This window comes from Marmota monax, unplaced genomic scaffold (assembly GCF_021218885.2).
Source record: "Marmota monax isolate L192 unplaced genomic scaffold, Marmota_monax_Labrador192_F-V1.1 WCK01_AAM20220418_F8-fsc00205, whole genome shotgun sequence".
Taxonomy (NCBI): Eukaryota; Metazoa; Chordata; class Mammalia; order Rodentia; family Sciuridae; genus Marmota; species Marmota monax.
This window is the reverse complement of record NW_026692417.1, coordinates 3,046,149-3,111,405: the sequence shown is the minus strand read 5'-3', so window position 1 is coordinate 3,111,405 and position 65,257 is coordinate 3,046,149. Positions and strand designations below refer to the sequence as shown.

Genomic DNA, 65,257 nt, shown 5'->3' with positions numbered 1-65,257 from the left:
AAAGGGCCAACAGGTACTTAAAACTCTGACAGGTCCCAGAAAAACTGAGGCTACAGGAGAAGTCTTGACTCCTGGTATAGATGAATAACCAAGAAGCTCGGTAAGCACAATCGTTTCAGTTGAAATTTCAAACAGTAATTGTTTTAATGTGACATCTTTATACAAAAAAGCAGAGAAAGATGTGTATTCCTGCCATGCTGAGCATTCTCCATAGTTCAATAGGATGATTATTGTCTTTTCCCCCATGTTTTCAAGTACAACAGTGACTCCATGTCATAGCAGTATATTGTGTTCTTGAAAAATTACTCAGAGAGTAGGTTTTAAGTGTTCTCACCACAAAAAGGCACATCAGTAAAATAAACAATATGTTAATTACCTTAATTGAATCATCCCACAACATACACATATTTTAAAACAACCTTTCCTACATTATATACACATAAATTTTAGTCATCTGTTGAAAAAAGATACAAACAGAATCCCACAACTGTCTTAAATTTGTCCAGAGAGCTAAAGGAAATGTATATTAAGAACTAAAGGAATTCAGGAAAAAACATATAAGTAAAATGACCATGTCAACAAATATTTGAAATTATGAAAAGAAACCCAAAGAAGAAATAGAGCTAAAAAATGCAATAATTGAGTTGAAATGTTTATAAGAAGGGTTCAGGAGCCAATTTGAGTAGAAATTGGAAAGGGGAAAAGATCTGTGAAATTAAAGGCAAGAATTTTTAAAATATAATAACTTTTAAAACATTTGTCCTTTAGATATACATGACAGTAGAGTATATTTTGACATATTATACAGACATGAGTATAACTTTCTCTAATTAGGATCCTGTTCTTGTGGTTGTACATGAGGTGGAGTTCACTGGTGGCATATGCATATATGAACATAGGAAAATTAGTCTAATTCCTTTTATTGCTTTCCTATTCCCATCTCCACTACCTTCTTGGGGCAGGGGAGAGCAACCAATAGAAGCAAAAAAGCTGGTATAGTGCACATACATGCCTGTAATCTCAGCTACTGGGAAGGATGAAGCAGGAGAAATGCAAATTTGAGGCCAGTCTTGGCAATTTACAGGGTTTCCAAATAAAATAAGAAGGGCTGGGGATGTAGCTGAGGGATAGAGCACCCCTGACTTCAATCCCTAGTGCTGAGTGGGCAGAGAGAATTTTTTGAGATTGTGAATTTATACTAGGTCAAACTAGCATGACCTTGGGCCTTTCTCCAGCAATGTGGAAGGAGAGAAACAAGTCAAAAGGAGCCAGTTGGGGCTGGTAAAGCAGGGACAGTAGAAAACCAATGGAAAGGGCTGGGGCTGGGGCTGAGTTAGAAAACTGTGCTTAGCCTGTGCAAAGCCCCTGAATTCAAGCCTCAAAACCAAAAGGAAAGGGTGGGTGGGGGTGGGGTGGGATGGGGCAGAGTTCTTTGGCATTTGTGATCACATTCCAAGATGGCTGAACATGAGATCTAGGTCAGGAGGAAATATGAGTGAAGTTAAAATAGTGCTGAAGGATTGGAGAAATGATGGTAGTTGAAGACTTAGAGATGTCAGGAAAATTAAAAAGATGTTCAATGGTAGAGAAAAAGATGAAGTTGGGTCAGAGAGAATTTCATAGATTAAGATCTGGGAGTAGAATAAGTTCAAATAATGATCAAATTTAATGTGTAGGTTTGATTGTATTATCCTTTAAAGCCCTTTTAACTATAAAAAAAGTCTATGAGAAATGTGAATTGTTGGATTCTGAATTTACATCCTAATTTCTGAGAAGCTAAGAATGTGACCCTAATTGATCTTTTTTACATGTGAAGTTCCAAGTGGTTTGTGTCCATAGGGAGGGACTATCTGGGAGGCCTTCTGCATGTGCTCAGTGGTGAAGATGATCAATCAGTATTGGGCCTCAATGTCTTTCAAAAATTTTTATATAAATTCAACTGACACTAAAATTTAAGAGTAGGCTGTGGAAGTTGGGAAACATGAGAATCTTTTTGGGTCATATAAAAGTAAATATTTGAGAATGAAAAAAATCTGCCTCGCATATGCTCATGCAATAAAGGCTAACCTCACTTTTCCCTTTCTCTGCCTTTGGGCAAATTGCATTTTAAAAAAAAAGTAAAATGGCGATATCCTAGAACAGATTACTTAAACCACACATTGGTGTTTATGGGAGGACTCAGATTCACACTCCATTGTGAGGCTAACAGGATGCTTTTCGGGGTCTTGTGATCATTACTTGTGATCCACATAGTGGAACCTAAGCCCCTGAACTCTCTTTCTGCTGTGTTCTGAGAGCAAGAGTTTGGCTTCCTAATTGCCCCATATGGTGGTTTTATTTGGTGGCTCAGCTGGGTGGAGTGAACTCTCGGAAGAGATGCATTCATTTTTAGTTACCTCATCAGATTGCTAATTTTCAATCTGGCGGCATAAATCACCATAATTACTGTAATTCCCAAACAGAGAGGCAGATATTCTGGCACTAGGGTAGTAGCTATTGCTATTGCTACACCAAAGCTGTTCTACCTGGTGCTCAGAGGTTGGAGAGTGTCTGGCCTGCCCTGAAAAGACACTCTGGGATTTGGGATGGAGGGCTTGCTGGGCAGCTATTTTCCTTTACCTGGGGGAAAACTCAGTCCTGAGAGGAACAGCTTCTTCTGAACTAGCAGCAAGGGTCTGCAGTTTAAGACAGACCTTTGGGTCTGGAGTGTTCCTCAGTGGTAGAGTACGTGCTTAGCATGTGTGAGAACTTAGGTTCAAATTCCAGAACCCAAAAGAGAGAGAAGGGGGAAAAAAAAGGCCCTTGGCCTTGGACAGCTGTTTACATGGTGGTGTGCAAACAGAACTCAGCAAAACTGCAGTCCTCATTTTTTTCCCTTTTTCTCATGAACTCATTTCTTGGTGTGGCGTTATTTTTGCATCTCTCCTGAGGAAAGCTTTGAAAGTCCCAAAGAATTATATCAGAGAGGAAAAAAGAAATTCCAATGTAACTTACCTCTTTAACATTTATACTTGTAATATAGATTTTAAAAAATAAAATTAAAAAAACCTAAACTAAGTTTTAGATATACAAACTAGATCCTGAATCAGAGCCACTTGGTGGAAAATGTAGATGAGTGGTAGAGTACTTGCCTAGCAGGTGGGAGGTCCCGAGTTTGATCCCAAGTACTAAAGGGAAAAAAAAAGAAAGAAATCTTGTAAATATGTGAAAATTCCTTACCATTCCCACAGAAGGTGAGGAGGTCCATACCACACTTTCTTGCTAAGTTTATATCATAATGTTGTTTGAGTGCCTGTTTATTTTGTTTTGGTTTTGCTGGGCATTTTTAAATGTTTGGAGTATTGGGGATTGAACCCAGAGGAGCTTTACCACTGAGCTACATCCCCTTTTTATTTATTTAACTCTCTCTCTCTCTCTCTCTCTCTCTCTCTCTCTCTTTTTTTGGTACTGGGAATTGAACTTGGGCACTCAATCAGTGAGCCACATCCCCAGCCCAATTTTGTTTATCTTTTTAACTCTTGAGACAGGATCTCACTAAGTTGCTTAGATCCTCACTAAGTTGCTGAGATTGGCTTTGAACTTGCCATCCTCCTGCCTCAGCCTCCCAAACCACCGGAATTATAGGTAGTGTGTGTCCGGCTTTGCCAGGCATTTTAAAGACAGCTTTAGGTGAGAGAGAAAGAGGAAACCAGACTGTAACAAAAACAAAAACATAAACAAAGCCTGATGAGGAGGGATGTTTTTTATGTAATACTATGAAGACTTGGTGGATTTTGAGCCCAAAGCATCCTTATTACTGATAGCAGGTTGATGCCCTGAGAGTAAATTTTAGGTCAGGAATGTTCTGCGCAAAATTGAGGCTGTGCTTGGCCACTTCAAGATAAGACAGACAAATAATGGATTGCAACAGGATAAATTGCCCAGTAAGATGGCCCTGGCCCTGTCTGCCCCTGTCTCCCCCTGGCCTGGCTGTCCTCAGATGACAGGAAACAGACTTACTTTGTTTTTTGTCTTCTAGTCACCTTCCCTTGTGTTTCATTAGCAGAGGGACTTGAATTATAAACACAGTTCTGCCATGAGCTTCCTTGACTGAGTGTGGCATTTAGAGCATTCTCATCCTTTTTTGATGTTTCCCACTATCTTTCAGATCTCTTATGATTCTTTCCAGGACATAATACAGTGCCTAGGCACAAAGTAGATGTGAGAATTATTTTTTTTTTTTTGGTACTGGAGATTGAACCCAGGGGTGCTCTATTTTGAGACAGGGTCTGCTAAATTGCCAAGGTTGGCCTCAAACCTGATCATCCTGTTTCCTCCAAGTCACCTGGGATTACAGGCATGCTCCATCAATAAATTTGATACATGGTTCAAAAGTGGAGAGGAATTTTGCAGGGGGTGGGTCAAAGAGTAAAAAATGAGGGGCTGTTCAGTTTCTTTGAAGTCTTGTTTCCAACAAGCAGGGGCCTCAGATGCAAGGCTCAGGTTATTCTCAGAAGTGTCTTGAAGATTGTTCCTAGGCTCTCCATTTGGGTTTGGGCTATCTTTTCTGAAGTTTCTCTGCATTAATGACAATAACTTTTGGATGGCAGTCACATGCTTAGAAACAAATCATTTTGATCTTGCCTTCTAGAGCAGAGATTTTCCCCTTGAGATCTGATCTCTTTTACTCCAGTAAAAAAGGCCAAGGCTATAACACTATTTTGTTTTGGTGACAGGATGCCCTTTCTCACCAACTTCTTAAGGATACCATTTTCAACTACATAACTTAGATTATTTCTACCCTCTCCCACTCAATCTAAGGTTGCTAAGAGGTCTGGTACTTTTTTTTTTTTTTTTTTTTGGTACCCGGGATTGAACCCAGGAGTGCTCTATCACTGAACCACATTCCCCAGTCCTTTTTATTTTTAATTTTGAGACAGGGTCTTGCTAAGCTGTGTAGGGCCATGCTAAGTTGCTGAGGCTGGCTCTGAACTTGTGATCCTCTTGCTTCACCCTCCCAAGCTGCTGGAATTATAGGCATGCACCATTGTGCCTGGCTGGTACATTTTTCTCTGCTTCCTACCACCTCCTAACTCCCAAGTTCTTACCCATATGCCAGTAACTGGGACTAGTTTATTTTATAGAGAAGAAATCATATGATAATTGGGGGGTAGGATTGAATATACATGTCTTGGGGCTGGAGGTGAACTCAGTGGGAGAGCATAAAATCCCAAGGCTCTGCATTCAATTTCTAGAACAATAAGAACAAAACAAGCAATATCCCTTTTTACTTCAAGGATGGTAATGGGAAGTAATACTTATCCATCATGGGTAATAGTGAGTAGTGACTGAGTATAGTCTATTTGTTTTAGTATTTTTTTAATATTTATTTTTTAGGTGTAGATGGACACAACACAATGCCCTTATTTTTATGTGGTGCTGAGGATCGAACCCGGGTCCTGCCCATGCTAGGCGAGCACTCTACTGCTGAGCCACAATCCCAGCCCTATTTTAGTATTTTTTGCAGAGGTAAATTATTTATTAAGAACTATCAATGGTGTGTTAAAGGGTCACATGGAGACTGTCCAAGGAAGGCTTTACAATAATAATATAGTAAACAGACAGGTGTGGTGGTGCACGGTCTATATCCCAGCAGCTGAGGAGGCTGAGGCAGGAGGATCTTGAGTTCAAAGCCAGCCACAGCAAAGCAAGGCACTGAGCAACTCAGTGAGACCCTGTCTGTAAATAAAAATACAAAATAGGGCTAGGGATGTGGTTACCCCCCTAAATAATAATGTAGTGAACATTGTCTGATTATATTAAAAATATATATTGAATCCAAAGACAGTTAAAATGTTCCCCTTACCTTTTCTTTCATGCTGGGAATTGAACCCAGGGCCTTTCCCAGGCTAAGCATAGAGTCTATCACTGAGCTATACCCCCAACCCTGTATTCACTCTTTTTAAAAATATTTTTTTTTAGTTGTCGGGGGACCTTTATTTATTTACTGATTTATGTATTTATATGTGGTGCTGAGAGTCAAACCCAGTGGCTCACACATGCCAAGCAAGCGCTCTACCACTGAGCCACAACCCCAGCCCCACTATATTCACTATTTAACTACGTATGGTTCCATGTCTCTTATAAGGAGAGTGCATAGGAAGATTCCATATGCCTCTGTTTAGGCTGTCAAGTTATTATTTTTATCTGTTTATTTACTTGCTTTCCCTTGATTAAAAAAATTCCATGGTAGTACAGGAAATATGTGATATTGAATAAAACTGTCACTTCTGAAAATATGCAGTTAATGGCATCATATAAATAAAATTTAATAAATATTGTTAATATTTACTCTTGAAACATATGTTCAATAATTCCAAATTAAAAAAAAAATTCTTACAGAACCAGGTACAGTAGCACAAGTGTATAATTCTAGCTACTCAAGAGGCTGAGGCAGGAGGATCACAAGTTTGAGGCCAGTCTGAGCAACTTACTGAAGACCACATCACAAAATAAAAAGGGCTGGGGATGGAACTCAGTACTAGAGCATTTGCCCACCATGCAAAGGGCCCTGCGTTCAATCCTTCCCTCCCTCCCCCCAAAAGCTCTTACAAATATTTACTGCTATTTCTACATCTTTGGTCCCTTTTCTGACATAGATTTTAGAACAAACACCATAATCTGTTCCCTTTTCCTATTACATGTCAGAGTAAAACAGAATAGAAATATCAACTTTTAAAGGCAAACAGGCACTGGAAAGGAAATCAAGTGGAAGAAGCCCCTGAAATCCCAACTCCAAGCGGGCAAGTTGACCACTTTGAATCAAGTGCAGGATTTTCTTTCTTTTTTTTTTTTAATATTTATTTTTTAGTTTTAGGTAGACACAATATCTTTATTTTACATTTATATGGTGCTAAGGATCAAACCCAGTGCTCCTGCATGCTAGGCGAGCACTCTACCACTGAGCCACAACCTCAGCCCCAAGTGCAGGATTTTCTATTCCATTCACGGGGAAAAGGAGGAAGAGAAAATGGAGAAGACTCAAAAGCTCCGAGTGTCAGTATTGATTCCTTAGGAATCTGGAAACAAGAATCTTTTTGAGGCAGTGCACTATTTTGGTTTTCTCCACCTGCCTGCAATTCTTTAATCTGTGGGGAGATGCTGAGACACTGAAGAAAGAGTGCATAGATCATTCGTGTCATGTAGCCAAAGCAAAAAAGCAGAAGGGGCTGATTTTCTTCCTTTTGATTAATGGGAGGGCTATTCACTTTGGAGTGCCTCCATCTCCCTACTTGTCACACAAGAAATACTCACCTGACTTTAGGGCTGCCAGAGGTGAAAAGAAAACTGAAGTTGAGAGAACTAAGTGTATGACAACAGGTTCGCAGCACAGCTTATATTGGGGGAGAACAAGTTCTGAGGGCACTAAGGATATTGGCAACAGGAAAACTGAGGGTTAAATTTCACAAGAAAGGAGGGAGGTGGCTTTGTGGGGTCTCAGACTGGGGGAGGGGGCATGTGTTTGACAGGCTTCAATGGGACCACTGTCTCTGCCTTGGGATACAAGAATCATTGCTATTTGTCCTGCATGCCTATTGTGCGTCAGGCTCCTTAGATAGTCATTTCATTTAGTCTTCACCTAAACCCAGTAAGAGGAACACTATCCCAGTTTGCAGATGAGAAAACTAAGGCTCCAGACAGTTAATTTGGTCAAGGCCACCCAGCTGGAGAAATGCCACTCTCCTCATCTGTAAACTGAGGAGTTATTAACAGAACCAGAATCCATCGTCTGCTGGTTTGAATTGCTTGAAATCGAGCGTGAGAATACACGAAGAGAAGAGGCCCTGGACTATTCCGATCTACCGACAAGTGAGCTGGGCTTTTCCAGACTTTTGTTTGGGTTCAAGGTTTCTAAAGCGCAGGCGCGGGAGGTTAGCCACGGTCTTCCGGCGCCCCTTGAGTAGTCCATGGTCGCCCTCTGCTGACGTATGTTCGTAACTTGCAGAGAGTTAACATTTCCGGGCCTGAGGGTGGGATTTATCTCGCCTATAGAGGGCGCGCTTCGTCGCGCTGAGTAGGCCCACTCTTGGAGTTCCTTCCTTAAGGACTTCCTGTCTGATCTCTATGATCCATCCTGTTGCGACGTGCGAAGTTCCTAAAGTTTTCAATTTACAGTAAACAAAAGAGACCTGCTCCAACCCGGAAGTGAAAACTGGAGCCTGACCTGAGTGGCTTCCAGCGCCGGCCGACCGGAAGAAGGCAGAAAGGAAGCTGCAGCCATGGCTGTGGCTGTGGCCGCGGCGGGAGTTTTTACCGGCTCGGAGCCAGGCCCCGCGGAAGAACTCGCCAAACTTGAGTATCTGTCTTTGGTGTCGAAAGTTTGCACCGAGCTGGATAACCACTTGGGGATCAACGACAAGGACCTAGGTAAGCTTGAGGAGGTCTCAGGGATGAGATTAAGGAAGGAAGAAGCCGGGTGACTGATGGGCCGACTGTGTGTGTTCGTGTCGGTCTGTCACAGATTTGGACCCAGAGAATCTGTGGCGGTGGCTTCTGCTCGAGAGGTCTCCTCTCCCCCGGTCCCGTCATTTTATTAGAAACCATTTACCAAAGCTGTCAGTGAAGCCTGGGGCTGCCATCTCTGCTTGATACCCCCGTCCCAAGTTACTAAACAACAGCAGCCGCCGCCGCCACAATGATGATGATAATTATGGGTGACATTTACCGAGAGTTCACTGTGTCAGATAGTATGGTCAATTCTTTATTTATATTATTCTATTTGGTCTTCACTCACTTTTTTTTTTTTTTGGTACCGGCAGTTGAATCCAAGGGGTCTCAACCACTGAGCCACTCCTGAGCTCCTTTTTTTTTAATTTTTTTTTTTTATTTTTCATTTTGAGACAGGGTCTCGCCAAAATTCTCAGGGCCTTTCTAAATTGCTGAGGCTGGCTTTGAACTGGGTATACTCCTGCTTCAGCCTCCTAAGCCGCTGTTCTGGCCACTCTTTTAGATAGTATCCTTTGAGCTCTGTGCTTTACCATATCTCAGATAGCCGTCATTTAGGCGTTTGGGGGCAGACTACATCCAAACTAAAAAATTAGAAAAGGCCACCGACCTACAGCTAAGGTCATAGGCAGATGGAGGTGAATAGGGATGGGTAGAAATCAAGGGTATAAGTGACGGAATTGCTTTTGATGGTACAAGGATGTTTCAGCTATTGTAACAGGAGAATATGGCCATAGATGTAACTAACTTTAGAGATTGATGGTAGGAAGATGAGTGAGAGAGTGCCATTTGTTTTCAAAATGAAAATGTAGCGAAATTACCAGATGGAGGAATGGTGGGATGGGGCATGTGATAAGAGGGCTGGAGATACAATATTTCAGTGCTAGAGGGTGTGTGAGGCTCTGGGTTTGATCCCCAGCATTACCAAGAAAGCGGGCGGCTGGGTGTCAAGGAGGTTAGATTCCTGACCTTGGATAAGATACTTAGTTTCTCAGAAGCTGTTTTTCTCAACTGTTAAGTGGGATGATAATATTTCTTCACAGGGTTACTATATAGCACCTTGGAAGATGCCCTGAAGCCAGTTCATTTTAGTTCATTTTTTTCTTGGCCTTTCAGTCAAGATGTGCTTATCTTATACAAATAAAGAATCCCTAACCCAAAAACACAAAATCTGACACTTTTTTGAGTGTCAGCATAATGCTGGCAGTCTGAATATATTGCTGCTTGCTTTGGGATCCTTTGAGTATGGAATACTGGGCACCAAGTGACTTAATTGTCCCTCCGCCTTTCTCTAAAGAATGTTGCTGAAATCAGATTGCGTGGGTTCCAATCTTGTCTCCACCAATTATTATTGGGAAAGATGGTGTCTCAAACACTATAAAATAGTGCAATAACAGTACCTACTAATGAGAATTGTTGTGAGGGTCTTGGGGATAACCCATATAAAACCCTTAGTTTATTGCTCTGCAGATAATAATGTTCAAAAAGTGTTAACCATTAGCATTGTTGTTATTAACTTAGTGTGTGTGTGGAGGGGGTACTGGGGATAGAATCCAGGGGCTCACATATGCTAGGCAAGTGCTCTATCACTAAGCTGCATCCCCAGTCCTTTTTTTTTTTTTTTTGAGGCAGGGTCCTCACACTGAGTTGTTCAGGCTGGCCTCAGATTTCTCCCTCAGCCTCCCAAGTAGTTGGGATTATAGGCATGTGCCATCCTATGCTCTTAGTTTGTTATTATGCATAAGCATTATGCTTAGTATCATTACAAAAATAAAGGCAAATTCTACCATGGAAATGGTGTGGTAATACCAGTCATCCAGATCTTCCATTTATTTATTTATTTATTTATTTATTTATTTATTTATCTATCTATCTATCTATCTATTTATTTTAGGATTAGCATTCAAGAAAATAATCATTAGTAATTTCTTGTGGAACTCACAGTGTGAGGTTTATTATCTCAGCCTATGTTATAATGTGCTTCTTTTCTGAAAGTCTCTTTATGAATAAATTGCTGTAATATTAGAAGTATTTTTGTTCTTTTTTTTTTTTTTTTTTTGGTACTGGAGATTGAACCTAAGGGTGCTTTACATCCCTAGCCCTTTTTACTTTTTCTTTTTAGACAAGGATTCGCTAAGTTGCTGAGGCCCTTGCTAAGTTGAAGAGTGAGGCTGGCCTTGGACTTGTTGTCCTCCTGCCTCAGCCTCCGGAGTCACTGGGATTATAGGCATGTGTCACCATGCATGGCTACTATTAGAAGTTTTAAGAACTAAGCATGTTTGAGGAGACAATTTTGGGAACAATTAAGTCTTTCATCAACTTGGAAATTATACCATCCAATATCTGCCTGACTTTTACATATAGATTGGGTCGGACCTTCTGGAAACCATAGAAAGCATTCTATGTGTGTCTGTGTGTATATGCATGAGCTCATGCTTTTGTACATTCTCACCTTTAGAGTCTATGTGGCAATGTGCATAGAAAGCAATTTTCTTTTCTTTTTTTGGTACCAGGGACTGAACTCAGGGGCACTCGACCACAGAACCTCATCCCCAGCCCTATTTTGTATTATATTTAGAGACAGGGTCTCACTAAGTTGTAGAGGCTGTCCTTGAACTTGTGAACCTCCCATCTCAGCCTCCTAAATTGATGGGATTATAGACATGCGCCACTGCACTATGCCATAGCTGATAGTTTTGTGAGTAGAGGATATGACAGTCTGGGCAAATAGGTCTTCCTAGTTTAAATGTGCTCAAGGACTTGATTGAGCTGTTTTTAAATAATGTTTTCATTTATAAAAAATTGACTAGAACATATATGGATAATCTCAGCCATCTAAATTTTCTTTCTTTACCTTCACTAGATGATAGTCTTTGGCTTTTATGACTGTTGGATAACCTGATTAGTTTTTTTTTCACTGTACTTAAAACTAATTTCTTGCTCAAGTTTCTATTCTTAATTCTTTTTCTCATTTGCAGCTGAATTTGTGATCAGTCTTGCTGAGAAAAATACTACCTTTGATACTTTTAAGACTTCGTTGGTCAAAAATGGTGCAGAATTCACAGTATGTATATTTGAAGACTATTTTTTTGTTTTGATGTCATTATTGAGTTTAAATTTTGGGAGGATTTAATGGTAGGATTTGGATGTAGGAAGGAGGCAGTTTGTATATGCCTATTAAATAAGCCATTTAATGTGCAATGTTTTCATGCCATGAAGCAGTGGTGATGAAGCTGGATTTCCTGTGCCTCCTTTCTAGGAAACTGCATTATGATTTCCATCATTAAATATTTTTGGATGTTTATGTTCTTGTTCTGTGAATCAGAAAGTCTGAAACAAGAATCTAGGTTTTATGGGTTGGGGATGTGGCTCAAGCGGTAGCGTGCTTGCCTGGCATGCTTGCAGCCCGGGTTCGATCCTCAGCACCACATACAAAGATGTTGTGTCTGCCGATAACTAAAAAATAAATATTAAAAATTCTCTCTCTCTCTCTCTCTCCCCCCCCCCCCTTTAAAAAAAAACAAACATAAAGAATCTAGGTTTTAGAGGTGATGCTAAAGAATAGGAAATAAAATGGTTGAAGGGAACTAAATAACTTTTCCACTAAGGATTCATAAAATTAGCATTCTCTAAAGCTGCTATTTCTAGCTTCATGCTGTACCAGGTTGAATTTTGTGTTCATTTGTTCCATTAGCTAAATTCAAGTGCGTGATTATCCCTCACATTCTTTTTTTTGGTACTGGGGATTGAACTTAGGGGCACTCAACCACTGAGCCACATCCCCAGACCGGGTCTCACTGAGTTGCTTAGCACCTTGCTTTTGCTGAGGCTGGCTTTGAACTCACAATCCTTCTGTCTCAGCCTCCTGAGCTGCTGGGATTATAAGTGTGCACCACTGCGCCCAGCTCTTACATTCTTTTTCTTTTCTTTTCCTTTCTTTTTTTCCTTCCCTTCCCTTTCTTCCCCTTCCCCTTCCTGTTCTTTCCTTCCCTTCTTCTTCCCTTGTCTTCCTTCTTTCCTCCCTCCCTCTCATTCTTTCCTGAGGATTGCACCACTGAGCTATATCCACAGTCCTGTTTATTTTGAGACAGGATCTCACTAAGTTGTGGAGGCTGGTCTTGAACTTGTGCTCTTTCTTACTCAACCCCTTGAGTAGCTGGGATTACATGTCTGTGCCATACCTGAACACTTACTTTTTTTTTTTTTTTTTAGTTATAGATGGAACACAGTATCTTCATTTTTATTTACTTATTCGTTTTTATGTGGTGCTGGGGATCGAACCCAGAACTTCATGTGTGCAAGGCAAGCGCTCTAACACTGAGCTATAGCCCCAGCCCCCTATATTTATTTTTTAGGTGTATATGGACACAACACAATACCTTTATTTTTATGTAGTTCTGAGAATTGAACCTGGGTCCCGCGCGTGCTAGGTGAGCGCTTTACCACTGAGCTACAATCCCAGCTCTTTTCTTTTTTTTTTTTTTTTTAGTTGTAGTTGGACATAATACTTTTATTTTATTTATGTATTTTTATGTGGTGCTGAGGATTGAACCCAGGGCCTCGCACATGCTAGGCGAGCTCTCTACTGCTGAGCCATAATCCCAGCCCCCTTACTTTTCTTTTCTTTCTTTTTTTTTTTTTTTAAATATTTCTTTTCAGTTGTAGATGGACACAATACCTTTATTTATTTTATTTATTATTTTTATGTGGTGCTGAAGATCGAACCCAGTGCCTCACACGTGTTAGGCAAGTGCTCTACGACTGAGCCACAACTTCAGCCCCTGATCCCTTACTTTTCTAAGCATGTTTAATCACTGATTCAGGGTTTGACAATTTTTTCTCCTGTATTTTTTTCAAAGGATTCTCTTATTAGTAACCTTCTGCGTCTCATACAAACCATGCGACCTCCAGCAAAGCCTTCTGCTAGCAAAGGTGAGCAAAACTTCCAACTGAACTTAGCCTCCAGAATGGTTTAGATTGTGAGCACCTTCTAAATTGTTTTTATTTTTATCTTTCCCAATAATCAAATGAGTACTGATGTACTTCTCCTCTATATGTCCAGAGTTTGTTGAGGTTTTGAAGTTAATGTGTTTAGAAAACTAAATTGTATATATAATAACTCTATGGTTATGTGTAGCAAAGTTCCATGTTCTTTTTCAGGTTAATTCAAATCTAATATTGAATTTACTTTGTAATCTGTAATATTTAATAACATTAAATATATCTTTTTTTTCTCTTTAATTCTTTCTTGCTCTTCAATGAATTAAGATCCAGTTGTTAAGCCAAAAACCGAAAAAGAAAAGCTGAAGGAACTTTTCCCAGTCCTTTGCCAGCCAGACAACCCTTCCGTTCGGGTATGGACCCATTTTGAAAATGTCTGCTATAAATGTCTTCCATTCCTCTTCTTTGTATCATTAGTAATTTTATAATTTTTTTTAGTAATTTTAATAATTGTTTACCTTTGTTGTTCCATGTTTTTCAAAATGAAAATATGCCATCACTCCCTGAGCATGTTCTATGTATTGAATAGTGTTGAAGGGTTCAGAGAATGATATTTAAAAGAAGTGAGCTTGGGAATTTGGGGAAGCAGTGATTGAGATATAAAGTACACATGAAATGATAAGGTTCTGAAATAGGTGACTGATGGGTGAAATTAGACTTTTGCTCCATTACTTGCTAGAGGAGCAATTTTTTTAAGGTAATTTGGTTTTTAAAAATCATTTTAGCTAATTATCTATTGAGTACTTACTGTATGCCAAGCACTGTTCTAAGTACAAGGTAAAAACCAGTGAAGAGAACAGATAAGCATGTCTGCCTTTTTGCAGATTATACCCTAGTGTTGGGTGAAGAGCTAGAAATTAACATATAAGTAATCTAGTTGGGGAAGAGATAGATAATAAACAATAAGCATAATTGTCCCACAAAAAAGATAGATAAATAAGTGTGTAGTATTTGCATAAATTACATCCTTTTGTATACTTTATAGTTTATTTTTTGGTTTTGGTTTTGGTTTTGTTTTGATACCAGGATTTGAATCCAGGGGTGCTTTTTACCACTGAGCTACATCCCCGGCCCTTTTTATGCTTTTAATTTTGAGACAGGGCCTCTCTAAGTTTCGAGGCTGTTCTCAAACCTACCTCAGCCTCCTGAGTCTGGGATTACAGGTGTGTGCCACTAAGCCTGGCCTTCCATATACTTTAAATCATTTCTGTATTACCTAATACAACGTAAATGCTATATAAATTGTTACTACTATTCTGTGTGTGTGCTGGGGATTGAACCCAGGAGTTCTCTACCATATCCCCAACCTCCCCTCCTCGCCCTTTTTTCTTTTGAGACAGAGCTATGGAAAATAATAAATTGGGAGGAAGTTGGGGAGTGCTTTGGGATAGTTGCTTTTTATAAATTTTAATCTGAATTCTAGTTGTAATTATTACTTGCATGCATTCTTGAGAGAGGTGATTAATATATAATTGCCTTCGTTAGGATTGTATTAAGGTCAAATGGGATTTAGTACATGTAGACATGATGCTTAAGAACCTTTGCCCATTCCTTCTGGTTGTCTCCAATCACATTAGAAATCTGTGTCCCCTCTGCTTCCTTCACATAAGTTGTTAGTGATGTGGGGGGTGGTCAGATCAGTAGATATAGCTGAAATACATACTGATTCTTGAGTAGTTTGTTTTCCCTCTCCTCCTAACTTTGCTGCCTCTGTCCCTGCAGACCATGCTGGATGAGGATGACGTGAAGGTTGCTGTGGATGTCTTAAAAGAACTGGAAGCTTTAATGCCCAGTGCAGCAGGCCAGGAGAAGCAAAGAGATACTGAGCACCGGTTTGTCTTTAGTGTCCTTTTCTTTGGAAGTTTTGAATACTGTGATAATTGTATCTTGTGGACCAGTCAAGCAAAATTTAAGGCAAATTTACAGAATCTGAAGTGGTCATGTATCCTAGTCTTGGATCTCTTTTCATTGCTCACTGCCAAGTGTATTTATGCATTAAATGCTAAGATGTTCAGAAGATAGAAATTGGGGTTGAAAAACTAAAGGTTTGTGCCATGATCCATTATTGGCCTACAGTGATGTCATAATCATTGAAATGCTTAATTCATTTCAGCACCTAGTAGGTGTTTACCATGTGCATGGCACTGTACTGGGTGCTTAGGGATGTAAAGATGAAATTGGGCTGATTTCTTTTTCAAACAGGTACTTGTTGATTTATTAGGGACAGGACAAAAAAGAAGAAGCGGAGTCGAAGCCGAGACCGTGACCGTGACCGTGACCGTGATCGTGACAGAGAACGAGAGAGAGAGCGAGACAGAGACCACAAGCGGAGACATCGATCCCGTTCTCGATCACATTCTAGGACCCGGGAGAGGAATAAAGGAAAGTCTAGATATCGGTCCAGGAGTAGAAGTCAGAGTCCCCCCAAAGACAGGAAGGACCATGACAAGTATGGGGAGAGAAATCTGGACAGATGGCGGGATAAACATGTGGACCGCCCTCCCCCCGAAGAACCTGCCATCGGGGACATATACAATGGCAAAGTTACCAGCATCATGCAATTTGGATGCTTTGTGCAGCTGGAGGGACTAAGGTAATGTTGGTGTTCTTTCAGAATGAGGGCAGAATGTCTTTTATTACTGGCAGTTTTCACATTCTAAAAAGTTATGATCAATGACATATTAATCAAATCAGCTATACCTGGTTCTTAGAAATTAACTTTTCTGTTTGTTTTGTGGTGCTGGGGATTGAAACCAGAACCTCGTGTATGTTAGACAAGTACTCTACCACTGAGCTGTATCCCCAGCCCTTGACTTTTTTTCTTTTTTCTTGTACTAGGGATTTAATCCAGGGGTATTTTACCACTGAGCTATATCCCCAGCCCTTTTTACTTTTTTATTTTGAAACAGGGTCTCACTAAATTGCTTAGGGCCTCTGGCTAGAGTTGTGGCTCAGAGGTAGAATGCTTGCCTACCATCCATGAGGTACTGGGTTCGATCCTCAGCACCACATAAAAATAAAATAAAGATATTGCATCCACCTATAACTAAAACTAAAACTAAAAAAATAAATAATTGCTTAGGGCCTTGCTAAGTTGCTGTGGTTGGCCTCGACCTTGTGATTCTCCTGTCTCAGCCTCCTGAGCTTCTGGGATTACAAGTATGAGCCTCTGTGCCCAGTTAACTTTGACTTTTTAAATGAAATGCTTCAGAGACATTTATTTCTTCCTCTGCCTTCAGTAGATCTGCCCTTTGCTTGTTAGGACAAATGAGAATTTGTCCCTCTTCCCCATTATTCAATATCTTCTTTAGAAAGGTGGTAATACCACCTTCTTGGTACTTATCTCATGAGCTTAAGACCATTTTTTTTGTTTATCTCCAATAAGGGTTGGAATTGCTTGGGGAAAAGGTGTTTTTTGGCATGCTCCAGATGTGTCTGATTCTCTCTTAGGAAGCGATGGGAAGGCCTGGTGCACATCTCTGAGCTCCGGCGGGAAGGCCGTGTGGCCAATGTGGCTGATGTGGTGAGCAAAGGCCAGAGGGTCAAGGTCAAAGTGCTGTCCTTCACAGGGACCAAGACCAGCCTGAGCATGAAGGTAGGTGAGATGTCCAGCCTATTTCTACATTTGATGACTAAGGGAGTGTGAGACAGCAAGTGAGATAACACCCTTGTTTCTCTGCCCTAGGATGTAGATCAAGAGACTGGAGAAGATCTAAACCCAAATCGACGTCGAAATTTGGTTGGAGAGACCAATGAAGAGACCTCAATGCGGAATCCAGATAGACCCACTCACCTTTCCCTTGTCAGTGCCCCTGAAGTAGAGGATGACTCACTGGAGCGCAAGCGCCTCACCCGCATCTCTGATCCAGAGAAGTGGGAAATCAAACAGGTTGGGGCTATTAACTTTCATGGCTACAGTCATCTATTATGTAGAGTGGTGGTTAGGAGTGGGGACCCTGGAGTATGATGGCCTGGTTAGGAGTGGGGACCCTGGAGTATCACTTACTAGTTTGTGATCCTGAGTCAAGTTCTTGTTCCTTTTTGTGACTCAGTGCCCTCATTTGTAAACAGGTCTAATGATGGTGTTGTGGGAATTAAACAGATGAATAGAGTTGAAACTCTTAGGTTCGTGCCTGGCATATGGTAATTGCTATTTAAGTATTTGTATTGTTTTCATCATTCTTCAGTAAACATTAGAACTATGATGTGTCAGGCTCTGTTTAGTGCTGGGGCTACAAAGACAAAAATTTCATGATTCCTACCCTTGAGCTCAAAGTCCAGTGGAGGAGACAGAGCTAAACAAACACTTGTGAAGGGTTACATGTCACGTAAGAATAAGAATATATAAGAATAAGAAATATAAAGAGTACTATGGAAATAAGGGAAGGGACAGGTAATTCTTCCTAGGGATAATACCTTGGAGCTGATGCTTTTCAGCACCTTGTCATAGTGCTCCCCAGGGATGGGATATGTGATATTATAGGCTCTGACATTGTGGGTCAGAGGAGGAAAAAAACCCCGTGGTTTCCTGCATGAAACCTCTGTAATTAACTGCTGGAAAAGAGTTTTGATTCTGACATATTACAAATGCTGCCTCTGTCCTTTGGCTAGATGATTGCTGCCAATGTTCTTTCCAAAGAAGAGTTTCCAGACTTTGATGAAGAGACTGGCATTCTCCCTAAGGTGGATGATGAAGAAGGTAACTAGCCACTTGGATTGACCAGGATATTGGATTGGGAGGATAATGGCAAATTGAGTCATTAGACTGGGCTGTCTATAGTTTAACCTAGTGGTTGTAAATCATTTGTTCCTTGGGTCTCACCACTCATCTCTTGATATAAGCAAGAAGGTCATTTGCCTGTCAGGTGTTCATGTTATTGGGCTGGGGAATGTAGCTTAGTAGTGGAGCACTTGTCTTGCATGCATGAGGTTCTGGATTCAATCCCCAGCACTGCAAAAAAGAAAAAAAGTGTTTATATATTAAAGTGTTTATATATTATGCCGGTTGCTTGTAATAAGTTCTCATTTTAGAGGGACTGGGGTTGTAGAGCACTTGCCTAGCACATGTGAGGCATTGGGTTCAATCCTCAGCACCGCATAAAAATAAATACATAAAATAAAGGTATTGCTGGGCATGGTGGTGTACACCTTCAATCCCATGGCTGGGGAGACTGAGACAGGAGGATCGAGAGTTCAAAGCCAGTGTCAGCAATGACGAGGCACTAAACAACTTAGTGATATCCTGTCTCTAAATAAAATACAAAATAGGGGGCTGGGGCTGTAGCTCAGTGGTAAAGTGCTTGCTTTGCATGTGTGAGGCACTGGATTCGATCCTCAGCCCTACCATTTTTATTTATAAAAATAAATAAAGATACCGTGTGTCCATCTACAACTAACCAACTAACTAAATAAATAAGTATGCAAAATATGCTTGGGGTTGTGGCTCAGTGGTTGAGTGCCCCTGAGTTCAATCCCCAGTACCAAAAAAAAGTTTTTTTTTTTTTTAAATAAAAAATAAAAAGTAAAAATATTTAAAAATAAAGTTATAAAGTTATATTTTGGGGAATAAATTTGATCTCATAATCTTAGTAATTATTCTGAAATCCCTGGATCTACTTAGATTATTCTGAGTTGCCCTGGTAACAACTATTAATTTAACCTATTAGTAGTACTATTTTTTTTTATTGTGAAATAAATCCTGTAATGGAGCATATGTAACTAGTATAACAACAATAATTGAACTCTTGTGTACTCACTGCCCAGTTTAAGAAGTAGAAAACTACCTGCACCTTTGAAGTCCTTATATGCCCTCCTCTGATTAAATCTTACTCTTTCCTCCTAGGGGTAACTGCCATCCTAAATTCTGCATTAGACATTCACTTAATTTTCCTTACTATTTTTTCATCTAAATATCTATCCCTAAATGTTGTATAGTTAGTCTGTTTTTTAACTTAATTCATTTATGGATTTTGTTTTGTTTTTTGCAATGCTGAGGATTAAAACCAAGGCCTTGTGTACTTGTGTATGCTAGGCATGCACTCTACCACTGGAGCTACACCCCTTGGTTTCCTTTTTCTTTTTTTGACTCTCGTATTTTTACTATTTATTCTTGTTCCTATTTATAGTTGTATTTCATATTTTCATTGCTGTAAAGCGTTATATAAATTTACCCATTTTACATTCTTTTTTTAACTGGGGATTGAGCCCAGAGGCACTTTACCACTGAGCTACACCCCCAATCCCTCTTAATACCAGTTAAAATAGCAAAACATATATTTGCACAGGCTTATTTTTTTGTTGATTTTGCTTATTTCATTTGTTTTGTTTTGTTGTGTTTTTGTGGTAATTGGGATTGAACCCAGAGTACTTTACTGCTGAGCTACATCTCTATCCCTTTTTCTTTTTTCTTTTGAGACAGGGTCTTGCTAAATTCCTGAGGCCAGCCTCAAACTTATGATCCCTCTGCCCAAGTCGCTAGAATTACAGGTATGGCCACCATACCTAATGTGGCCTAGCTTCTTTTGAAAGCAACTTTGATCAGTTCTTGGGCTGGAGCACAAATGCCCCAGAAATGGCTGGGGAGTTGTCAAGGGGGAGGAATAGACACCTGGGCTAGTTTCACTTGCATTGCTCTCTTTTTGACCTTGGAAGCTATTTTTGATTATGGTGCTAATAGAAATTAATTGTTTGGGTGAAAATAATTGTTCATTTCTCTTATTTGTTTATGACTAATTCTTTTCTGGGTACTTTTAGATGAGGACCTTGAGATCGAACTGGTTGAGGAAGAGCCTCCATTCCTGAGAGGGCACACCAAGCAAAGCATGGATATGAGCCCCATTAAAATCGTTAAGGTAAGAAGTGCTGGGACTTCAACCTGGAAATGTCCCATAGACTTCTTAAAGGAATAGGTCATATTATCAGAGCTGTGTAAGTAGAACTCAGGCCACTTAAGATATTACCTACTGTTAGGCAAAGTCTAGAATATTTTTGTTTTAAATGGAAGATTGGCTGGGCTCTGTTGCTTATGCTCTTTTAGTTTTTGTTTGAGCTCATTTTGGGAAGAAGCAGAGATAAATGAGAATATGGATCTACTCTCATTGCCTTTGCCTAGATTCCTTAGGGCTCAAGTCATTATCTTGCAGATTCAAAAGCAATTTTCTTTTCTTTTTTTGGTACCAGGGACTGAACTCAGGGGCACTCGACCACAGAACCTCATCCCCAGCCCTATTTTGTATTATATTTAGAGACAGGGTCTCACTAAGTTGCTTAGCACCTCGCTTTTGCTGAGGCTGGCTTTGAACTCATGATTCTCCTGCCTCAGCCTCGCCAGCTGCTGGGATTACAGGCATGCACTACCACGTCTGGCTCAAATGCAGTTTTCAAGGGGTCATTTGGTCAGTTTTGTCTTGTCCCCTTAATAAGTTGTAGCCTGGGTGTTGGAGGGCAGAGCCATGAGAAGAATGCAAACCAGAATCCATAGAACTGTTAAAAACTTTTAACAGTTTTAGGTGTGGGGAAAAAACACCCATGTAATGCTTATAATCCACTTATGTAACTCTTCTGTATTGTTCCTCCCATGTGATTATCTCATAATTGCTTGACATTAGTGACAGGGAATTGACCATCCCTTAAGGAAGCATATTTCATCTTTGGATGGTTCTGATTGTTCTTATGGTCATACAGGAATTCTTTTCTGTCTCTTTTTTATATCCTTCATACATTTAGAGGTTGCACTGTTCTTAACTCTTTTGGGGTTCTCATCATCAAGCTAAAAATCCCGATTCTTTGAGTGATTTTTTAAAATTTTATCCTCCTGTGCTGCAGTTTATCCATCTGTTTTATGTAGTCTAGAATTTTATTCTAGCTGTGGTCTCATGTTTTAGATTACAGTGTCTTAACATCTGCATTTTATTTCCCAGGCATTTAATGCATGTTGCTTTTTCTTGTGTTGCTTTAGAACCCAGATGGCTCCCTCTCCCAAGCAGCCATGATGCAGAGTGCCTTGGCCAAGGAAAGGCGGGAACTCAAGCAGGCCCAGCGTGAAGCTGAGATGGATTCTATTCCCATGGGACTCAATAAACACTGGGTTGATCCTCTGCCTGATGGTAGGACCCTTGGAGGGGCTATACCTTTTTTAAAAATCTGAGCCTTTATATATACACATAGAAGGCACTGCCAGGACACATTGAAAATTTAGTCTCATTTTTCCCCTTCCATTAGAGAATGTTTGTTTTCTTGGCTTTTTTTTTTTTTTGGTATTGGGGATTGAACCGAGGGGCACTTCACCACTCATCTACATCCCCATCCCTTTTTATATTAAGACGGGGGCTTGCTGAGTTGCTGAGGCCGGCCTTAAACTTGCAATTCTCCTGTCTCAGCCTCCCAAGTTGCTGACTATAGGTATGTGGTGTTTTTTTTTGAAACAAATATTTAAAATGTTTTAGTAACTCTGATCAGATAATTAGATTGGCTGGATGTTTATCCTAAATATTTTAAAAGTTTTGTTCTAAAAATATTGCAACTTTTTACTTATTTATTTTGGTATTAGGATTGAACCCAGGGGTGTTTAACCAATGAGCCATATCCCCAGCCCTTTTTCTTTTTCTTTTTCTTTTTTTTTTTTTGAGACAGGGCATGACTAAGTTGCTTAGGGCCTTGCCAAGTTGCTGAGGCTGGCCTCAAATTTGAGAGCCTCCTTCCTAAGCCTCCCAAGTTGCTGGGATTATACCATGCCTAACGAAAACCAACTTTCAAATTTCCTTTTTGCAGTGGCATGCCTATGATCCTAGCTTCTTGGAAGGCTGAGGCAGGAGGATAACAAGTTTAGGCCAGCTTGAGTAACTTATCAAGGCCCTATCTCAAATGAAAAATAAAAAAGAACTAGGGGTGCAGCTTAATGGTAGAGTGCCCCTGAGTTTAATCCCCAGTACCATATACTTCTTTGTGCAGTAAATATTAGCTAATTACTGGACATGTCATAACAGATACTTATTAATTTGCATTAGGCAATTGAGGATACAACTGTGAATTACATAGACATGATCCTTGCTCTTAGAGGCATTCAACTTTAGCAGGAGAGATGGACATTAACCAAATAACTAACTAATTAATTATATTCTGGTCAGTGCTCTCTGAAGAAGTATGGGTAGCATAATTGGCTAGTGGGGGTGTCATGTCACTGGGGAAGTTGAGATATGAAGGATAAATAGAACCTAGTTTATCAGAGGGTGTTGGGAATGTGTTTGAAGTAGAGGAATAGCTGGCGCTGTGGGGTTAGTAGAGGACCTTATAGGAAGTTTGTGTAGCTGGAGAATAGTGAGTGAGGGGCAGGAGTTGAGGCAGAATTGGCAGGCCAGGGCTTTATGGACGGCATTAGGAATCTGAGTTTAATTCTAAGTGCACTGGGAAGTGTTGAAAAGTGTTCAGCATGAAAATATACTAAATGGGGGAATGGCATAATCAGAGGGTCATTCAGGGTGCCCTAAAGACTGAGTTACTGAGCAAAGTAAAATGTGAGGTGAATAAAAAAGCTTTAAGAGGAAAGAGAATAGTGGCTTTAACACAGAAGTAGCAGATAGGTAGAATGTGCTTGAAAAATGTGATTTGTTGACTGAGGGAAAGGAAAATAGAAGTGGGCAAAGATGACTTTTGGGTTGAGTGATGGTACTTCTGGGAATGGGGGCTCCAGAGGAAAAATAGGTTTATGAAGAAAGATTATGAATTCAGTTCTAGATTTGTAACTAAGGTAAGTAGAGGATATCTTAGGTGAGGTATCAAGTAGGTTGTTAAGTATAATAAGTATAATAGAGAGATCTGGGTGGAGGCAGAGTTTTGGGAATTGGGTTTGGATAACAGTCTGGCTGTAAGTAATAGATATTCAAAATATTATGTTAACATTAGAATGTTGGGAGTGTTCATTTATTGTTTTTTTTAAAAAAAAAAATCCTCTCTCAGAATAAGCCACAGTGCCATGACCCTCCTTTGTCCTTTTTCAATGTTCTTTTATTAGTCTTAGTAGACTGAAGTTTGTGTGGCGTTGAGGGGTGGTGTCCCCGTAAATGGGGATTGAACTCAAGTCCTTTACCACTGAGCTACATCCTCAGCCCTTTTTAATTTTTATTTTATTTTAAGATAGTTTGAGATAGAATCATGCTCCTTCCTCAGCCTCCAAAATTGCTAGGCTTACAGGCTCGTGCCACTACACCAGGCTGAAGCATATTCTACAACTAAAAAAAATTTAAAAAAAATAATATATGTATATATTTTTTTTAAATATTTTTTTTAGTTGTAGATGGACACAATATCTTTTTTTTATTTGGTGTTGAAGATCGAACACAGGGCCTCACGTGTGCAAGGCAAGCGCTCTACCATTGAGCTACACCCCCAGCCCTGAAGTACATTGTTATAGCATACTTTTACCATTCAAAGTTGTAATATATTTGCTTATTCTGAAGAGCCACTAAAATTCTGTTGATTCTTTTGGTTATTATTCAAGTCACAAATTCCGTGGTTAACATTAAGCCAGGTGAAAGAAACTAGACAAAACACCACATATCCAATGAAATATCCAGAATAGGTCAACCCAAAGAGATAGAAGGTAGACTAATTGGTTGCCAAGGGAAGGGAAAAGGGGGGAAAGAGATTTCTTTTGGGGGTGATAAAAATGTTCTAAAATTAGATGGTGGTGATGGTTGCACAATTTTGTGAATAAATAGTAAGCCTCAGAGTTGTCACTTGAAAAGAATGATATAAGCCAGTGCAGCGGCGCATGCCTGTAATCCCAGCAGCTGAGGAGGCTGAGGCAGGAGGATCTCGAGTTCAAAGCCAGCCTCAGCAATTTAAAGGCCCTAAGCAACTAAGTGAGACCTTGTCTCTAAATAAAATATAAAAAAGGGACTGGGGATGTGGCTTTGTGATTAAGTGCTCCTGGGTTCCATCCCCGGTACCAAAAAAAAAAGAATGATATCATATATAAACTATATCTCAATAAAGCACTTACTAAAATATATATATATATATTTTTCCAGGATCAAACAATCAAGTCTGACCTCTCTCAACTAACCTTCGTTTTTTTCTATTAGGAGGTATCACAGATTGTAGCACCACTTATTAGGGTCTCTTCCCCTTGCCTATCCCCTGTTTCCCCTTCTCTGTCCTTTTCTTCACATTAGTTTGTTTCTCTGAGTACTGTTGGTCAAGAATCGGGCAGAACACATGTGCTGACCTACCATTTCGTTGATTCCTTTGATTTATCTTGAGGTAACATGAGGACGCTACTCACTTGCCTGTTTTCCTTTACAGCGGAAGGCAGGCAGATTGCTGCCAATATGAGGGGGATTGGGATGATGCCCAATGACATTCCAGAGTGGAAGAAGCATGCCTTTGGGGGCAACAAAGCTTCTTATGGAAAAAAGACCCAGATGTCAATCCTTGAGCAGAGGGAGAGCCTGCCCATCTACAAACTGAAGGAGCAACTGGTTCAGGTGGGAAGTGCTTTTATGATGTATTGGTGATAGGGGAATAGAGGTGTTTGCTAAGAGGGATGGATGGTGTTTTAAAATTTGAAGTAATTAGACAAGTATGTGCATATTTGAAGTGGCTCTTTCAAAAGGGATAAGGAAAAAAAAAACTAAACATTTCCAAATACTTTTTAAAGAAATGTGTATAATTCTATACTTCTTTGTTTTCCTATGAGGAGATAAATTTTTTAATTGGGCACCCTGGATCAGTTCTGGTGGGTGGAGTATTATGGTGCATGGAACAATAGCCCTGGGCAGTAATTAAAAATAGGTATACTCAGTAAACCATGGCAAAATCTTTCTTTAGATACTTCTTTCCATCTCTGGAGTTCTAATTTTAAGATCATCAAACCTTCCTGGAGGTAACCAAGTATACTAGCTTTCAGTGAATCCTTTCAATGGTATCTCATGTGTATAAGCAAATATAAATATATGTGTATATTTGGAAGTTGGTACTGGGGATTGATTGAACCCAGGGCCTACACACATGCTAGGCAAGCACGCTTCATCTGAGTTATAGCTCAATCCTTTTTATTTCTTTGAGACAGGATCTTGCTAAGTTGCGCAGCCTGACCTTGAATTTGCAGTGCTCCTGTCTCAGCATCCCACATAACTGGGATTATAGGCATTCACTACCATCCCAGCTCATAGATTGTCCCTTTTTTTTTTTTTAAATATTTATTTTTTAGTTGTTGTTGGACACAATACCTCTATTTATTTTTATGTGTTGCTGAGGATTGAACCCAGGGTCTCGCACATGCTAGGTGAGCACTCAACCACTGAGCCACAACCCCAGCCCAGATTGTTCCTTTTTTAAAATACATTTTTAGTACTTTTTTGTGTGGATATGCTTATTTAATTACTACTGTATTTATAGACGTATAGGTTGATCACAATCTTTTGGTTTTACAAATAGTGTGAAAATATAAAACAGATAATTTTGGAGGGTGAGGTATTGGAGATTTGGGAGTGGTGGTGGGAAGAACACTTTTTATTATTATCTTTTAAATTTGCTGTTGAATTCTTTAGATATTGACTTTTTTATATATGTGTATCTCTTTTCCTTGTTTAGTGTTAGAACGTAAGCATTCATTATTTTACTCCAGTGTAATGTGTGGCAAATTCTAATGACTTGATTCAAATTCTGCTGCTTTCAGGCTGTACATGACAACCAGATCCTGATTGTTATTGGAGAGACAGGGTCTGGAAAGACAACACAGATCACCCAGTACCTGGCAGAGGCAGGCTACACTTCCAGGGGCAAGATTGGGTGTACCCAGCCCAGAAGAGTGGCAGCCATGTCCGTGGCCAAAAGAGTGTCAGAGGAGTTTGGTTGTTGCTTAGGTCAAGAGGTAGGTGGTTAGTGAAGCTACTCTGGAAATGCTAGAAGAAGAAGAATATAAAGGCCCATACCTTTTATCTATAAAATGAGAATAATACTACCTTTTTTCAGATTTCTCCTGAGGGAAAATTTTCATTGTTATCATCGATCTATTCAGGATCAAGTCCAAAGCAGATTTTACTAGAGGAAATAGATTCTTATCTATTTCTAGTAGTTATGAGCGCTAGTATGACTGGTTTGAAATCTTGTCTGATAATTGCAAAAGGGAGAGGTTTATGCCTTAAATTTTCGACTTCTGTTCTGCTTTAGGTGGGCTACACCATTCGGTTTGAGGACTGCACCAGTCCTGAAACAGTCATCAAATACATGACAGACGGTATGTTGCTCAGAGAGTGCCTGATCGACCCTGACCTAACTCAGTATGCAATCATCATGCTGGACGAGGCACATGAGAGGACAATTCACACCGATGTGCTCTTTGGATTGTTGAAAAAGGTAGTCTTTACTGACCCTTTTACTTAATGAAAACTGATTTCTGAGAACAGGCTGTGAGTACCTATGTCCTTTGGGTAGTCTTTTTGGTAAGCCACATTGCATTTCCCTTTAGACGGTTCAAAAACGGCAGGACATGAAACTGATTGTCACGTCAGCTACCTTGGATGCAGTGAAATTTTCTCAGTACTTCTATGAAGCTCCTATCTTCACCATCCCAGGTCGAACATACCCAGTGGAAATATTGTACACAAAGGAACCTGAGACAGATTATCTGGATGCGAGCCTGATTACTGTCATGCAGATCCACTTAACTGAGCCACCAGGTGAGAAGAAAGAATGTTTTTTTTTTCCTCTAAGATAAAAAATCCTAATGTGGGTATACCTTTTAAATACTGGTCTCTGGAGATTCTGTAAGTCTCAAGATTGCATATTTAAAATGGTGGTGGTAGGTAGGCACAGTGGCAACACACCTCAGCTGCATAGGAGGCTGAGGCAGAAGGATCATAAGTTTGATCACAAGCCTGGTCAACTTGGTGAGGCCCTGTCTCAAAATATAAAGGTCTGGGGGCATGGCTCAGTGCTTGTCTAGCAAGTGTAGGCCTTAGTTCAATTCCTAGTATTGGGGAAAAAAAGAAGAAAGAAAGAAATGATGGTGGTCAAAGTGTAAAAACGTGTTGTGCTGGGTTTAGATGCACCTGTTTAAATATGGATAGATGATGATTTCTTGGTTTAGCTAGAGGTCAGAATGTGAATGTGTATTTTCTGTCATTTGAAGGTCTGTTAGCCTTGTTATAACCTTTGTGTAAAATACATACAAGCCAGGCACTGTAATCTGGGACTCCAGATACTCGTGAGGAGGAAGCAGGAGGGTTGTTTGATACTGGAAGTTTAGGGCCTGCCTGGACAATTTAGCGAGACTATCTTTACTTTAAAAACAACAATAACAACAATGCACACAAAGTAAATTAATGCTCTGTTCTCTTCATAGGTGATATCTTGGTTTTCTTGACTGGTCAGGAAGAGATTGATACTGCTTGTGAAATCCTGTATGAAAGAATGAAATCACTAGGACCTGATGTTCCAGAATTAATTATCCTCCCAGTGTACTCTGCTCTTCCCAGTGAGATGCAGACCAGAATCTTTGACCCAGCTCCTCCTGGCAGCAGAAAGGTAACATTGAGCTAAAATAAGATCCTCCTCTGTGCCCTGAAATCATGTGGTCTATGTAGCTAGCTGTGGAGGAGATTGCGTAAGTGCTTAAAGTGTACACGAGTCTTGTGTGTTCCATTTGTTTGATTGTTTAGATTGAACTTTGGGGTGCTTAATCACTAAGCCACATCCCCAGCCTTTTTTTGTATTTTATTTAGAGACAAGAGTCTTGCTGAGTTGCTTACGGCCTCACTAAATTACTGAGGCTGGCTTTGATTCTCCTGCCTCAGCCTCCTAAGACCCTGGATTATATGCATGCACCACCATACCTGGCTTGTATGATATGTTTTAGAGACTGGTCCAGCCAGTTTATCTAGGAACAGGGGTCTTATTTATGACTTCTACTTTTCTGCCTTCATTTGCTAATTTTTTTTGTTTTAATTAACATGTAATTATTCATATTAATTGTATACAGTGTGATATTTTGATATAAATATGCAAGATATAATGGTCAAATCAGGGTAATTAACATATCCATCATCCCAAACGTATTTGATAAATATTTTTTGGCATCTACCAGGCTGTGAACTAGACATTTGGGCAGCAGTATAAGGAAAGGCCTCTCCATCTGCTGAGGGGCATCCACCAGTAAATAGGCCTTCAGCATATTATTGTGAAAGTGTTCTAGTGCTCAGATACCCAGAATGGTAGCACCCAACCCTGTCTTTTTAGAGAAAGTAAGGATCTAAGCTAATCATGCAGAACTGGTAAAGGGCAGGGGGACCTGCATTCTGAAGAGATAGACCTCATGTGATGGTGTGGAGGCTAGCAGAAGGGGCCAGTTCAAAGCTGTGTAGTTCCAGTAGCAGAAACTAAGTGTATGACTATGCTTGTAAGACAACAGGAAAAGATTAAAAAAAAAAAATAGCAGTTTTAGTGAAATATGATATAATTATATACCTAGTTTTGTGCTGCTATAACAAGATACCTGAGACTAGATAATTTATAAAGAACAGATTATTTCTTATAGTACTGGAGGTTAAGAAGTCCAAGATCAAGGGCCACATCTGGCAATTGCCTTCTTGCTATGTCATCCCATGGTGGAGAGCACAGGGACAAGAAAACAGGAAACACACAGATGAGTAGGGAAGGGGCTGAATTCATCCTTTCATCAGAATCCCGATCCTGAGATGGCTAACTTGCTCCCATGGTAATGGTATTAATCTGTTCTTAAGGGCAGAGCCTTCCAGACAGATCCAGTCACCTTCTGAAAGTCCCACCTCTCAATACTATTACATTGGGGATTAAGTTTCCAGCACATGAACTTTGGAGGATACATTCATTCAAATCATAAAACAATTCACTTTTCTCAAGAGAACAGTTCAGTTTCTTTTGGTTTATTTATAGGATTGTGTAGCCATCACCACAAAATTTTAGGAATAGTTTCATCATCTCAAAAAAGAAATTGTACAGTTTTGCAGTCATCCTCCCCACCATTCACCCCTGTGCTTAGCTTCTGGGAACCACTAATATATACTTTCCATCTCTGTGGATTTGCCTTTTCTATGCATTTACATTTCATGTACATTTATGTTTGCCTATACATAATACATTTACATTTGCCTATTCTATTACATTTTACGTTTCATATAAATGAAATCATACAATATGTGTGGTCCTTAGTAATTGGCTTCTTTCACTTAGCATGTTTCCAAGATGCATTCACATTGTAGCATGTCAACACTAAGTTTCTTTTTATTGCTGAATACTGTTCTGTTGTATTGATGTACTACATTTTGTTTAGTATTCATCAGTTGATAGACATTTGGACTCTTTGTTCTTTGGGGCTTATCATGAATAATGCTGCTATACACACTTGTTTACAAGTTTTATGTATGTATGTATGTATGTATGGGGAATTGAACCCAGGACCTTGCGTTTGCCAAGCAAGCACTCTATGTTTGAACTATGTCCCCAGCCCTTTTATTTTTTGAACAGTGTCTTGCTAAGTTGCATAAGCTGGCCTTGAACTGGCCATTCTCAAGCCTCAGCCTCCTGAGTAGCTGAGCTTATAAGCATGTATCATCTGTTTACAAGTTTTTTTTTTGGACATGTTTTCATTTTTCTTAAATATATACCTAGGAGTGTAAACAGATGACTTTGAATAACACTAAAGAGCTCAAATAAATGAGACCTGGTGGGTACTGGGAAGTGGAGGGGAGAAGGTGAAGGAAAAGTCAGGCATGACTCCCAGGTTTCCTACTTGGACATCTGGATGGAAGATGGTGCTGAGGAGATGAACACAGGAGGGGAAGCAGGTTTGAGGGGGGAAATGGTGAGTTTTTCCTCTATTTTATTCCTGATGGTTGGACTTGTATTTTTTTAATATTATTTTAGTTATTGATAGATCTTTCTTTTATTTATTTATATGCGGTGCTGAGAATCAAACTCAGTGCCTCACACATGCCAGGCAAGTGTGCTACCACTGAGCCACAGCCTTAGCCCCTGAACTTGTTTTAAAACAGGGCTTCTGTAGCTCTGTGGCAGGTAGAAGGCTTTTACGGCCAGTAAGATGCTGGAATGATGAGAGATATTTGGGTGCCTCCTAGCAATGATTTTTCTAAGCAATTGTATTTTATGAGCTGAACCTCTGGGTGGAAGAACAGTGGCAGAGCCAAGCTGAGAATAATAATTTTCTGGATCACATAGACTGCTGCACACAGACAAACCGTGAAATTCCTTTGTTGCCTCGTGGTTCATTTTATGATCGGGAAAAAATAAACAATCTCTCTCTTGTTCCACATATACATACAGCCCATTTTGTAGTCCAGATGTCTCGGTGGGGGGAAGAAAAATCTCATTTTGCACTGGCACATGTGATGCCAGGAAATTTCTGCTTTCCCAGGGTGCTAGAAAATTAAAATTGTAGTAATCAACATTGGATCTAGACAGTGAGATATGCAGCCATTTGCACTAAATGAAATTGGCTTCCATCAGCCTTAGCTCTTCACTATTCCACTTCTCTCAGGTACCGACCCCTCTCCAACGTAACCTACCAGGTGAAGGAACCTTCTCTCTGCCCATTGGAGGCTGAGCTTGGATTAAATGTCATCTTAACTTGCTTGAAAGGAGATAGCTGCACACTCCCTAGGGAAGATGTCAGAGGTTGGAAGTCTTATACCTTAGCTCACTCCAGCTGTGCCTCTCCCTCCTGCAGGTCGTGATTGCCACCAACATTGCAGAGACATCACTAACTATTGATGGCATCTATTATGTTGTGGACCCTGGATTTGTGAAACAGAAAGTTTATAATTCCAAGACGGGGATTGATCAACTTGTGGTGACACCAATTTCTCAGGTATGGTGGCTTAACCAGTGGCTTTCTTAAAAATCCTGGCTAAGGCCTTTCTGAAATGTTTTATGGTTCCATATTTTAAAATTGTTTTCAAAGATGAACTCAGTGGAACAAGAGAAAGATTCATGTTTATCATCTTTAGTGTTTCAACATTAAAATAACCTATGAAACATGAACTTCAAAGAAAGTTTGAATTCTAGTATCCTGTTACCCAATTTAGTTGAACATATTTTTTAAAGGCCTGTACTTAGCTTTACATATGTAAGATAGTAATAACTTGTGAGACACAGTTCTTTAGTAACTGTGGAATCATTTCCTGCCTAAATTACATTCTAAAATGAATTACCTGATCATCTTTTTGAAGGCAGTTTGGTAATAGAATATCCAAAATTTTTAAAGTTCATCTCTTTAACCTAACTGTTCCACTTCTAGAAATATACAGGAAAGTTAAAAATGACCAAATACATATTCAAAGGTAATGGAAAAGGGTGTTTAATTAAAACATTTTTTTTATTAGGGGAAACCTGGAAAAATTTCTAAATGAGCTCCAAAAGGGAAGGATTTAATAATATATGGTATATCCGTGCCACAGAATGTTATGTGACATTAACCATTACTGTGTATCTATATTTAATAACGTAAACATCTGAGATAAATTATTTGAAAAAAGCAAGCTATAAAATAGCATGAATGGTATAATCCAATTTTTGTTTAAAAATACATGGTATGCTTTTCTACAGAGTAGATATGAGTGAGGCCTGGCTGAGACTGAGTACATGTCAGCTAAATGTTAGCTAAGTTTTTTTTTTTTTTTCTTTGTGGGGGGAGGGTGGTGCTATTGGTTTCTGTGCTGATAAGATGGTATGCATTTTTTTCTTTATATATTGTCTTAATATTTTATAATAGGCATGTGTTACTTTTGTAACCCATAAGGTTATATTCATTTTGAGACTTAAATAACAGTGATAGTTAATGCTTAAAGGGCATTTATCAAGTCTGACACTATTCTAGGTACTTTTTTTCTTTGCTAGTACTAGGGATCAAACCCAGGGCCTTGTACAAGCTAAACATGTATTCTGCCACTGAGCTATATCCCCAATCCCCGTGGGTACTTTTACATTCATTGACTTGGTGCATTCTTATCCCAGTTTTAGATATCATAATCCTTATTTCATAGATAAGGAGATTGGGCACAGAGGGGGTTAAGGGACTTGCCTAACATCACCTAGTTGGTGGAGCCAGAATTTGAAGCTGAGCAGTCTGGCTTGAGTTTATGTGCTCTGTACAGCTTCTCAGGGCATTGTGTGACCCTCACAATGACCAAAAAAATTGTTGCACATGCTTTCCTGATTTGGAGAGTGACATCTTTATAATGCTGTGGAGTCCCACCACTGTGTGTGATTGCTGCTTGGATTTGTGTGTTTTTTGACCTTTCTTAGGCCATTCGTATATTTGGAGCTGGTGTAACAATTTGTAAATCCTGGTACTGTTTGTTTCTTTTCTTTTCTTTCTTTTTTGTACTGGGGATTGAACCCAGGGGTGCTTAAACCACTGAGCCACATCTCCAACCCTTTTTATTTTTTATTTTGAGACAGGGTCTCACTAAGTTGCCGAGGAGTTTGCTAAGTTGCTGAGGCTGGCCTTGAACTTGCAATCTTCCTGCCTTAGTCTTCTGAGCCACTGGGATTACGGGCATGCACTACCATGCCTGGAGAATCCTGGTACTGTTTGTAACAACAGATGGTTTTGTCAGAAAATGGCCCTCTTAGCCAGGTACTATGGTGCATGCCTATAATCCTACTTGGGAGGCTGAGACAGGAGGATTGCAAGGTTGAGACTAGCCTCAGCAACTTAGTGTCCCCGGATTAAATCCCCAATACCAAAAAGAAAAGAAAATGGCCTTCTTTGTGTTTCTTTTTCTCATGGTTGCCGTTCTAATAGTTAAGTAAGTATGAGGTTTTGTGTTTTTTTTTTTTTAACATTTATTTTTTAGTTACAGGTGAACACAATCTCTATTTTATTTTTATGTGGTGCTGAGGATCAAACTCAGTGCCTCATGCATGTGAGGCAAGTGCTCTTCCTCTGAGCCACAATTCCAACCCCTTTGTGTATTTTTTTAGAATTTAATTTTACTGATTATTAACAGAATACATATTCTATATTTGGTAAAGTCTAAAGAAAATAGAACTCATCTTCACACCACCCTCATAGTTAGCCACTATTAATATCTTAGGGTATTTTTTTCCCCAGCCATTTCAATACAGTAATTTATATGTACACATAAAGACTTTCTACAAAATTAGTATTGCAGAGTTTTCTAACTTGCTTCTTTCACTTAATGTGAGTTATTGTTTCCTTCTGACATTGAACATTGCAGACCTGATTTTGAATGGCTGCAAGAGTCATTATTGGTATGATTAACATACTTTATTTATTTTCTTATATGTTTGGTCATAACTGAGGAGATGGTATTTTATCATTGTTTTAGCTTCTTCTATTTCTTCCATTTACTCTGCTCATCTTTGCCTCTCTCTTTTTTTTTTTTTTTATTGGTTGTTCAAAACATTACAAAGCTCTTGACATATCATATTTCATACATTAGATTCAAGTGGGTTATGAACTCCCATTTTTACCCCAAATACAGATTGCAGAATCACATCGGTTACACATCCACATTTTTACATAATGCCATATTAGTAACTGTTGTATTCTGCTACCTTTCCTATCCTCTACTATCCCCCCTCCCCTCCCCTCCCCTCCCATCTTCTCTCTCTACCCCATCTACTGTAATTCATTTCTCCCCCGTGTTTTTTTCCCTTTCCCCACACTTCCTCTTGTATGTAATTTTGTATAACAATGAGGGTCTCCTTCCATTTCCATGCAATTTCCCTTTTCTCTCCCTTTCCCTCCCACCTCATGTCTCTGTTTAATGTTAATCTTTTCCTCCTGCTCTTCCTCCCTGCTCTGTTCTTAGTTGCTCTCATTATATCAAAGAAGACATTTAGCATTTGTTTTTTAGGGATTGGCTAGCTTCACTTAGCATAATCTGCTCTAATGCCATCCATTTCCCTGCAAATTCCATGATTTTGTCATTTTTTAGTGCAGAGTAATACTCCATTGTGTATAAATGCCACATTTTTTTTATCCATTCATCTATTGAAGGACATCTGGGTTGGTTCCACAGTCTAGCTATTGTGAATTGTGCTGCTATGAACATCGATGTGGCAGTATCCCTGTAGTATGCTCTTTTAAGGTCTTCAGGGAATAGTCCGAGAAGGGCAATAGCTGGGTCAAATGGTGGTTCCATTCCCAGCTTTCCCAGGAATCTCCATACTGCTTTCCAAATTGGCCGCACCAATTTGCAGTCCCACCAGCAATGTACAAGAGTACCCTTTTCTCCACATCCTTGCCAGCACTTGTTGTTGTTTGACTTCATAATGGCTGCCAATCTTACTGGAGTGAGATGGTATCTTAGGGTGGTTTTGATTTGCATTTCTCTGCTAGAGATGGTGAGCATTTTTTCATGTACTTGTGGATTGATTGTATGTCCTCCTCTGAGAAGTGTCTGTTCAGGTCCTTGGCCCCATCTTTGCCTCTCTTGAACAAGCCCCTAAGGTGCTGAGTATAGAGAGGGGCTGGGGGACTGGGATTGTGGCTCAGCGGTAGAGTGCTCGCCTAGCATGGGCAGGACCCGGGTTCGATCCTCAGCACCACATAAAAATAAAGGCATTGTGTAGTGTTCATCTACACCTAAAAAATAAATATTTTAAAAAGGAGAGAGAGGGGAGGGTAAGAGAGCATTGATAGTCTTGGAATGATACTAAAGGAAGTGAAAAATAAATTCATTTCTGATTTTGCCAGTTGCCAAGTGCCTCCCACCATCAGATTTCCAGGGTAAAGTTGGTAAGTAGTGTTTAACAAATATGTTATTTTTATACGTGCCTCCTAGGCTCAGGCAAAACAACGAGCTGGCAGAGCTGGGAGAACTGGCCCAGGGAAGTGTTATAGGCTATATACGGAACGTGCCTACCGAGATGAAATGCTGACCACTAATGTGCCAGAAATCCAGAGAACCAACTTAGCAAGCACAGTACTGTCCCTCAAGGTAAAAAACACTGTCTTATTGGAAAGGGTTGGTGGGATAGTCCTATCCGTAGCCTTCATAAACGAAACTCAGCTTTATGAACCTTGTTAAATACTTGACTGATCTCATGAAACCTGTTCCTTTGAGTGAAATACAAATGGCTGTGTTTACAGTTTCCCCGTGGCAGGTCAGGGGCAAAGTTGGTACGTCTATTGTGAACACACATTTTTTTTCCTCATCATAATAACCAGCAGGATATTTGATTGTAATAGGTTTTAGTTAGGAGCATTTTGTAAAATGAAATTAGAAAAATATGATCTGTGCAAACTGTGGACAAACACACTTAACCTCAACCACTTTAGCGTTCCAATCTGATTCTTTTCTTTTACAAAGGGCGGGGGGACCCTTATCTGAAAACTTTGCAAGGAACTATCAGTAGAGATTTCAGACTGGCCCTCTGGGGGCTTGGTTTTCATTCTGAATCATCGCTCTTCCTCTCTTGGTCCCCAGGAGGACTTTCATTCTCTTTTGGCAGGAGTAGCTGCAAAAGTAATTTCCCAGCTGATGGCATTTCCCCCGACACCAATGCTACCCTGGAGCCCTGGCACTTTACTAGTGCAGAGTGCTCTCTTGTCATTTATTATTCATTCCCTATAAGAGAGGCTAAAACAGCTTCAGAAAAAAACCTGCTCCAGTCTCTGGAGTGCCAGCAGAGAGCCATCTGTGTCTCAGACTTCTGCTCCAAGCTGTGTGACCTTGGGCAAGTTTATCTGCTGTGCCCTCTGCTCTGTGGTCTTGTCTCAAACAGGGAGCTGTTAATATTATCTGTTGTAAAGATTAGTGGAATATTGCAGGTAAAGACACTTGGCACACAGTGCTTAATAATTGCTAACATAATTTCTCATAGTTATTATTCACACAATCAAGCATTTATTGAACACCTGCTGTGTTTATGGTCATGATCACTTTATGAGAAAGAAATAGAAAGCTTCAGTCCTACCACATCACCTTTTATACACTTTGAATAGTGCATCACTCACTTGCTTTTATTTATCAGATTAGCCAACAAATGTATTGAACAACTTCTGTGCCAGGCACATATGTAGATTGCACTGTGAGGTGGTTTTGTGAATGTGATTCTCACCCATTGTGAACTCTACGAGAGCAGGGAGCATATCTTAGTTCCTACTACCCAACATGGTACAAAGTTCTTTACAGATGTAAAGTAGAAATGATATATGCAGAGACAAGGCAAAGTGATATAACATCTTATTGTTATTATAAAATACATATAACATAAAATATACTAATATAATATTTTGTTTTGTTTTGTTTTGGTGTTGAGTAATGAACCCAGGGCTTTGTACATGCTAAGCACTTACTCTGCCCCTGAGCTACAATGCCAGCCATTGTAACCTTTTTTTTTTTTTACCCTTTTTTTTTTAGTCTGGGGGTTGAACCCAGGGCCTCATGCCTACTAGGCAAGCACTCTACCACTGAGCTAAACCCCAAGCCCCATTGTAACCTTTTGAAGTGTATAATTGGCATTAAGTACATTCACAGTGTTGTCACTATGAACATTAGTATACAAATATTTGAGTCACTCCTTTTAGTTTTTTAGGTTTATATCTAGAGATATAATTGGTAGATCATATAGTAGTTTAACTTTTTGTTTGTTTTTGGTACTGGGGATTGAACCCAGGGGTGCTTAACTACTGTGCCACATCCCTGCCCCCCCCCCGCCCTGCTTTTTTTTTTTTATATTTAGAGACAGGGTCTCTTTAAGTGCCTCACTAATCTGCTGAGGCTGGCTTTGAACTCGTGATCCTCCTGCCTCAGCCTCCTGAGTTGCTGGAATTACAGGTGTACTCCTCTGCACTCGCTTTATGTTTAACTTTTTTTTTTTTAATTTTATTTATTTATTTTTAGTTTTAGGTGGACACAATATCCCCATTTTATTTTTTTATGTGGTGCTGAGGATCGAACCCAGTGCCTCGTGTATGCCAGGCAAGCGCGCTACAATTTGAGCTACATCCCTAACCTTATATTTAACTTTTTAAAGTTTCATCAAACTGTTTTCCATGGCATCTGCACCATATTATGTTCCTATGGCAGTGGTGTAAGTTTTCATATTTCTCCTATCTCTGCCAATGCTTATTTTCTATTTGTGTTTTGTTTTGCTTTTAATTAAAGCCATACTAGTGGGTATGGAGTAGTATCTTATTGTAGTTTTTTGTTTGTTTGTTTGTTTGTTTTTGCACTGCTGGGGATCAAACCCAGAGCCTCACACAGGCTAGGCAAGTTCTCTTGTCATTGAGCTGCATTTTCCAGCCCCTCGTTATGGTTTGATTTGCATTTCCCTAATTACTAGTGCTTGTTTTTCATTTGTATATGTTCTTTAGAGAAATACCTCTTTAAGTCCTTGTCTGCTTTTTAATTAGGTTGTTTTGTCTTTTTGTTTTTGAATTTTATGTATGGTTATCTTGAATTCATTGTTACTCTCAACTGGTGGCATTTGAAGAAATAGGAAAGAAAGTGACAAGTAGCCTCCCTCCTATTAAGACTGTCAAAGCTGATCCTCCCATCACTAGTTTCTCTTCTGTTCTAGGCCATGGGCATCAATGACCTGCTGTCATTTGACTTCATGGATGCCCCACCAATGGAAACCTTGATTACAGCCATGGAACAGCTATACACCCTGGGGGCCTTGGATGATGAGGGCCTGCTCACTCGCCTGGGCCGCAGGGTAAGTAGTGGACAGACAGCTTCCTGTGTTCTTGAGAAGGCTCCCTGGCCAGTCTTCCATCTTTGGTTTTTGCAAAAGTAAGCATTGAGGTCCTGGAAAAGCTTTGAGTAGGATTCTAGTTTTTGTTGTTGTTGTTGTTTTGGTGGTGGTGCTGGGGATTGAACCCATAGCCTTGTGCATGCAAGGCAAGCACTCTACCAACTGAGCTATATCCCCAGCCCTCTAGATATTTATTTATTTTAACCTTAATTTTTCACTGTCACTCCCCCCTTCCCCACCTAGTGATAAACCCAGGGTTGCTTTATCACCGAGCTACATCCCCTTTTTATTTTTTATTTTAAGACAGGGTCTCACTAAGTTGTCAAGGGTCTTGCTGAATTTCTTTGTGCTGGCCTTGAACTTGTGATCTTCCTTCCTCAGCCTCCCAAGTCACTGGGATTACAGGCATGTGCCACACTTCTGCTTCTACTATTACTTTAAGCTTTCTTCTTTATAGAAAAAGAGATTTCTGTTCACAGTTAATTTTACCTCAGGTTGTATTACTTAAACTAGTCTTAGTTTAAAAGATGTCTGCAATATTCCTTTTTACCCCAATAGTAATTATGTTCTTGGTCACCTGCATTCCATTGGGGTTTATTTGAGGGGGAAAAAGTGGTTTTCTGATGGAGATAAACACCCATGTCATCCTGCTTTAGGGAGGTCTCCTGTGATCTGTTACCCCCTCTGACCAGTTGACCAATGATCCTGGTCAGTCCATGTCCTCCACAGGGAAGCAGTTGTAGTTCCTTATTTTTCCTCTAGATGGCAGAATTCCCCTTGGAGCCAATGCTGTGCAAAATGCTCATCATGTCTGTGCATCTGGGGTGCAGTGAGGAAATGCTGACCATTGTGTCCATGCTGTCTGTGCAGAACGTCTTCTACAGGCCCAAGGTAAGGAGTTAAAGCCCATGTTTCATGTAGGGGTATGGTGAAGTCAGCAAAGTCAGCCTGTTGCCACTATCATGGGTGATGGGGACACTTCTGACAGGACCTTGTAGGGTTCCTAGGACTGCTGGATGCTTAGTTAATAACTATTAGATGGAAATGATCTTCTGTCCCACTCATTGGCAGGATAAGCAAGCCCTCGCAGATCAAAAGAAAGCCAAATTCCATCAGACAGAAGGGGACCACCTTACCCTGTTGGCTGTGTACAACTCCTGGAAGAACAACAAATTCTCCAACCCTTGGTGCTATGAGAACTTTATCCAGGCTCGTTCCCTGCGCCGGGCCCAGGACATTCGCAAACAGATGTTAGGCATAATGGATAGGTAAGCCAGGAATCTGGTGACTTCTCTGTTTGGGTTGAATCTCCATGAGTATCATGTCTGTTTATCTCTGAATGTATCTATAAAGTTATAAAAACCTGTACTCTTGGTCCTCAGAGAACCCTTTTCTTCCAGCATTTCCACCTTTTAAACTACTTCTCCCTAGGCAAGATGCAGCTGAGACACCCATTAGAAAGTCTAAGAGGAAGACAATATATTAGTTGTTACAAAATGCTTTGTTTACAATCTTCTGGAACATTATTAGTCTAAATTTGAATTCTTGCTTAAATGAAATATCTTAGCTTTTAGTTTCCTCCATCTTGCCTGCTGCTTAGAGCTACCCTTGTAGTATACTTAGGGCAGGAAGGAAGGTCCTAGTGACTATTTGGGATCCCAACATGGGGTATTGGGTACTTTCTTTATCCACTCCTTACTCATTCTCTTGATAGACATAAACTGGATGTGGTCTCCTGTGGCAAATCCACAGTTCGAGTGCAGAAGGCCATCTGCAGTGGTTTCTTCCGTAATGCTGCCAAAAAAGACCCACAGGAGGGTTACCGGACGCTGATTGACCAGCAGGTGGTCTACATCCACCCTTCCAGTGCTCTCTTCAACAGACAGCCGGAATGGTAAGTGGGCAGGTTTTAGGGGCTCTTTCAGGCATAGAGAACTTATAAGTCTCCTGGCACTTTGGAGCTTGTATCTTTACCATCCAACTCTTTCTTTTTTTTTGTACTGGGGATTGAACTCAAGAGCACTTAACCACCAAACTACATCCCGAGCCCTTATTTATATTTTATTTTAGAGTTAGGGTGTTGATAAGTTGCTTAGGGACTCACTGCTGAGACTGGCTTTGAACTTATTATCCTCCTGCGCTTCTGGGTTTACAGATGTGCACCACCCAGCTCTTTCTTGTTCTAATTTTCCTTATATTCTAGAGCAGTAGAAGCCTCAAGTAGGTACAATATCAAGCCCTTTTGAGAGAAATAAAATAGGGTAAAAGCTAGGAAGCATCTTAGAAATCATTTAGTGAGATGGTTTTTAAAAGTAGTATTTTTTAAAAATTGGACTTTTTCTTTCTTTTTCTTTAGGTACTTATTTCTTTCTTTTCTTTATTGAACCCAAGGGTGCTCTACCACCAAGCTACATCTCTAGTCCTTTTTTATTTTTTTATTTTAATACAAGGTTTTGCTGAGTTGCTGAGGCTGTACTTGAGCTTGCAGATCTTCATGCCTCAGCCTCCAGAGTTGCTGGGATTACCCACATGTGCCACTGTGCCCAGCTTTAAAAATTGGACTCTTGGGGCTGAGGCTGTGGCTCAAGCGGTAGCACACTTGCCTGGCATGCGCGGGGCACTGGGTTCGATCCTCAGCACGACATAAAAATAAAAAAATAAAGATGTCGTGTCCATCGAAACCTAAAAAATAGAAAAAAAAATTGGACTCTTTTTTTTAAAACGTTTTTTATTTGTTTGTTATACATGACAGTAGAATGCATTTATGCACTTTGATATACATAGATGAGATATAATTTCTCATTTTTCTGAGTGTACATGTTGCAGAATTGTATTGGTCATGTAGTCATATATATACATACAGTAATGATGTCTGTTTTATTCTATTATCTTTCCTAACCCCACATCCCCTCCCCTCCCCTCTCATCACTTCCCTCTACCTAATCTAAGATAATGCTATTCTTCCCTAGTGTCCTACGCCTTATTGTGCTTTAGCATCTGCATATTACAGAAAACATTTAGCCTTTGGTTTTGTGGGACTGGCTTATTTCGCTTAGTATGGTATTCTCCAACTCCAAACATTTACTGGCAAATGCCATAATTTCACTCTTCTTTAAAGCTGAGTAATATTCCATTGAGTATATATACCACATTTTCTTTATCCATTCATCTATTGAGGGACACCTAGGTTGGTTCCATAGTCTAGGTATAAACATTGATGTGGCTGTGTCACTGGTATGCTGATTTTAAGTCCTTTGGGAATAAACCAAGGAGCGGGATAGCTGGGTCAAATGGTGGTTACATTCCCAGTGTTCTGAGGAATCTCCATGCTGCTTTCCATAGTGGTTGCACCAATTTGCAATCCCACCAGCAATATATGAGTATACCTTTTTAACCACATCCTTGCCAAAATTTATTGTTGCCTGTATCCTTGATGATTGCCATTCTGACAGGAGTGAGATAAAATCTTAAGAGTACTTTTGATTTGCATTTCTGTAATTACTAGAGATATTGAATACTTTTTCATATATTCGTTGATCAGTTGTATTTCTTCTTCTATGAAGTGTCTGTTCAGTTCCTTAGCCCATTTATTGATTAGGTTATTTGTTTTTTTTTTTGGTGTTAAGTTTTTTGAGTTCTTTATATATCCTAGAGATTAATGCTTCATCAGAAGTGCGTGTGGGAAAGATTTTCTCCCAATCAGTAGGCTCTCTCCTCACGTTATTAATTTTTTTCTTTGCTGAGAAGAAGCATTCCATTTATTGATTCTTGATTTTACTTCTTGGACTTTAGGAGTCTTGTTAAAGGAAGTCAGATCCTAGGCTGATGTGGTACAGATTTGGGCCTATTTTTCCTTCTATTAGGTGCAGGGTCTCTGTTCTAGTGCCTAAATCTTTGATCCACTTCGAGTTGATTTTTGTGCAGGGTGAGAGATAGAGGTTTAATTTCATTTTGCTACATGTGGGTTTCCAGTTTTGCCAGTATCATTTTTTAATAGGCTATCTTTTCTTTTTCTTTTTCTTTTTTTTTAAAGAGAGTGAGAGAGAGAGAAAGAGAGAATTTTTAATATTTATTTTTTAGTTTTCGGCAGACACAACATCTTTTGTTTGTATGTGGTGCTGAGGATCGAACCTGGGCCACACGCATGCCTGGCAAGCGCGCTACCCCTTGAGCCACATCCCCAGCCCTGAATAGGTTATCTTTTCTCCAGTGAATGTTTTTGGCATCCTTGTCTAGTATGAGATAACCATATTTATGTGGGTTTATCTCTGTGTCCTCTATTCTGTACCATTGGTCTACAAGTCTGTTTTGGTGCCAATACCATGCAGTTTTTGTTGGTATAGCTCTGTAGTATAGTTTAAGGTTTGGTATTGTGATGCCTCCTGCTTCACTTTTCTTCCTAAGGATTGCTTTAGCTATTCTGGGTCTCCTATTTTTTCCAAATAAATGTCATGATTGCTTTTTCTGTTTCTATCAAGAATGTCATTGGGATTTTAATAGGAATTGCATTAAATCTATATAATGCCTTTCGTAGTATGGCCATTAAAATTGGACTCTTATTACAAAACTAATTTTAAACCACCATGCTGCCTAGTACAGTATTGCATGTCTGTAATCCTGGGAACTCAGGAACTGAGGCAGGAGGATTGCAAGTTCAAGACCAGCCTCAATAATTTAGTGAGGTCCTCAGCAACTTACAAGACCCTGTCTCAAAAAATAAAAAGTGCTAGGTATGTAGCTGAGTAATAAAGCACCCTGGGTTCAATTCCCATTATAACAAACAAAAGCAGAAACGTACTATGTGGTATTGGTGTGATTCTGTGCCACCACAGTAGAAGAAAGAAGAGTTGGAGCCTTGCCTGCTTGGCCTTTCACATTCTTATGCTAGTTTATGAGGTGCCTCTTCAGGACCCTAGAATTCTGTGGAAACAGTCTGGAAAACCACCCTTCCATTTTCCAGAGCAAGAGCAGATCTAGAGAAGAGACATGAGAGGTTCTAGGTACTTAACTATTTTAGACCAGAGCCAGAACTATAACACATTATCCTGTAATCTTACTTGTGTTTGAGGAGTACAGGCTCCTAGTATTGGGTTGTGGCTGTCATAAACAGACTGCAGTCTTCTAAGGGGTTAGGCAGGAGAGGTAACATGACAAAATGCCAGCTCTGCTGACCAGGTTGGCTGTCGAAGGAGGCCTGATCTTAGGCTTGTGTCTTGTCTCTGTTGCCTGCAGGGTGGTGTACCATGAGTTGGTGCTGACCACGAAAGAGTACATGCGTGAGGTCACCACTATTGATCCCCGGTGGCTTGTGGAGTTTGCCCCAGCCTTCTTCAAGGTCTCTGACCCAACCAAACTAAGCAAGCAGAAGAAGCAGCAGCGTCTTGAACCGTTGTACAACCGTTATGAGGAGCCCAATGCTTGGAGAATATCCCGGGCCTTCCGGCGGCGCTGACAGGCAAGCTTGTCTATTTGCCTCTTCTATAGCAGTGGCCCAGGACTTGGACTTTCTCTTACCAATGAAAAACTGGTCCTGAATGTACAGCTGTCCTGTGACTGCATTTGCTAAACTTGACTTTCATTTCTTTCTTGGTGGTAAGATAGAAACCAGGATTTAAGTCTGGCGTTGGCTGGATCCTCTAGCCCCCATCCACTCCCAAGTCTTGGGGCCAGAGAGTCAGGGGCTTATACCCAGCATAGCACACAATGCATCATCTTCAAGAAAGGGACAACTTGTTCAGCCTTGAAATGGGAAAAGGGAATGAATGAATGTCTGATACATGCCACAGCTACAGAGGACCCTAATGCCCCAGCTGATGCTCCCTAGAAGAGGGAGCCATAATGCTCATCTACAGTGTCGACCTCACTGCCTGCCTCCTCCCCAGCTCCTGTACTCTGGCTTAACCTTCTGGAAATATTTATTTTCTTAAGGAAATAAGGTTTTCTGTGATTGTTTCTTTTAGCTGAAAGGTTAAGAAACTGGCCTGGGTTCAGGGTGAGGGAGATTTAGCATTTGTGATGTACGCGGTGGAGAATACCCTGGAATTAAAGCCCAGGGTCTCTTTCGAACCTAATGCACAACCCAGACCTCCAGCCTTGTTTTTCGGAATGGGTCCTGGCCCAGCTTTGCCAGTGGATGGCCTGGTGATTAACCACATCCATTCCACAAAGCACTTGAATCTGGCGCCTGAGTGGTTACAGATGCCACATATTGAACATAGAAGGCTCTCCTTTCCTCCCTCCCTCCCCCCCTCCCCTGCCATGCTCAAACAATGCACAGTGTGTCCCATTTCCTTTTGAAACATGCCAAGTACTGACACAACTTGTATTTTATTTTGTTTTTATTTTTTGCCCTGAGGTTCTTGATGGTCTTTAACAAAGGGATTTTATGATTATAGCCTCTCTTCCCCGATCCCAAGCAGAAAACAGATACCACCTCTCTGAGCCCAGCATCTGTGCTCAGGGCTTGTTCTTAGTGGTTTTAGGAAATGGCCACTTCCTAGAGCCCCTCACAGCAACTCAGGATGCTTTTTACCTGGAGGAGGAGCAGGCAGGTCCTGCTGGGGTAGGATGTGGGGCTTGTGGAGAAGCTTGGGTACATCCTGTATCATGGTATTGCTCCCACTGTCTCTCACAGCCCTGTATTAGTAAATTCCCGAAATAGGTCAATACGAGAACTGCAGAATTGTATGTCAAACACTGAACGAGACTATATGACGTTCTGGAATATAAAGGAATGTGTGTTGTCACTGGGCAGCAAATAAACCACTCTAAAGACACAGTTCACAGAGATTTCAAGGGAGAAGAATATAGGCCAGGGAGGGTGCTGACTGCAGATCCCTGCCCCTTCATTAAGCTGAGTGAGCACCTCCCAGTTCTGTTGGAGTGTGCTTCTTAGTGAGGCCAGGCCAGTAATCAAGGAACAGGGCATGATGTGTCACCCTGTAAGGCCTTATGGGAGAGACAGTACAGGAAACAACAGATGTAACCTAAAGGGAAGCAGGGCCCATTGTTAGTTCCCCAGTCTTAATTCTAGCCTAGATCTCCCATTCTGGAGCAACTCCTGGGCCTGGTGGCTCTGCCCATCCCAGGTGCCTACTGGCACTGACATTATTGGTGCCTAAGGAGAAGTCTGGGTTTTAAGCTGAGATTGAAAAGGGATGGGTAACAGGCCAAGGGTAAGTGATGGCAGGGCTGGTCATCCTACCTTCTGCAAGAAGGAGCCCAACTGTGTGGGTATACTTTGATCAATTCTAAACTAGAATTCTCTCCTTTGACAGTAAGGCAGGGGTCTAACCTTTTGACTGCCCATCAGAATAACCATGTTGACAGCAGAGCTGAGGCTGCTCAAAGGGTGAAGGGGACTCCTGTCTAGATTCAGAAGTAGAGCTGGCCTACTGCTCTCACAATGGGATCCTTGTTTCTCTTTCTTGAACCAGTATTTCCCAAGATTGAGTGACAGCCCAGGAGAGGATGTGGGTCTCAGGCAGAGAGTTGGAATCTTCTTGGCCATTAAAGTATATAGTTCACCCCAACTCAGCAGGAGCCTAGCTCAGAGTTTCCTGGCCCTGCACATGTGCTAAGTCTCAGCTTGTGTTTGTGTATGTGGGGCTGACCTGATGGGGTGCAGGTAAGCTCTGCTGCTGGTCTGGGTTTGCTTCATCCAGTCTGGAGCACATTTTGGCTGTCCCTCCTGCAACCCAAAGAATTTCCTCCCAGTGGATGCTGTCACTATCTCATTGGAGCAGTTCTCCTCCACATTTAAGAATTTAAACAAAGCTCTGAAGCACAGCCTGTTAATGAACAGTCCAGAAGACAAAATGTCGCAGCCAGTGGAGACCTATCTCTAAAAACTGCTTCTCATCTAAATCCTCTGAAGTGCACCAGCCCTCCGGGTTTCTACCTGATTTTTAATACCTTCTTTCCACCATGATAGCCTGGCTTTAATGTGGAATTAAATGTATATTTTTAAACTGGTTTAAAAATAATTTTCTTGTTCAATACATTGATTTTTTTGTGTTTCTAGGAAAAAATGCTGCTTTTTATTTGTGGGTAATGGTTGAGAGGCATTCCTTCCTGCTAGCACTCCATTGTTGGGTTGTGCGGGCTGGAAGCTGCCAGCATAAGCAGCACAGGCATTAGTAGTGCTGGGCTGGCCCCACCTCAGCATAGCTGCAGTTCTGATTGAACAGGAGGCTCCTGGTTTTACCTCAGCCCTTTTCCTGGAAGCTCTTGATAGAGGGGCTGGCTCTAGAAACATCCATTCTACCCTGCTCCATCTCAGCTACTCCTCCTGTCATAGCTCCTTAGTCACATGCTTCTGTGTTACTTTTCTACCCACCCTCAGGACTCTTGTCTCTCCCAAATTTACAAGGAGAATCTGCTGTTTCCCACTGCCCAGTCCCTGGAAGATAAGTCTCCTTCACTTGCCTGCTCTAGCCTCCCCCAGAACTCACTTGCCTAGGTGCCTTTCTCCTTTGGTTCATTTTCCAGACAACACTTATCTCCAATTCTAGCAAAAATAGCAATTTGGAGCTGAGGCAGGATGTACAATTTGGGGTACATCCAGTCATGGGAGCAACTGTGATCACAGAAACTGCAGATCTGTCTTTGCCTAAGTCCCCAGAGGGAAGGCCTTGCAGCTCAGGATCCCACCTGCCCCTTCCCCAGGGGCATAAATACCGTTGCAGGAACCATGCTTCAGTGGCCAAGGGGGCCCCACCTAGATTACAAAGTATGTCTTTTTTTTTTTTTAACAAAGTATGTCTTATCAGTTGTTTCTGGGTCCTTGAATAATAATTCTGGGAGAGGAAAAAGCAGGTATTGTGAAGCCCATTTTTCAGAGGAAAGCTAAAGTCAGAAGTGAACTACTTTTTTTCCAAATCAGCATAGGAAATTAAGTGTCAGGGACAGGCCCCAAACTTCAGTTATCTGCCCCAAGTCCAGATCTTTCTCTTCCAGGTCCATGCCCAAGGCAGCAAAGAGCAAGCAGAACTAACAGTAGGGGCCTTTATTAAGGTCTGGCAGATGAGGTGGAGGTGGAATCCCAAGCCTGGGTGGGCCTAGGAAAAGGCAGAGGAGAGGCAAAGAGCCCCTAGGAACCCATCCCCCCCACCTCTGTCCAGTATCCCCATCCCAGGTTCCTGCCTACGGGAGGAGAGCACCAAGAACGGGCATCCCAAGTTCTCCAGGGCCACAGCTTAGGGCGGTGTAGAGTCTAGGCTTCTGTCTCCCCATAATGTAAGAACTGGGGAGCTCAAGTGAACTTCCTGGCTAGCCTGCCAGGATAAAGTTGGGAAGTTCCTTCTCTGTCCCCTGAAACAGAACAATCACTTGGTAGGGAAGGGAAACAGGGTTTAGGCCTCCAAGTAGGACTTAGGAAGAGGCTGACCTGAACTCCTGAGGATGGTCGTGACCCCCTCCCAGCGGGGAGCTTCTGAGATTCCACCTTTAGATTTGCCCTTTTTCTACTTTCGCTTCCCAAAGACTCTGGTGAGCAACTCTATGGGCCAGGGCAGCTGATGGGATAGCAGGGATCTGCCCCAGAGACGTCTGTGGGTTTCAGAATGAGGCCTTCACCAAATTCATTGATATGTACACAGGGCAGCACCCACCCCTAATGGAGGGAGAAGTTGTTGGTGGCTAGTAAGAGTAGCCACCCTTGGGGCCAAAGGGCTGGGCAGGGCCAGCCAGCTCTGGGAGGTAGGCAGGGCTCTCATCCAAGTGGGACAAAGGGACTGTGTCCTCTTCACTGATTGGCCGGTCAAATTCAGCTTTCAGAGCTGGACGCTGATTGTCCGGGAAGGCCAGAGAGAATAGGGCCTCAGGCTCACACACAAATTTGTATACATATCGCTCACCAGCCACCTAAGGGGAGAGAGAAGCTAGGTCAGTCAGTCGAGGTATACCCAACCTCAAGATAGGACTGGGGGACAGAGCCCTTCTTCATGTCCAGGTAGAAGTGTGGGAACCTTTCCCTCCCGTGCAGATTCCCTTCAGAAGTTCACTTTCTCCTCTTACAGACTTGCTGAAAAATGCTCTCCTTGCCCCTTTGCTGTCACCTCCCCACAGTCACTGCCCCTACCCCTTGTCTTTGGACTCTCTGCCCTCTTCCCCACCTTCTGCATGATGCCTTTCTCATAATAGTATCGCAGTGAGCGGCTCAGCTTGTCGTAATTCATGGCTGGCCGGTTCTTCTGGATGCCCCAGAGCCTGGCGACCTGAGGACAAAAGAGACAAGTTTTAGGGTGGAGATGCTATCTCAGAGAAAAAGTGGGGGTGTGGGGTGTCAGAGCACTTGAGATAATTTTCTTTTTGTGTGTGTGGTACTAGGAGTTGAATCCAGAGTCAATCTACCTTCAAGATATACTCCTGACTTTTTTTTTAATATAATTTTGGTTGTTGATAGACCTTTATTTTATTTATTTATATATGTGGTGCTGAGAATTGAACCCAGTGCCTCACACATGCCAGGCAAGTGTGCTACTGCTGAGCCACAGCCCCAACCCTACTCCTGACTTATTTATTTTTTGAAACAGGGTCTTGCTTATTTGCCCAGGCTGGCCCCAGACTTGTGATCTCTCCTGCCTCAACCTCCTGAGTTGATGGGATTACAGGTGTGTGCTATTGTGCCAGGCAAAACTTGATATTCTTGGTGCCAAATGTTAAGCCAGCCATACAACTAGTACCAGCTCATGAACTCAGGTTATGTAGAACGAGGGTAATAGTGAAGGCACATGCCACTATTCTCTTATCTCCAGGCTCCAAAGACATTGGCAAGGAGGGGTGGAGACACTCTGATATACCCACCTCCTCAGGTTCAATTAGTTTGAACTCCATCCCCCGGCCTGTCCAGGCAATGAAATGGGCATTCGTTGGGTCATCCAGTAGGGCCACCAGAAACTGCCATAGCTGCAAGGCACCCCGGCGCTGGTAGGGTGGCCCCTCTCGGAATGCCCCAACTCCTTCCTGCTTGATGTCTCCTGGAGAATGCAGAAATAGGAGGTATGGGGGCTTTGTGTCTTCTGGTGCCCCAGCCAACTTCCTCCCTTCTCCCAGGGTATCTCCTCAAGGGGCCTCTCCAGACCCTTTCCCATTTGTCACCCAGCTTGCATCAATGAAATGTAATGTGATTTCTTCAGGGACACAGCCAGTAGGGGATGTAGATCAGACCCTGACCCTCCCAAGAAATCACTCTGACCTTCATATTTCTCAGGGACAACGCAGACATCATCTGGGAATGGTCGCAGAAGTTTCTCATAGCCATAGCCTTGTGGAGGAAGTTGGGAGTTGCTGAGATCTAAGAGTTTACTGATAATCCACAGGGACTCCTGGCTAAGGAGAGCTTCCCCCCAACAAAGCCCCCTCCCCCAACTTGAGGGCTTGACAGGGGAAGGAGGGGGCTGCCTTACCCATGGCCCCATCACCTGGGGAGGCCCCGGAGAAGCCCTCTGTGTGGAGGTACATTGATGCACACCCAGGGACATCTGTGAGGGGTGGAGAAAGGGTGATGTTACAGGTGGCTGGGATGCAGCTGGCGGGAGAGGGGAGGAGGAAGTCCTACACACTTTCAAGTTCTTCCTGCCAGCCTGCTTTCCGGTGACTGTTCCTTTCCCAGTTGCCTGCCCACCACCAAATCCCAGGGGAAGTTCACCCAGAGGGAGCACGAGGCTTGAGCCCCTCAGCTTGAGGGCTGGGGCAGAGGGCATAGATGGCAGCAGCTGGGGCTGGGCAAGCTGTTCCACAAGGCCCAAGATTCCAGGGAGCAGCTGTTTCCTGTGAGTTCAGGGGGAGGAGGGGAGTGAGAGATGAACCTCCGGGGGAGAAAGGGTTCAGTGTCCACGCCTAAGATTCCCTCGGAACCGGCAAACGTCCGGTCAACAGGTCAGGTTCTCAGCCCTGTGCCTGTGCGTGCGTGCATCTGGGGAAGCAGCGGTGGGCACTGGGCTGCTATTTCAGGTTAACAGCTCTTTGCACTCAATTCCCTTCCTTAGCATTGAAACCCCCCCACTCCACCTCGGGAACCCGCTGTGTAAAGCCACCCTTTCCAGTTCCAACCCCTTCCCGCCCTCCCCCTCCACTCCCACCTATGAATGAGAGGCTGAAACCCGACACCTCCGGGAGGAGGCGGGAGGGCGGCTTCATTCAAGCCTCCATTTTGTGAATGGAATTCCTGACTCCATTCAGGGAAGCTGACGGGGGAGGGGCGGGAGTTCAAGGGCATGTAACACGATCCCTCCGGTCTACAGCCTTTGAAGGTCAGCCGCAAGAGCATCTCCCTCCTCCTCCTCCCACTACCTCACAGCCAGGCCTGGCTGTGCCCTGTGTTTGAGGACGAGAGCACCCATCCGGTTCTCAGTCGGGCAGCTGCGGGGTTTGTGGTTCACCTCCCTGCCCCTGAAAGACTGGGTACCAGGAAAAGGGAAGTTCTAAAGCTCTTAGCTAACTCTGCGCCTACCCTAATCTCTGGACTTCTTTTTCTAATGCAAAATTGCTGATAGACTTCAATTTAGTACAGAAACCAGGAGGAAAGAAGAGACGCCAGTTTTCTGTGCCCTTCTTGAGAATGGTCTTCCCTCTGTAGTTGAGGCTTTGAACTATAGCTATTTATGAACATAGCTGAGTACATCTCACTCCTGTCAACAGCGAGGTGGAACTAGAATTTAAAGCAGTCCCTATTTCAGGTACCCAGCTTTTGGGGGGTGGGGTGGGATGTGGAAACCATATATTAGCCCTGCATTCCTATGGGAAACTAAGAGCCTAACTAGTTTCTAGTTCATGTTTCTCTTATTCAAATCACTTTGTATTTTTAAACTTCTGCTGGAGACAGGGACCAGTGGTGACACATTCTATTCAACTTTGTATCCTCAACTCTGTACACTCATGTTCCAGGTACAGTATTTTACTTTTTAAGTAGATTACTAAAACCCAAATAGAAATAAATACCTTAACTCTCCTATTGTTATAAGCTACCTGAGGACAAAGATCTGTATACCCCTTTTTATTTGAATGTTTGCTGACTGGAAAATGACAATTCTTGGGCTGGGGCTATAGCTCAGTTGGTAGAGTGTTTGCCTCTCATGCACAAGGCCCTAGGTTCAATCCCCAGCACCACAAAAAAGAAAAAAAAGAATTCTTTGGAATGGGGGGGAGGGGGGAGGGGGGAGGGAAGTGAATCAGTGGGTTGAACTTATGAGCTGGATAATAGAAAAACCTTGTGGAGACACTTGGGCTTAACTGAACTACTCATTGAGCACATGGCACCCCACCTGGCAATCGCAGAAAAACTCCTCTGAGTCCCTCCCCAGGACAGTCTCTTACCTGAGTCGTAGGTGAAGTCTGTCCGCTCCTGTTTGATCACCACCCCCGCCCCTGGGTACCTGTGCCCACTGACCCCACCCTGGCCTATGGCCTGGCCCGCCTGTTCATATAGAGGGTCATGGTATTCCTGCTTGAAGCTCTGTTGGGGGTAGGGTGGGCAGGGCTCCGATAGCTGGTGTTGGTAGGGGGCTGGGAGGGGTTCCCGGCCCCCTCCCTGAGAAGATGTGAAGGAGTGGCACACATCCAGGGGCTGCTGGAAGACGGAGCTGGATGTAGTTGGATGGAGAAGAAAGAGAAGAAAATCTTATGTTAATCCCTCCTCCAGTTTGTCACTCCCAGGCCTGACCAGTGAGCTCTGGAGTAGGGCCTGCTTCAGTATCCCTTCCTCCCTCTCTCCCCCCATGCCAGGTCTCTATGGAGAGCTCAGGGATTGAGGACAGACTGGTGAGGCCTGGGCCCCCAGGTGTAGTGGATCTGTTTCTTTACCTATGCTCCCCGAGGTACCCATGGCCAGGGTGGGGCTGGGAGGTGCCAGAGGATCTCAGGAAACTCCGTTGTTCTGCCCTGGGAAAGGGCTGCAGGGGCGATTGTCCAGGGGCACCAGGAGTGGGGGACTTGATGGTGACTTGTCTGGGGGGGTCATAGGCACTGGAGCTAAGGGGAGACCAGGATGAGAAAGAAGAGAAGCTGGGTGAGCATCTTTGAATCCTTCACAGGGAAGTGAAATAACAGGGATTACAAGGAAAGGAAGGGCAGAAGGGACTGGGACTCAGCCCTAAGTGAATTCTTTCTCTTCTCAATTCTGAAACAGGCCTAATCTTAAGAACACCTCTCCCCAGTCCAGAGCAAATGTGTTTTTGTCATAGTAGGCCTCTGAGTGAAAGCAGTCTGCGCTGGCCTTAACACATGTCCCTGAAGCTATCCTTTGCATTGTCCATCCTGCCTACTTAGAGGAAGTCCTTATCTGGGCTGCTCCTTACAGGAGCTAAGAAATCCCCTCTGTTGTCACTTGCATCCACTGCTGCCTCTGTTCATGGCGGGTGGTTTCCCTGAAGCCCTCCACCCCAAGTGGGAGTTCCTCCCTCCTTCTGACACCTTGACTACCCTTCACCGTGCCCATGATGGGACTCACCTGGAATAAAGGCACTGCTCGCCATGGTGGTAGGGAAGTGGCGGCTTTCTGCTACAGGACAGGGCCGGATCTGTGCAGGGACTCTGGGGCTCCTTCTTGATCCTGGTGGTGGGGCTATGGAAAGCTACTGCACAGGTAGGGATGAGGGCAGAACAAGAGCAGAGTATGTCACACAAGAGGCAGACAGGGCTTCTAACACCTTCTATTCTTTGAGGACTAGCTGCGTCACTGGTACATCTTCCTCTCCTCTCTGGGTCTCAATTTTCTAAGATCTGTAGTTAGACACTTGAACATTTTGGCTGTTTTCATTATATCTAGTTTTAGACATCAGCCTAATGACCAGTATTAACCAAAGAAACTGTCTAAAATGTCAACATAATAAATGCAAGCTCTCATCCCAGAAAACCCTTTGTAGGAAGGAGCACCTCGAACCTAGGGCCTTTGGTTTTCCTGAGTGCCCTGGAAAGTTCCAAGGGAGGGACATGTTTTCTTATTTGGTGCTATAAAGAATCTTTCTAGTTAAGGTTGGATATTAGCCCTCTTGAATGTCAGCTGAAAAGCATACACATGCTCCTAATTATCTGTGAAGAGCATGGCCCTTACTGGATTCCCTAAGTCCAGCTACCAGGCCTGGCTGCCAGTGTACATGACATCCTGGCTTACTGCACTCCAGTCAAAGGCCCTGTCATCAATGGTTCTGTTACTTGTTTTTCATTCTTCGCACCCTGTATCATTTCATTGGTGAAGATAGTTGGAAGCAAAGTATCTGACATTAAAGGAGCATTTTTCTGTTTTTCTTTTTGTTTGTTTGTTGTTGTTATTTTTCTTTGTACTGTTGATTGAACTACCCAGCAGTGCTTAACCACTGAGCCACATCCCCAGCCCTTTTCATTTTTCATTTTGAGACAGGATCTCACTAACTTGCTTAGAGCCTTGCTAATTTGCTGAGGCTGGTCTTGAATTTGTGATCCTCCTGCCTCCTGAGTTACTGGGATTACAGGCATGTGCCACTGCACCTGGCAAAGCATCATTTTTCAATGGTGGCATTATTGATATCGAGGCTGGACTTTTTATTTATTTATTTATTTATTTATGTGGGTGGCTAACTTGAGCATCATAGAATTTTTTTTTCTAGAAGCACTGTTGGCCTCTACCCATTCACTAGATGCCAGTAACATCCAAACAAAAAATGTCTATATTGCAAAATGTCTCCTGAGGGGCAAAATCACCTGAATTGTATAAAACCTTAGAAAACAACAGAACTGGGTTCTACTGAATAGGCCTGAGCCCCTCACTTTAGACACAAGGAAATGCAGGATCAGAGAGAGAAAGTATCCTGCTCCAAGGTCACAAGGCTAGGGGGAGACAAACCCCACATTTGGACCTAGGGCTTTATCTCCCAGTTATTTCCTTGGTCTTTGAGTCCATACCCAAGAATGGGGAGCCCTGACCTTCACCCTTTCTTTAGGAGAAAGTAAACTGGTCTCAGGTGATATTCCTGTGACTCATTTCCTGTCCCCCCAACCCCTCCAGCCCCCCCTTTCCCAACTCCCTCCACCTAAAGCCCTCTACTCACAGTTTTCTGAATGGAAATCAGGAACAAACTGCTCATCACTGTCTGGTACCTGAGCTGCACAGAGAGGTCAGAAGTCAGAGGTGAGTCCAACATTGGAACCCTAAGTGGCAGCCCCTGGCAGAACCATTATTGCAACCTTGCAGATCAGAACCAGCCCTGGAGGGAACAACAGCCTGCCTTAGACTGCAGGCAACTCCACCTCCACCCCTAGGCTCCACTAAGACCCTGGAGGAAAGACTGCATGTTCCCAGAACCTGTCTGAGCAGATTCCAATCTTTTCCTTGATGCTTTTCTTTATTCCCTTCACTTTTCTTTAGTGCAGACAGGCCCGCCCTTCAGAGATTACCCAGCTTCCTCTGAGCCCACAGCAGAGTCCCACCTGGGATGGGCAGGGGTTACAAGGAGTGGGATCCTATGGATCTGGAATCAAATAGGGAGATTCAGAATATGGGAAGGTCCAGGAATCTGCATTTTTAAATTTTTTTTAATACTTGTAGATGGACACAATGCCTTTATTTCATATGTTTATTTTTTTTTTAATGTGGTGTTGAGGATTGAACCCAGTACCTCAGGAATGCTAGGCAAGTGCTCTGCCACTGAGCTATAGTCCCAGCCCCCAGGAATCTGCATTTTAAACAATGTTCCAGATGATTTTGAGATGCCCAAGAGTTTTAAATCCCAGGAAAGGAGATCTAAGAGGAAAGAGGAAGGTTCAAGAAAGGCGAAAAGAGGACAGAGGATGGGAGAGGAGGAGACTGGAGAGAGCAGGGTTCCCAAGCCTGGAGGTCTAAGAAGCACTCCTACAGTGCCAGGTGGGTGGAGCTGGGTTTGAAAATAGTCAGGAAAACAAAAATAGAACAGCAGCTCATCCTGGCACATCCGGACTCTAAATTGTAGTTCTTATCCTGGCCTTTCCAGGAGTGGGCTTCTCAGATGGATGTACAGTGGAGTACCTCCCTGGACCCCAGGGTTTTGGCCCACTTTTGCTCTCTCTTAAGGGGAAAAAGAAAAGGATTATAGCAGGAAGGGGAAGAAGAACTTTCTGATGGGCTGGAGTTGTGGCTCAGCGGTAGAGTGTTTGACTAGCACAAGTGAGGCCCTGGGTTCGATCCTCAGCACCACATATAAATAAGTAAAGATACTGTGTCCAACAACAACTAAAAAATAAACGAATATTAAAAAAAAAAAAAAAAAAAAGAACTTTCTGATAGTCCAGGAAGTGACTGGATCTAAGGTGAAGCAATGGAACCTGTAGCCCAAAGAGACTGGACTCTCATGCCCTGGAGACTGCTCTCAAATTGGACAATGTGGAAACTGATGGATAAAACAACTCAGAGTTCAGAATGGCTGGTGAGGAGCATAAGGAGATGGCTAGTGATGGCTACCTCCACATCCCCAACCTGTACAAACACACCCCCATCTCTTCAGTGTCCCTGTGGTCAAGGCTCCACAGTTTCTGACTTGGATACACCCTCTTCTGGGAATTCTCTGCTCCCACTCTCACCTCCTATAGCCTGATGTTCTCTACATAGCTGTCAAAGTGATCTTTTTTTAAAAAATATTTTTATTAGTTGTTGATGGATCTTTATTTATTTTTATGCGGTGCTGAGAATTGAACATAGTGTCTCACACATGCTAGGCAAGTGCTCTACCACTGAGCCACAAACCCAGCCCCCAGAGTCATCTTTTTACCAAAAAAAAAAAAAGAAAAGAAAAGAAAAATCTAATTATTTTTCTCTCTTGCTTAAAGTATGAAATCCAAACTCTTATTCTTGGCTTCCCAGGCCCAGCATGGTCCTGCCTGTCACTCTTTAGCATCTGGTCTCCTCTTTAGCCTTCAACCCTGTTAAACTCAGCCCCTCCTCCCCAGATCCTTGCCTGATTTTATTTTCCGGCTATCAAGGTCTCAACTCACTTTAACACCTCTTCAGAGGCCTATCTGACCACTCAAATCAAAGTGATCCCTCCTGGTTTTTTATCACTTTTTTTTTTTTTTTAAACTGGGAACTGAACCCAAGGATGCTTAACCACTGAGCCACATACCCAGCCCCTTGATAAAAATTTATTTAGAGACAGGGTCTCACTAAGTTGCTTAGGACCTTGCTAAGTTGAGGCTGGCTTTGAACTTGTGATCCCTCCTGCCTCAGCTTCCTGATTACAGGTGTGTGTCACTGCACCTGGCTCACATCTGTTTGATTTTCTCTCCAACATCTGTGGCCCTAAACTTATCTTTTTAATGAATGTTCATATTTATTCTCCATCTCCTCCACCAGAAAGTTAAACTCCACAAGGGCAAGGGCTTCGTCTGTCTTGTTCATCTGATTCTCCAGCACCCAGAGAAGGGTCTGGCTCAGAGCAGATACCTAAAACCTTATTCTCTGACCCCTTTCCTCAGGCTCACACAAGCCAGCATTTGGGGCCTAGGAACAAGAAGGAAAGGGCAGGGTTGTGGCAAAGTGGTTGGTGGTGGAGTTCTCATCCACCATGCATGAGGTACTGGGTTTGATCCTCAGCACCACATAAAGATAAAATAAAGATATTGTGTCCATCTAAAACTAAAAAATAAATATTGGGGGAAAAAAAAGGAAAGAGATCTAACTAGGCCAGTCCTTCCCTCATCCTGAGGTTCTCCCTCTCCCCACATCAAGTGACACAAGAGGCAGAGCCAGTCCCCAAAAGCACATTTTACAAAGTCTTTTACATTTGTAAAGGACTGTGGTAAGCTGTTTGGCAGAAGGATCTTTCACAACTGACTTTGCTTTAAGTATCAGAGGGGCCAAATTCTTTTAAATATAGGTTTATAGATAGTTGATTTCTTGACAGAGATGGTAGTGAGGAAGTTTAAGAATCAGGAGTCACATCAATTAAAGAAGAATTTGTGGTAGTCAATATAATACAATCCTAAAGTGACCAGATAAATCAGAAGGACATGAAATACCTTGGCGTAAACACCCAGCTCACACACATCTTTTCAGGAGCCCAACTATAGCACAAAGGTGGCCAGCCATTCCCCAACTGGCCTGATTCAAGAATCTCCTGGGCTTCATTACCACACACTGATTCCCAGTCCTTTCCCCTGGAAAGTCTCTTTCTATGGGACAAGGTAGCCCAGGCACTTGCATTTTTTTTGTGTGTGTGTGTGTGTGTGTGTGGTGGTGGTGGTGGTGGTGGTGGTGCTAGGGATTGAATCCAGGGCCTTGGGCATGCTAAGCACTCTACCACTGAGCCACATCCCCAGCCAGGAACCTGCATTTTTAACAACTGACCCTAGTGACACTTAAGGATAAGCTCATTTGGAAAGCACAGGAATAAAGGAAAGGTTGAAGAACTGCTCAGCTGCTCAAGGTACAAGTTCACCCCTTGTCCCTTCATAGGCCATACCCCAAAGGTGTCAGGAAGGGGGAGCAGGGGGAGCAACATTCCCTCTTTGCTACTTAGTCCCAAGGGCAAGGGAAGTACAGAACTTTGGGGTGGCTGACGTAGTCTAGGCCCCTCATGGGGCCTCATTAGCGGTCAGTTTCCACTGAGGTAATGGGCTAGGGGCATCTCCTGATGACGTCACTGAGCTAGAGAGCACAGAGCCCTGGAGGTCATCTTGCCTCAAGCCCGAAAGCTGAACCAGAACCCCTCAGAGGAGGCTTCCCCCAGCATACAGCTCCCACCCCAAAAGAGGTGTCGCCATTCTCTCCCCAGAGCCAGGAGTGAACCCAGTCCCTGATTAGCCCCTCCTCCCAGGCACTGGCCTTCTCCCAAAAGAGTATATCAGAACCCTCAGTCACCCAGACACCATCAACAAGGATAGAAATAGGAACAGCAGCAGAGCCTTGCGTTCCTGGAGAGCAGGAGAATTTTTAATTACCAGGTTTGGTCCTGAGTGAATACCACTCTATTTATTTTTCTTTCTTTCTTTTTTAAACACCACTCTATTTACTTGTTGACTTGGCTGAATTCTGGCTATTGAGCCAGTATGCCAGGGTCTGCCCCAGTTCCATCTTGGCAGTAAGGTGGGCATGATCTGCCTGGGGTCATGGCAGATGATTAAGAAGGGGGAAGGAAAGCGGTCAAACCAGCAAAATGCCCAGATAGAGAAAGCCAGAGAAAGAGATTTTTAGGGGCTGTCCTTCCAACAAGGAGTCAGTAAAAGAAGGACTTGAGGGCCTCCCAAAAGGGGCTCCAAAAAATTAGGAAGTTAAAATAGCTTAGCAGTGAAGCCCACCATAGACATTACCCATCTATCTACACATGGATGCCCGTCACCTTCCCAGGAGTCAGTCTTGCGGTGAAAGGGCTAGACATGCATTCTCTGGAGCTTCTGCTCCATTGTGTGGCCACTGGCTTCAGCTCTCACCCTCACCCTGCCTCCACCCTGGCAGCCTTGATACTGGAAGGAACCAGTTCTCTATCTGTGGAGGGGACATTTGTCTCCAGAAGAGTTCTGGAAGGGGAGGAGGAAAAAAGATGGTGAAGGAGGCATTGAGCTAGGGAAGACTAAGGAGGGGGTTAACCTCATCTCTCCCCACAGACATGCTGAGGCACCTGCATGCAGGCCCACAGACTTGCACATTAGGGGACACACACACCCCAATTGCTGTACTTTGCTCTTGCAGCAACATGGCAACCCAGGGGTGAAACACATCCTCCACGTACACCCTTCACACATGGGGTCTCTTTTGGGACTTACAGATGAGGTAGGAAGAAGCCAAAGGTCAAGGGGATGGGAGCCCTTGGAAGAGGGGTCAGGAGTAATGATTTTTGTGAAAAGCGAGCGCAGACCCATCCCTTTAGAATCTGATTAAAAGCTAGAGATTGTTTTCTTCCTAGAAAAATCCATATACCGTTGTATATGGTGCACGCCTGAAAATTTTACACGCATTATCAGAGGAATGAAGGACCCCTGGAACCTATCCCAAGGCTTCTGGGAATTCACAGACCCCAGCCTCATACAAAGGATATACGTGGCTCAGAGTCAATGTTTCATGCTACCAAATACACCACAAAGTCATTGTTCCCAAGGGTTCCTAAAGATTCCTGACAAGCCAGAAAGGAACCCAGGACTAGAACCAGCACATCTTTCACCATAAACAAATGCATCTTGGGCTCAGCCTGCCTGAGCCTGGATTTCCCTGTGACAGCCTGATCCTTTCTCCAGCATCTCAATAGATTTCTCCAGAAATCAGACACATCTTCCTAGCCTCACTTCATCCTCTTCTGTATAAGAAAATCCCAACCCCAAAGATATCTAAGCTGCCTCTAAAGAGTCTCACCAATGCTCATCCCCAATGTCCGGATATCAGATGTAGAACTGGCAACCCCATCAATATCTTTCTAAACCTGCTCAGGTCAACCTGGTCATCACCCAGTTCACCACAGCCCCACCCACACTACAAGTATCTGCTGCTTCTCTCCAAATTGAGTCTCTAGGAAGAAACCAAGCTGAGGGATGGGGGGTTGTTGGGCTCTGGCACCCATTTCTCCTGATGTACCCCACCACTGACAAGTTTCCAAAGGAAATAGTCCCTCCCTGCCACCCCAAAGTTCCCCCTGGGCTGCAGGGGACACTGACCTGGTGGGAAGAGGCAGGAGAGGAGGCTGGGGTGGTGCTGGGATGGTGCAGGGGAACAGGGCCCCGGCAGCTGCATCTGTCTCCGCAGAGAGAATGAGAAGAAGCAAGTGGCCTCAGCATCCCCCCCTCAGGCCTGGCCATCCATCGCCAGCTGGGAACCTGAGCTGCTCCCTCAGAAGGAAGGAGAGGGAACCAAGGAGATCCCAGCTCCCCCTCCGCCTTGCATTCCCCACCCCCACCTCCACACCCACTGGATTTAAATGTACAGGGACTGCTAAGGCAGCAGCATGTAACACACACACACACACACACAAGCACACGAGCGCACACACAAACACACATGCACACTGTCATATTGACACATGCAGACAGATACACGCACCATCTCTAGACCTACCACGAAGGGGTGGGGCTTCCAAGGTTGAGAGATGAGAACATTTTTCCTCCCCCTTCCATCCCAAATCCAGGCACAAATGGACCAACTGCTGCCAAAATGCCAACCTCCGAGTCCACCCCTAGCTCACAGTCCTGGAGCTGCCCACTGTCAGGACCCTCAGCTGACAGACAAGGGAAGGAGCATGGGAAGTCAGACTGAAATCAGGCTCTGGGAAAGGAAGTGTTTGAGAGTCCGTGGAAACTGACACCTCCGCGTTCTTTAGCTCCAGCCCAGCTCCGGAACCTGGAGGGGGGGAGCCAACCCTGGCAAAGCTCTGCCTATAACTGGGAGCTGGCCACACAGGAGATGCAAAGTCGGAGAAGATGCACACAAGACCCCAGAACCCAGATTCCTCCAGCACCCACGCATCCAGTGAGCCTTAATCCCACAGAATGTCTTGAGGACATGGTCTGTGCTAAATAGTCATTCCGGCAACATATATATTTTTGAGATAACATAATCGCCAAGACAGACCTAGTCTCCCCTCTACAGATAGAGCTGGAGGTCTTTTCTTTCTACCCCAACCTTCTTTGGAGGATTCTGGGGGAATTGGGTTTAAGTTCAAACAATTTCCAAAGAAGGATACCCAGGGTAGAGAAATGTGGAGATCCTAAGGAAGAGGGGGAAAAAAAAAAAAAAAACCTCAGAAAGGAATTCCAGTGTTTTTGATATCTTGGTTTTCTGAGTGTTAAAATAAAAGGAGTGTTAACCAAGATGGGAGTGTTAACCCTTCTCAGACTTTCTAAACCACCATGACATCTCCCACCTGCAACCCCACCAGTGACACCCTCAGGCCCCACCAAAACACACCAAAGAATCCAACCAGAACACACTACCCCACCCAGAGGAGGCCCGGCCACTGACCCCATCCTGGCCAGCTTGTAACTAACCCCCAGCATACAGGAAGGGGGGAATTTGCCTGGGGGTGGAGACATCCAGGAGGCAAAGACCCTTGTCATTAAAAATACAATCAAGGCTATTTGGGGAGTCAGCCTCAGATCCTCTTTGCCAAAGTGCAGAGAAAAGAATTATTGAAACTTTTTTTTTTTTTTGGCTTAGACAGTAAATTGGCCCTAGGAGTTTGGAAGAGAAACCAAAGGGATAAGGATCAATGTTTTGGCAACTCCCAAAGATAGGTAACAAATTAATTGCTTCTTCTCATCCTACTGTCCCTCGCTGACCCCCTCCAACACCCCAACATGCACCTAGGCCTGGTGGTTCCTGCCAAACAAACTTTGCAAATGAAAATTTCAACCAGGAAAATGGGCCTGGAGCCAAGTTCCATTCAAATAAGCAAATACCCCACACAATGGTCTGATTCATCCCTCGTCCTAGTTACACAAGCCTGGCTTAGGGCAGAGAAAATAAATATCAATATAAGTGTCCACACTGGACTATGGGGAGAGCGGAGTGGCCAGGGACTTGGGGAAGGGGTCTTGGAGAACTCCTTGAATAAGGACAGGAGACAGAGGAAGTAGGTTAGATGGGACTGCTAGCACCCCCACCGCGCCGTCTGCCCCCCAAATAATAGAAAAGGCCAAGAAACTACTCACCTTCAGCAAGCCATGTCTCCTGGAAGTGACTTAGATCCTGGAAGAGATCTGAAGAATGAATAATGAAATTGGTGGTGAGGTGGAGGGAATGGTGAGAGAAAAGGAACCCTTAGTAACCGCAGTGTCCCCCCTCCACCTTGGGGGTTGGGGCCAAGAAAAATGAACAGAGTCCCTTAGAGGGAGAGTCTTTTTGGAAAATGGGGTGTGGGATATTTCCAGGATCAGTCCTCGGTATGTGGGTGTGGGGAGTGGGGAAAGGGTCGCGGTTTATCTCTCAGGCTCTTTACCTTCAGAGTCGGGAGGCGGCAGGGAGCCCGGGTCCATGAGCTTCCCCTGCGGGATCATGAGCGCTTCGCGCAAGCTCCCATTTCCGGGCGATTTCTGCGAGAAGGGGGAGAGTACTCCCAAGTCACCCTGAGGCGCCTACCCCGGTGGCGGGGTTGGGGTCCCAGGGTGACTCAGGGACCGGGCCACCCAGGACCCCGCTGGGACCGCCCGGAGGAGGCTGTGGGGCTAGCAGGGGCGGGGTGCAGGGAGGGGGCGGGCGTGGAGGCTGGCGCGGCGCTCACGCTGCAGAAGGTGTAGGGCACTTGCTGGTCCAAGTATCCGCCTTTCATCCTCCGCTCCATCCGGCCGCTCCCTCCGGCCACACGGCCGGGGCCCCGCGCGGGGGAAGAGACCTGGGGAGGGAGGGAGGAGGCTGTATTCGCACAAGGTCCTGGGAGAGCTACAGTGAGAGGGGGTCAGGGTGACGGGGAAGGGACATTCCCGAGGCTCAGGGTCCAATGGTGAAACTTCTCCGACTCACTGGGACGAAGTGGAGGTTTCTGGCTGCTGGGCCGTGAGCAGTCACCACTCCCCTCCCGCCAAAGGAGGTCCCACCTGCTCCCGGGAGCCAGGATCTGTTTCTGCTTTCTGCAGCCCTGCTCTGCCCGAACTCGGTTACATAAGACTGTGTGTGTGTGTGTGTGTGTGTGTGTGTACGCGGGCGCGCGCAGACGCGCGCTACGGAGCAAGCAAAGCGCACACCATTCGCACACCCACAACTCCGGCGCCCCCTCCAACCCCGAATCCCAGCGCCTCCCACCCAGCGTCCCTGGAATCTGCGGAGGCGGGCGGTGAGATGAGCGCGGTGTGTTGGAGGCCAAGAGGAGAATCACAGACACACTCCCTTCCATCCTCCCTCTCCTGCAGCCTCACCTGAGGCCGGGGCGTCGGTGCTGGAGCCAGGGACCACACAGAGGGCCGCGGGGCTAGGCCGGAGCGAGGCGGCCCCTGCCCCAGGTCCCCTGCGCACCGGCTTGTTTTCCGGGCGCCGCAGACAGTTGTGAGCCCGGGGGAGCAGCTGATTGGTGCATTTCCTTTGCCTCGGCCCTAGTTCTCTACCCCCCAACCCGTTCCCTTTGTTTCATTGACTTTTGTGAATGAAACCCTAGGGTCGGGCACGCCCGCCAATCCCGAGACTCGCCCAGCGGAGCAGGGGGGCGGAGTTTCCCAGCCGTGGTAACCAATCAGAATACAGGGGCTGGCTCCCGGTTTCATTCACGTCCTGGGCTCCCATTCATAAAAAAAAAAAAAAAAAAAAAAAAACTCCTCGCGGCCGGAGTTCATTCATAAAGAACTGAGAGAAAGGAGGGAAGCCCAGGATCCAGTAGCTTCTCTATGGGGCTCTGCGTTGAGCTGGGGTTTGAGGCGCCGCGAGCTTCTCCGGCTGGCGTCGGCACACGTCTCTGCATCTGCGTATACGTGAGATTGTGAACCCGTCAGTGTGTGTACCCTGTGCGGGAGGCGAGCGCCTTGTGTGCCCGAAGGAACAATAATAACTAACATTTATGAAGCACTTTGCATCCACGTGTTCATTTCGTTAACATAAGCTGTTGTAGTGGATTTATTGGTTCCATTTCACATATATTGAAAGCTCAGAGAGGTACTGAGGTCAGTCAGTACCGCAAGTGTTTACAGCCTCAACGCTCCCACCCTCACGCTCTCCATTGAAGCTCTGTGAGACCATGATTTAATGAATTAAGCCATGTTTCAACAGTGGATTGTAGTAGGTGCTCAATGAATGTAAATTGGCATCGAATCCAGGATTTTCCTCAAGGGTCTGTACTTTGCAGAGCTGTTTTGTGACCTACTTTCATTACTGTAAAAACCAAAGGCCCAGGATAGTTGATGTCTGAAAGCATAATTTCCTCTTAGACATCTTTCTTCTCTCTTACCTGAAAGCAAGCATGGGCTACTGGGGAGCAAAGGCCCCAAATGATCTGATGACTTAGGGGCATGATAGGTCTCAATTTTGACCAATAAGATCTGGTAATAGTCTCTGTCACGTCCTTTGTTCATCACTCCATCCAATAAAATATTTATTGTGTCAGAGACTGTGCTGGGTTGCTCCAGGTACAGCCATTGGTACACACAGAACATGAAGCCTCCCAAGGCTTTCTCTGAGACATTCTCTAGGTCTTTAGTCTATGCACTACTTTGAGATAGTGCATAGAAATGTCTGATATTGCTTCCTCACTGGTTTGTGATTTATTTAATTTTTAATATTTATTTTTTAATTGTAGTTGGACACAATACCTTTATTTTTATTTATTTATTTATTTATTTTTGTATGGTGCTGAGGATTGAACCCAGGGCCTTGCACATGCTAGGCGAGTGCTGTACCACTGAGCCACAACCCCAGCTCCTGGCTTGTGATGTAACACAAGAGACTATCCAAACCCCAGACCACTAGGGACTGCTCTTCGGCTTTACAGCTGAGGCAGTGAGGTCCAGGAAGGATTTCTATTTTTTTTTTTTTTTGTACTGGGGATTGAACACAGGGATGCTTTACCACTGAATTACATCTCCAATCCTTTTATTACTTTCTTGCTTTTTCTAAAATTATTATTATTTTTTTATGTTTTATTTGTTGATGGACCTTTATTTTTATTTATTTGTATTCGGTGCTGAGAATCGAACCCAATGCCTCAGCATGCTAGACAAGCACACTACCGCTGATCCACAACCCCAGCCCTAAAATTATTATTTTGAGACAGGATCATTCTAAATTGCTGAGGGTCTCTTACTAAATTGCTGAAGCTAGCCTCAAACCTGTGATCTTCCTGCCTCATCCTCCCGAATCCCTGGGATTACAGGCGTGCACCCCTACATCGGGGCGAGAAATAATACATGCAAGCTCTTCCAACCCATCTGGATCAAAACTGAAACTAGAATATAAAACCTCTGGCACCCTTTTACAGCTCATTCCACAAGATCACCTTGGGCATATACAAATAAATTCGCCTTCTCTGCCGAAATGTTCTTTAAGGCCCATGAATGTCCCTCCCCTCCAATAAGCCCCCTCCAATAAGCCTTTCATGACAGCCTGGGTCAGTTCTGTGAGCATTCTCACCTATCACTGTGGTGTGGCTGTCTTCTTTTCTGCTTCATGGTGCAGACATCCCTGTATTGGAGAGTTCTC

The 65,257-nt window shown here is 43.0% G+C and overlaps 2 protein-coding genes across 10 annotated transcripts; one reads left to right on the top strand and one right to left on the bottom strand.

The window, feature by feature from the left end:
• The first annotated feature begins 8,180 nt into the window (after positions 1–8,180).
• Dhx8 (DEAH-box helicase 8) lies at positions 8,181–46,199 on the top strand. 2 transcript variants are annotated; one of them, XM_046442851.2, is made up of 23 exons: positions 8,181–8,406; positions 11,463–11,548; positions 13,344–13,416; positions 13,753–13,838; positions 15,208–15,317; positions 15,707–16,078; positions 16,936–17,080; positions 17,171–17,374; positions 18,097–18,184; positions 20,239–20,336; positions 21,443–21,590; positions 24,787–24,968; positions 26,162–26,356; positions 26,656–26,841; positions 26,954–27,164; positions 27,830–28,011; positions 31,208–31,348; positions 35,295–35,450; positions 38,038–38,175; positions 38,977–39,105; positions 39,286–39,482; positions 39,929–40,108; positions 43,447–46,199. In XM_046442851.2, the coding sequence occupies exons 1-23, from the start codon at positions 8,259–8,261 to the stop codon at positions 43,664–43,666; spliced, it is 3,675 nt and encodes a 1,224-aa protein (XP_046298807.1). In that variant the 5' UTR covers positions 8,181–8,258; the 3' UTR covers positions 43,667–46,199. The 2 variants fall into 2 exon arrangements, with proteins under 2 accessions (XP_046298807.1, XP_046298808.1); XM_046442852.2 differs by having other exon boundaries at positions 8,182–8,406; positions 45,911–46,199.
• A 1,007-nt stretch (positions 46,200–47,206) lies between these two features.
• Etv4 (ETS variant transcription factor 4) lies at positions 47,207–63,190 on the bottom strand. 8 transcript variants are annotated; one of them, XM_046442853.2, is made up of 13 exons: positions 62,992–63,190; positions 62,361–62,471; positions 62,079–62,172; positions 61,792–61,839; positions 54,240–54,293; positions 52,664–52,790; positions 52,018–52,185; positions 51,532–51,797; positions 49,623–49,697; positions 49,412–49,480; positions 49,021–49,193; positions 48,330–48,431; positions 47,207–48,078 (listed from the first exon to the last, which is right to left on the bottom strand). In XM_046442853.2, the coding sequence occupies exons 2-13, from the start codon at positions 62,418–62,420 to the stop codon at positions 47,854–47,856; spliced, it is 1,461 nt and encodes a 486-aa protein (XP_046298809.1). In that variant the 5' UTR covers positions 62,421–62,471; positions 62,992–63,190; the 3' UTR covers positions 47,207–47,853. The 8 variants fall into 8 exon arrangements, with proteins under 8 accessions (XP_046298809.1, XP_046298810.1, XP_058434759.1 ...); XM_046442854.2 differs by having other exon boundaries at positions 49,638–49,697; XM_058578776.1 differs by lacking the exon at positions 62,992–63,190 and adding an exon at positions 62,600–62,716.
• Positions 63,191–65,257: the final 2,067 nt, after the last annotated feature.

Excerpts from the sequence above, each read along its gene's own strand:
- Dhx8 (XM_046442851.2), top strand. The coding sequence starts at position 8,259 with ATGGCTGTGGCTGTGGCCGCGGCGGGAGTTTTTACCGGCTCGGAGCCA. Across the intron at positions 38,176-38,976 it reads TCACTCGCCTGGGCCGCAGG|ATGGCAGAATTCCCCTTGGA; the intron begins GTAAGTAGTGGA and ends TTTTTCCTCTAG. Across the intron at positions 39,483-39,928 it reads ATGTTAGGCATAATGGATAG|ACATAAACTGGATGTGGTCT; the intron begins GTAAGCCAGGAA and ends TTCTCTTGATAG.
- Etv4 (XM_046442853.2), bottom strand. The coding sequence starts at position 62,420 with ATGGAGCGGAGGATGAAAGGCGGATACTTGGACCAGCAAGTGCCCTAC. Across the intron at positions 62,173-62,360 it reads TGCCCTACACCTTCTGCAGC|AAATCGCCCGGAAATGGGAG; the intron begins GTGAGCGCCGCG and ends CCCTTCTCGCAG. Across the intron at positions 52,186-52,663 it reads GAGCAGTGCCTTTATTCCAG|CTCCAGTGCCTATGACCCCC; the intron begins GTGAGTCCCATC and ends GTCTCCCCTTAG.